At 39.3% G+C, this 60,948-nt stretch overlaps 5 protein-coding genes across 7 annotated transcripts; 2 read left to right on the top strand and 3 right to left on the bottom strand.

Moving 5' to 3' along the window:
- The first annotated feature begins 4,085 nt into the window (after window positions 1–4,085).
- Window positions 4,086–14,160, top strand: LOC103723142 (protein INCREASED PETAL GROWTH ANISOTROPY 1). Of its 2 annotated transcripts, XM_039116800.3 has the most exons (7): window positions 4,086–4,967; window positions 5,076–5,420; window positions 5,723–5,854; window positions 5,953–6,134; window positions 6,266–6,377; window positions 13,530–13,664; window positions 13,796–14,160. In XM_039116800.3, exons 1-7 carry the CDS (start codon window positions 4,233–4,235, stop codon window positions 13,931–13,933), a joined length of 1,779 nt encoding a protein of 592 aa, XP_038972728.3. In that variant the 5' UTR covers window positions 4,086–4,232; the 3' UTR covers window positions 13,934–14,160. The 2 variants fall into 2 exon arrangements, with proteins under 2 accessions (XP_038972728.3, XP_008812185.4); XM_008813963.5 differs by having other exon boundaries at window positions 4,086–5,420.
- Window positions 14,161–15,364: 1,204 nt separating this feature from the next.
- LOC103723143 (50S ribosomal protein L34) lies at window positions 15,365–17,528 on the top strand. Its single transcript, XM_008813964.5, has 4 exons — window positions 15,365–15,500; window positions 15,598–15,674; window positions 15,800–15,911; window positions 17,237–17,528. Exons 1-4 carry the CDS (start codon window positions 15,412–15,414, stop codon window positions 17,364–17,366), a joined length of 408 nt encoding a protein of 135 aa, XP_008812186.2. The 5' UTR covers window positions 15,365–15,411; the 3' UTR covers window positions 17,367–17,528.
- Window positions 17,529–19,931: 2,403 nt separating this feature from the next.
- On the bottom strand, window positions 19,932–26,242 carry LOC103723147 (protein trichome birefringence-like 38). Of its 2 annotated transcripts, XM_039116801.2 has the most exons (5): window positions 25,700–26,242; window positions 25,434–25,605; window positions 23,183–23,358; window positions 22,910–23,068; window positions 19,932–20,635 (listed from the first exon to the last, which is right to left on the bottom strand). In XM_039116801.2, the coding sequence occupies exons 1-5, from the start codon at window positions 26,026–26,028 to the stop codon at window positions 20,335–20,337; spliced, it is 1,137 nt and encodes a 378-aa protein (XP_038972729.2). In that variant the 5' UTR covers window positions 26,029–26,242; the 3' UTR covers window positions 19,932–20,334. The 2 variants fall into 2 exon arrangements, with proteins under 2 accessions (XP_038972729.2, XP_088565580.1); XM_088709454.2 differs by having other exon boundaries at window positions 22,910–23,358; window positions 25,700–26,129.
- A 16,171-nt stretch (window positions 26,243–42,413) lies between these two features.
- On the bottom strand, window positions 42,414–54,629 carry LOC103723149 (senescence-specific cysteine protease SAG39-like). The gene is made up of 3 exons (XM_088709441.1): window positions 53,983–54,629; window positions 53,344–53,874; window positions 42,414–42,585 (listed from the first exon to the last, which is right to left on the bottom strand). The coding sequence occupies exons 1-3, from the start codon at window positions 54,410–54,412 to the stop codon at window positions 42,530–42,532; spliced, it is 1,017 nt and encodes a 338-aa protein (XP_088565567.1). The 5' UTR covers window positions 54,413–54,629; the 3' UTR covers window positions 42,414–42,529.
- LOC148715479 (uncharacterized) lies at window positions 44,472–51,030 on the bottom strand. The gene is made up of 4 exons (XM_089927398.1): window positions 48,653–51,030; window positions 48,461–48,573; window positions 44,762–44,971; window positions 44,472–44,668 (listed from the first exon to the last, which is right to left on the bottom strand). Exons 1-4 carry the CDS (start codon window positions 51,028–51,030, stop codon window positions 44,472–44,474), a joined length of 2,898 nt encoding a protein of 965 aa, XP_089783524.1.
- Window positions 54,630–60,948: the final 6,319 nt, after the last annotated feature.

Here is a 60,948-nt window from a genome sequence, read left to right as displayed (position 1 = left end):
TTACCAATAAAAGTGGAGATTGGAAACCTAATGTTTCTTCTCTTTTACAAATAACATAAAAAAATAAAACAAAAAGCTTCTCCCTCTCGTTAGAACATAATATATATATTTTTTATTATTTTCTTCCCCAAAAATAGAGCTTCCTCTGTTTTTTTTCTTTCTCACTTCTCTCCCCAAACAGAGCCTTTCTTCTTCACGCTCCCGGCTCCTCCTTGGACCCGCCGGCCACCACCACTCCGAGCTCCCTTCTCCTTCCCTCTTCCTCTCCTTAAATAGGTCGCCCACCCCCTGATGGACAGCGACGAATCCTTTGATGGAGGGGTAACGGATGCTTGATCAATGGGGATCCGATTGCTTGGGGGCTGGGATTTGGAAACGAAAGGAGGAGCCGATCTTGGATGAGCCGCTGGGTGCTTGGATCATGGTGCTTGCAGACGCGGAGGCTTGAAGCGTGGGATGCATCACCGGCTTCAAAGGAGGCGGACTCGGGAGCTTGATTTGTGGGATTGCTTGGATGTGGAGGCTTGATCCGTGGAAGATGAGTACGGATGGAAACTTGGGCTGCTGGCAGTGACGCGGACGAGCGGATCATGCGAAGGAGGCTGAGCTAGGAGGGGACGCGATGCAGGGGCTCTCGAATCCGGAAGAGGGGGACGCGGTGCGGGATTGCCGGATCACGGAAGAGGGGAACGCATGCGGAAGGTGGGGAGAATCACGGGCGGCTGAAACAGCTTCTTGAATCGGCGCATATGGGAGAGATGAAGGCCTGCGGGATCGCCGGGAGGAATGCTTCATGGATGGAAGAAGATCCATCTTCTTCTTTGGCCCACGGACGGATGCGGGATCCGTGATGAATGCGGACGGGCGCTTGGGATCTCGCTTGACTGAATATGGGTCATGTGCCAGTTTCTGCAATGGAATTGGATTTTGGAAGAAGGTCTGGGACTTTCTTTGCCCTCCTGAGAGGGGAGCTGGGAGACACCAAGTTCCATCCAATTAGTCATATAGATAAAAAATAGTGTGATATGAAATTTGGCTTATAGACGGACGGACTTAGTTCGTCACGAGTCATCTGTTCTGACTGGAGGTCAATTGCAAGTCTTTCAAGTCATGGGTCACCCAGCACCTCATAGTTATGATATGGTCAAATTAGATTTGCCCAAAATTCTTTCCCAAAAGCACAAAGAAATTGGACCCAATTCGGACCCGAACTCGACTCGGACCCGACCCGATCTTCAACCGGGTCGGATCTGGGAAGGGATCCTTCTGAAGTCAAATTTGTACTCAATGTGCATTTTATCTCTAATTTATTATAATCTATGTCAAACCTAAATATAATATTAATCTAGTGAATTTATTATTATCGGTTAGCAACAATACTAATTTTAGTGATATATAGGTCGCACTTTTGTGCTCTCATCAGCTGGGCCCGAGGAGGGCGGAGATGCTCCTTCCTATGGCGTGAGACAACTAGGTACTTGCCATTGGTGTTGAGTCACACCCGATGGCTGCTAGGCGACGGACTTAGCATCGATGTGGCCGGGGACCTATGGGTCGATGGCCTTCCTCTGTAGCTTTGGCCGACTACGGTTAGTGTCGAGGCTGGGGAGGGTCTACAGGTCTGTGATCTCATGACCTCCGGAGCGGCTGGCTGGGATGAGATTCGGTTGGCCCGTTTCTTCAGGCAGTATTTGGCGGAGCGGGTCCGCTCACTCTCTTTACCACAGAGTGGTGGACTAGATGTACGTGTGTGGAGTTCTTCGACCAGATCCAGGATCAGGATGGGCGATCTCTCCCGCATCCTTAGGCAGAAGTACGAGCCTGGCCCGGATTGTGCCTGAATCTGGCGATTGGGGCTCCACCCGAGGGTAGCGTTGTTCCTCTGGAAGGTGGTTTGGGACCGTCTTCCTACGAGAGCTGTACTTGGAGGTCGAGGTGTGAGGATCCCATTAGTGTATGGGGCTTGTGGCGTGGCCGAGACGGTGGATCATGCCCTGTTTCGGTGCACATGGGCTAGAGGTATTTGGCGTCTGGCAAGGGTCCCACAGGTGGTATGGCGCTATAGGGACCTGTTCTTACAGGCCATGCGTCAGGGCTCGGAGTCCCCGGTGCTTCGTCAGGAGGCTGTTCGAGCGAGCTGCACTGCCTACCAGATCTGGCTGGCCAGGAATGTTCGCACTTTCGGCGAACGACGTATGTCGCCGCGATTTGTGGTCGAGAGTGCCCGTGTTCAGGCGGCAGAGCTGTGTTACACCATCCCTGTTGGAGGGACCTTGATAGCTCGGGACATCTGGGGTTCCTACTCTGCTTCGGCAGTATCCCGTACGGTGTTTTTCACCTGGGAGCCCCCACCTCCGAGTTTCCTCAAGGTCAACTTTGATGGTCTGTCCTGGATGGTGGCACGTGGGGAGGCGCGGGTTTTGTTATTCGGGACCCGTCTGCTAGGGTTGTGGCTGCCGGTGGCAGTCAATTATTTGACACTTCGGTTCCGAGTGCGAAGTTGAGAGCAGCCTAAGCGGGCCTTCGCCATGCCTAGTGTGTCTTATAGGCTAGGTCCATCATTTTGGAGGGTGATTCAGCCACCTTCATCAGTTGGATCCGAGAGGGTCCAAGGGGTGGCGGTAGTGACCATCCCTTGCTCCGTGACATTTGGGCTATGGCGAGAGATGGATGGGCCTTTCAGGCCAAGCATATTTACCGTGAAGGTAATGGTGCTGCGGATTGGGTAGCTGCATATGTAGCTTGTCACTCCGGAGATTGGTGATGGGGAGTTGCCTTTGGCACTCCGAGGTATCCTATTTTTTGACTTTATTGGGTATATCCATTCCCATCAGGTATCATCCACCCACATTAGCAAAAAGAAAAAAAAAAAATCTTGCTCGAACTGAATTCTAGATGCTTAAGTCAGAGAAGAAATATATGGTGTGAGAAAAAAAGGAAATTAGCAATAGTAAAGAAATTGGAGAAACTTGTGGTTGTCTTACTCCTAAAGTGAAGGTTTTAGGTGTATATAGATAGCCATGAGGTTCGGAATCCTCTGATAATTGTGCTGTAACGGATTATGATCGTATGATCACCTCTAAGAGACATGCAGAACTGTTCATAATTACACATTAACCTTCTTAAGACAGTAAAGCTGTTGTCTTAGGTAGGAGGGCTCAGGATTGCCTGAGACGATTGTTGAGCTGAATGGTTGTCTGATTGAGCTGCTGGACTCCAAGATATTGGGTGATATGTGACTTTAGAGGTTGGTTACTTCTAGTTTGCTTGATCTGGCTCTCAGATCTGGCCATGTTACATCAAGAAGTTGTAGCGTATATCCGAGTTGCCATGTTAGCTATAAACTGAATGAATCCGGTGGTGATGATGTTAGTTTTTGCCGCACCATAATCTATGATAATAACAAACTTTTTATAATCTCTAGAACACTGCTACCCATGCTAGCTCGGAACAAAACGCCTACACGACTTCATAATTTTGGGTTATATTCTCACGGCATCAGCACAACGATCACGAGAAAGCATGAGTAGTTCCATGCCTGTTTAAGAGCCCAACAACTGATCCGCTGGTGGCTGTTTTTTTATTTTCTTTTAATAAAGTCCTGACTGTAATAGCAATCTTGATGTCATGGTCCCTAGGCTCAGTTCCAGACTCCAGAGCCATCTCCGGCTCTCCCTCATGATAAGGCGATCTTCCCCAAAGAGAAGCTACAGTCCCTGAAAGGTGTGCTCAATCATGGACCCGGTAAAGATCAATGGGCATGTCTCCCAATTGGACGGTCCAGATTCACCTTCCACACATTTAGGGCCCAGACGGACCTCCTGCGAAACTAGCCGTTGCTGCAAAAACAAAACAGCACCTCTTTGCTGTTTTCAAATTCCCTCGCCCCATTCGTTCATGCCCGCGCAAACGACTTGTACGGACCTGTTTAACCAGACCATATTTGGACTTTATTTGCGGACTCCTTTAACGTGCATTCCACCCGAGGAACATTAAAACTGTTCTCCTCTCCCTTGCCTCATATAGTCCCAATTCTTTTGAACTGTGGGGTCGAAGCTGAAGAGACCGTTTCGTCGGCCTCAGGGTCCAGCCCCACCCCCCCCAAACGGCCAAACCCCTTCCTCAAAGTTTCAAAGCAAATGATCTTGGATTTCTCCCAGTCGTTCGTTTCCGATTAACGGCGGGGGACGACTAAAAAGAAGTGAGGGAGAGCAAGAACACCGAAGCCGGCAATGGTGGCCGGACGCGTGAAGGCGGCGATGGGGCTCCAGAAGAGCCCTGCGACACCGAAGCCTGAGACCCCGAGGCGCTCTTCCAGCTCCCCCGCGCCATCGACGAACTCGAAGTCGACAGTCTTCTCCCGGTCGTTTGGGGTTTATTTCCCTCGCTCCTCCGCCCAGGTCCAGCCGCGGCCGCCGCACGTGGCGGAGCTCCTCCGCCTCGTGGAGGAGCTCCAGGAGAGGGAGTCCCGCCTCCGAACCGAGCTCCTTGAACAAAAACTACTCAAAGAGACCGTCGCCGTCGTCCCCTTCCTCGAGAGCGAGATCACCTCCAAGAACGACGAGCTCGGCCTCTGTAGGAAAACCATCGAGAGATTGGAGGCGGAGAACAAGGGGCTTAGGATTGAGCTCGAGGTCTCGCGGTCCAAGATCTGCGCGGAGGAAGAGGAGCGGCGGCGGAAGGAAAAGAGGGTTCAAGAAATGGCGGCCGAGATCGAGAACTTGAGGAGGGCGATCGAGGAAGACGGGAGGAGGCTTGGCCGCGGAACAGAGGAGATGGACGAGTGCTCGTCTTCTCTCTCCCAGAGGTTTCGGGGGCTGGTCGACGCCTCGTCGAGATCGAGTCTCGTCAAAAATGTTAGAAAACGCCCCAAATCCGCCGACATTGCTCCGAATCCGGAGGTCAAGAAGCCAGGTTTCACTAATGGGGAAAGTGAAAGGGCGCAACAATCTCGCTGCCATAAAGAAGTGATTTCAAAACCTCAAACACCTAAAATTCCGAATCCTCCACCTTTGCCCTCTTTTTCTTCCAACTCTTCTTTCACTTATACTACTTCTTCGTCTTCTTCCTCGGAGTCGACCGCCGGGTCTAGAAGTGGAGCTCCGAATCTAACGGGACTGCCGCCAATCCCGCCTCCGGTACCAGCGGGAGGTGTCGGTCCGGGCGGCGGAGCCCGGCCTGGTCCGCCTCCTCCACCACCGCCCCCGCCGCCGGCGAAAGGGGCGAGATCGGCCATGGCGGCGGCGTGCGTGAGGCGCGTGCCGGAGGTGGTGGAGTTCTACCATTCGCTGATGCGGAGGGACTCAAAGAGGGATTCCGGCGGAGGCGGCGTCGGCGGTGGAGTACCGGAAACACCTAGCTCTGCGAACGCGCGGGACATGATCGGCGAAATCGAGAACCGGTCCGCTCACCTCCTCGCGGTAAGTCCCGTCGCCTGCCTTCCCTCCCGTCGGCCGTTTCCGAATTTACGAAATTGCCACTATTCTGAGGTCAGTCATGGATCGTTCAACGGCCTAACTGAAACGTAGTGCTGTAAAATGACTGAACTACCCTTGTTGGCCTAATAGTTCGTGCCGCAATCCATCGTAGGTCAGCGTGGGGTCGTGCGGCGGCTCAGTAGCCGTTGTAATTTTTTTGACCAACTTGTCCTCACAAGATACCGATGTCATATCATTGCACGAATCAAGACGTCCGATTTTCATCTTCTTCCAAACCCTTACAGATAAAGATGGACGTAGAAACACATGGCGATTTCATCCGGTACCTCATTAAGCAAGTGGAGAACGCCGCTTTCACCAACATTGAAGACGTGGTGGCCTTCGTCAAATGGCTTGACGACGAGCTCTCCTGCCTGGTATTCTCTCTCTCTCATATATATATATATATTTCCTTGCCCCTTTAGCCGGCCCTTCAATTAATTCCACAGCTATTGGTGATGTTGGCCTTCGGCAGGTGGACGAGAGGGCGGTGCTAAAGCATTTCGACTGGCCGGAGCACAAAGCTGATGCTCTGCGAGAAGCCGCGTTCGGGTTCTGTGATCTCAGAAAACTCGAATCACAGGCACTGACCTTCCGCGACGACACTCGCCAGCCATGTGTTCCTGCTCTCAAAAAGATGCAGGCCCTGTTTGAGAAGTATGCGCAGCAATGCACTCTTTAGTTTTGCCTTTTATTTGTTGCGTAACTTATAAATCCCAATGGCTGCAAGGAAGAGGTAGAGTTTTATCTGATTACTAGGTGTTATTGCTGTTGTGAATCTGTGACAGACTGGAGCATGGGATGTATACTTTGGCACGTATGCGAGAGGGTGCAATGAAGCGATACAGAGGCTTTCAGATCCCTTGGGAATGGATGCTGGATAATGGAATTGTTAATCAGGTATGTCAGGCAATTCCCTCTGTTTCCTTCTATTTCAATGCCAACTCGATTTCTTTCCTTTTCCAGTACACATATTCTGTGGTTTTCGGGAATCCGGTATGCGGTTTTGGAGGGCAATTTTTCTGTCTCTGATAATAAATTTGCCATTAATTACGAAGGGATCTCGGAAGGAGGCCTGGCAAGTAATGAAGTTAGTAACAATAGGAATTAGGACGAAGGATTTGGAGATCTCGATGCACGTGAGCATGGGGTCGCGTGAATGTTTGTTTTTGTTTTTGTTTTTTTGTTTTTTCATTTCCTTTTCTTTTTAATAGCATTTGCTGATTAAAGTTATCATGGAGAGAAATTTTTCTGCTCACTTAAAGGCTTATAGCTGTAACCAAAGTACACAAAAATATTAGTACACAAATTACAATTGCTTATCTTACCAAAAAAAAAATTACAATTGGTTCCTCGATCATCAAGATTAGTTGTTGCCTCTGCATGAAAAGGATGGTGAAAACTCTAGATGGCTATGGAACTTATGATGAAATACATAATAAACTTCCGATGGGACATATTGGGCCATAATTTAGAAGTTTAAAAATTTTTCTTTTGTAATATTATAATGCTACCAATGTTGGCTGAATTCCACCTTATGTGAGGTGAGACCCAACAACTTAAGTGAAAAAAAAAGAAACAAAAAGAAAAAAAAAAGAGAAACAAAAAGAGGAAAAAAAGGGGGTAGGGCTCATTCTATTAGAGAGGGTGAGAATAAAAAGAGGAGCTCTCTTGGTGAAGTGCTTGTAGAATCCATCTCTAGGAGGAGGTGAAGATCTTATTCAAGGCATCTCAAGAAGAAGAAGAATCTTGTGCAAACCTACGCTTGGTAAGATTGTTCTCATTTTATTATTGGTGCCTACACTCTTTTTCATGTCAACTCTTTATTTGTAATCCAAGAAAGAAATTCTTGATGTATGTGATTCTCTAGTTTAGCCTAGAGAAGATACTTTGTAAGCCCATTATTGTTGATAGTAGAGGTTTGAGGTGGACTTGGGTTCGGTAGTTTTTTCCTCACATTGGAGGATTTTTCACCTAAAAATTATTATCTTTTGTTTGTGGTTTCTTATGGTTTGATTTTTGGAAATTCTTGCATTGATTAGTTGTTGTGGTATTCTCATTCTACTCACACAAAGATAGAAAAATTGTTTGTCTAGTAAAAGGGTCTTTCCTAACAAGTGACATTAGAGCAAGGTTTTGTGCTTATAAGATGTTTGATAAAATTCTTATGTGACTAGAATGGAGGATTCTATGGGAGACATAATTAAACTGACATTTTCTAACTATACCATTTGGAAACCTAGGATGAAAGATATCCTTTATTGTAAGGATTTGTATGAACCTATCCATAGCGATGAGGCTAGGCCAAAAGAGAATACCGATAAGAAATGAGAGATAATGAATTGAAAGATAGTTGCACAAATTAGACAATGGGTTGATCAAACCGGGTTCCATCATGTTGCTCAAGAAACCAATGCCTTCTCTTTATGGAAGAAATTAGAGGCCATATGTGAGAGAAAGATTGCACAGAATAAAGCCTCTTTGATTAGGAGGCTTGTCAACTTGAAGTACAAATATGGAAGAAGTATGATAGAATACTTGAATGATTTCCAAGGCTTGGTGAATTAGTTGACTACTATGAAGCTTGTCTTAGATGAGGAGTTGCAGGCTTTGTTACTTCTTAGTTCTTTGCCAGACAGTTAGGAGACTCTGTGGTGTCTTTAAGCAATTCTGCACCTGACGGCAAGGTCACTTTAGATATGGTAAAGGATAGCATGCTAAATGAAGAGGTTAAAAGAAATGAACAGGAAATATCTCTTAAAGTTGAGTCTCTTATGACAGAAAGAAGAGGCAGAAGCAAAAGCAAAGCATCCTTACAACAGAGATAAATCCAAGGATAGGTCAAAGTCAAGAAAAGGCATAAAATGCTATCATTGTGGCAATCTAGGACATATGAAAAGAGAATGCAAAGCATTGAAAAGAGAGCAGAGCACTAAAAAAAAAGTTAAGAAAAGACAGAGCAAAAGGATGTTTACAGCAGTTGCAGTTGATGCAGATGTTATTGTTGTTAGTGATGGTAGTGTCAACCTTGCATATGAAGACAGTAACTGGGTGATAGATTCTGGTGCTTCTTTTTATGTCACTCCACATGGTGGTTTCTTCACATCCTATACTTACAGTGATTTTGGTTGTGTTAGGATGGAAAAATGATGGTTTATCCAAAATTGTTGGCGTGGGGAGTGTATGTTTAGAGACCAACACAAGTTACAAGTTGCTACTCAAAAATATTAGACATATTCCAGACATCCGCCTCAATTTAATCTCCACTAGCAAGCTTGATGATGAAGGTTATAGTAATCATTTTGGTGAAAAAAATGGAAGCTCACCAAAAGCTCAAAAATATTAGACATATTTCGGACATCCGCCTCAATTTAATCTCCACCGGCAAGCTTGATGATGAAGGTTATAGTAATCATTTTGGTGAAAAAAAATGGAAGCTCACCAAAAGCTCTTTGTTGATAGCAAGAGGAAAGAAAAATAATACTCTCTACATAATGCAAGCAAAGCTAAATGAAAGGAGATGTGAATGCAATTGATGATAATTTCTCTACGAAGCTTGGGCACAAAAGACTTGGGCACATGAGTAAGAAAGGACTTCAAATTCTAACCAAAGGAGTTGCTACCAAATACCAAAGGTGTGTCCTTAAAAATTTGTGTTGATTGTTTAGCCGAAAAACAAAATAGAGTGGCATTTCATATAATACCTATATCTCGAAAAATTAACATTTTAAATTTGATATATAGTAATGCATGCATGATGGATAGTAGAAATCTTGGTGGTGCACTTTATTTTGTTACCTTTATTGATGATCATTTTAGAAATGTATGGACTTTTGCTTTGAAATCCAAGGATCAAGTCTTACACTTTCATGTCATGGTTGAAAGAGAGACGGGCAAGAAGCTAAAGTGCATCAGGACAGATAATGGAGGTGAGTATAGGGGACATTTGAGAAATATTGCAAAGACTATGACATCAAGCTCCAAAGACAGTTTCTAAAATACCGCAAGAAAATGGAGTTGTAGAGAGAATAACTAAAACAATTGTAAAGAGAATCAGATGTATGCTCTCTAATGCAAAGCTGTCAAAATCATTTTGGGGTGAAGCTATGAGGACTGCGGTGGATTTGATTAACCTTTCTCCGTCGGCTCCTTTGGATGGTGATATTGCCTGAAAGAGTTTGGACATGAATAGATGTATCCTACAGTCATTTGAAGGTGTTTGGATGTAAGACATTTGTTCATATTCCAAGAGATGAAAGGTCTAAGCTTGATGAAAAGTCTAAAGAATGTATTTTCTTAGGTTATGGCCATGAAGAATTTGGATACAGGTTGTGGGATCCAAAAGACAAAAAGGTGATCAGGAGTAGAGATGTTGTTTTCTTTGAAGATCAGTTTATTGAAAACTTTAGAAAGCAAGAGAAGCCAAAGTATTTGAACAATTCTCCAATTAATCTTGATCCAGTTCCTCCACCTATGGTACATGATGATAATAGGGGAGATGTGCAGAATGATAGTGAGCATGGTGATACATGTGCTAGTGAGGGTTCTACAAGTGATAATAGTCACAGTGAAGTTTCAGAACATGATGAGCTATCAAGTCAGTCTGAAATGATAGAATCATAGGTCAGAAGGTCTACTAGACAACACAGAGCATCATCTAGATATCCTGCTTCAAAGTATGTTCTTCTCATAGATAAGGAGGAGCCAGAATGCGTCCAAAAAGTGCAGAATCATAAGAACAAGGATAAATGGTTTCAAGCTATGAAAGAGAAAATGAAATCCTTGTATGAAAACTATACTTTTGATTTGGTGAAGCTTCCTAAGGGCAAGAAAACACTCAAGAACAAATGGGTATGCAGATTAAAGGAGGAATAGAGTGGCTAAAAACCCAAATACAAAGCAAGACTAGTTATCAAGGGCTTTGGTCAGAAGAAAGGTATAGATTTTGATGAAATTTTTGCTCCGGTTGTAAAAATATCATCTCTTCGAATTGTATTAGGTTTGGCAGCTAGTATGGACCTTGAGATTGAGCAGCTTGATAGGAAGACAACCTTCTTGCATGGAGACCTAGAGAAAGAAATTTATATGGAGCAACTTGAGGGGTTCAAAATTAAAGGCAAAAAACATCTTGTTTGCAAGTTGAAGAAAAGCTTATATGGGCTTAAACAAGCACCAAGGTAATGGTATAAAAAGTTTGATTCTTTCATGATGGGCCACGGCTACAAGAGGACAAAATCCGATCATTACATTTATATACAAAGGTTTAGATATGGTGATTTTATCATTCTATTGCTTTATGTAGATGATATGTTGATTATTGTCTGTAATACTAACAAAATTGATAGACTTAAGCAAGTCTTTTGCCATAAAAGATATGAAGCCCGTAAAGCAAATGCTTGGCATGAAAATTTCTTATGATAGAAAGAACAAGAAGCTTTGACCATCATAAGAGAAGTATATTGAAAGCATGCTTGAGCGGTTTAATATAGAAAAGGCTTATTCGATTTTCTGTCCACTTGCAAGTCATTTCAAACTCACAAACAAGCAAAGTTCTATAAGTAAAAGGAAGAAAAAGGAGATGTAAAAGTTTTCCTATGCTTCAGCAGTAGGCAGTTTAATATATGCCATGGTGTGTACAGGACCAAACATAGCCTATACAGTTAATGTTGTGAGCAGATTTCTCTCAAATTCTGGCAAAGAACATGAGGCTGCAGTCAAATGGATACTTCTCAAAGGTACTTTGAAAGCTTGCTTATGCTTTGAAAATGGAAAAACTATGTTAGAGGGATTCACATATGCAGATATGGCTAGTGATATTGATAATAAAAAGTCTACATCAGGATACATGATGACTTTTGCAAGGGGAGCTGTTTTATATCGGTCTAAATTGCAGAAATGTGTTGCTTTGTCCACTATAGAGGCCAAATACATTGCGGTGACAGAAGCATATAAGAAAATGCTGTGGATGAAACTAGGAATTTATACTCTCTTTTGTGATAATCAAAGTACAATTTATTTTAGCAAGAGTCCTAGCTTTCATTCAAGGTCGAAGCATATTGATGTGGGGTATCATTGGATTTGGGATGTGTTGGAAGAAAAGCTTTTGCATCTAGAGAAAATCCATACCGATGAGAACGGGTCAAATATGATGACTAAAATTTTGCCTAAAAAGAAACATGATATTTATAGGCTTAAGGTAAGCTTGGTGGAGCCTCTCACATAAGGTGAGGGGGAGAGAATTGTTGGCTGAGTCCCACCTTATGTGAAAAGAAGGAAGAAAAGAAAAGAAAAAAAAAGAGAAACAAAAGAGGAAAAAGAGGGGTTAGGGTTTATTCTATTAGAGAGGATGAGAAAAAAAAGAGGGGCTCTCTTGGTGAAGTGCTTGTGGAATCCATCTCAAGGAGGAGGTGAAGATCTTATTCAAAGCATCTCAAGAGGAAGAAGAACCTTGTGCAAACCTACACTCGGTGAGATTGTTCTCATTTTATTATTGATGCCTACACTCTTTGTCATGTCAACTCTTTATTTGTGATACAAGAAAGAGATCTTTGATGTATGCGATCCTCTAGCTTAGCCTAGAGAAGATACTTTGTAAGCCTATTATTGTAGATAGTAAAGATTTGAGGTAGACTTAGGTTCGGTGATTTTTCTCTCACATTGGAGAGTTTTCCACCTAAAAATTGTTGTCTCTTGCTTGTGGTTTCTTGTGGTTTGATTTTTGGTAGTTCTTGCATTGATTAATTGTTATGGCATTTTCATTCTACTCACACAAAGATAGAAAAGTTGTTTGTCTGGTAAAGAGGTCTTTCCTAACAACCGAGCACACTGGCGATCTATGGAACAACATCCGTACTACTCCTCATGTAGCCAAATGCTATTATGGGCTAATATAATCAAAATATGACCTTGTTATGTTAGATCAAGGGAATGGTTTGTTATAAATTAGCCATGTTACTCTTTTCTAGTGAATTGTGCCAATTTGCTGGTCATTTGGCTATAGTTTGAAGCACACATTTCTCAATGCATGTATTGATTTAGGCACAAAGCACATGATCATTTTCTTGAGCTGTTTTTGTAATGTTACTCACCTGTTACGGGGAATCTCTTCCCCCTGATTCCGTGAGGTTAGCTTCAAAGAAGGAAGAGGCAAAGACGAAATGTGTCTTTGTGCAATTTACCTGGAGAAAAAAATTGAAGTGAAGATGAAATTATAATTGTCAACTAATGAATGTTTTTCATTCTTAACCAAGCTTCATGGTTCTTTATCATTAAACATGACCTGTTGTTGCATTAAACCTTGTTAATAGTTGAGATTTTGGATATTTTCAGCTACATAAAATGCCAGAATAATTCATATTACTCGTGTTACATGTTAGAGTAAATCCATCTGGCACATATGATGTATCCAAGGAAAAGCATAATAAGAGGTTATGCTTAATGCAGAATTATTCACATTTAGTATCAAAACCAGCACTATAGGCTCAGTGTCATAACTGACCATCTCTTTGTTGTTGATAAACTTTTAGACAGAAGCATTTCATTCACTGGGTTAACCAAGGGGGCAGGGAGAATACGTGTCCAGATGTAGCGTTCATGGCATCTGATAGAAGAAAAACAATTAAATCATTATTGTTGTTGGCAGTATTCCTAGGTGTACAGCCATAAAAACTAAATGACCAATACTTTACGTTTTTATAATAAGACTCTTTAATAACATAAAAGACGTAATGAATTTCACAATATGTCATGTATCTATACATTACTTGTACATTGAAGATGATAATCATTATGGTTTAAGTTATCAAACAAGTAATGGGATCTGTAATTAATTTGAATCCAGTTGTCTCACGGATTTTCAACAATTTTCCTTCGAGGAAGCAGCTCCCTCCCTAGTTTCCAAGTCTATTGTGATGAATAGTATTTTTTCAGGTTACAATGGCAATGACAGAATGGCAATTTAGATCACAACTACAATTTGATTTGAGAGAATTTTCAGCTTTATATTCCAGGGCAAAGTATCTATTCTTGTAGCTAACCATGTATGTCATGCAGATGAAACTATCATCGGTAAAGCTAGCAATGAAATACATGAAAAGAGTCTCTTCTGAGCTTGAGGCCATAGGTGGTAGCTTTGAAGAAGAAGAGCTTATACTTCAGGGTGTTAGATTTGCCTTTAGAGTGCACCAGGTAATTAATAATTCTTTAAATGATGTCTCTATTCATGTGAAAAAAAGTAAAAATTTTGGACAAAATATGCAGTTCATTATGTTTAGTTTTAAAGAGTCTTCTAATTTTTTCGGTATCTTCATTTAATCCAGTTTGCAGGAGGTTTTGACATTGAAACAATGCGAGCATTTCAGGAGCTCAAGGACAAAGCTTGTTCGTTCCATATCCAAAGCCACAACCAGAACCAGCAGCAACAGCAAAAGCTCTTTTGCAAGACTACGTCATGTTAGATTAACAAGTAATCATCTTGTAAAACATTTTCCTTGACATTGTGAAGTCTCGATTATTTTTTTCTTCAAATGGACGTTTGCTCTCGATGGAGAACGGTTACCATGCATCTCCATTCACACAAATTAAAGTATTTGTTAAGATGGCCTGCAAAAGGCCATGATAATAATGTCCAGGGCTGCACATTTTGTGGTTGAAAATTTGCTGGCAACCAGTCTGAGAAGGTTGCTCGTGGGATCAATTGGTTTTGATATACTTGGGTTTGGTTAGCTTCAAACCTAGATGTATTTTGTCCGAGTTTAGGTTTTAGATCGCACAAAAACTGGTCGTACATATCCTAAATTCAGGTAAAAAATGGACATCAGCGTGCCAATAATGGTCTAACCATGCCCAACTAAGAAGATGGAACATTTAAGTCATCTGGTTCCTGTAACTTAAAAACAGAATCATATTGATTACCATAATTTTCTTTGTTTTAACATTCATATGTTCTGAAATGATGTTTGAACGGGGGCCAAGCGATGGTATTGCCATGTCTCATGATCAACATGCATTTTGCTTATTCTACCACTGGATGGCTGAACCCTTTGCAGGAAAAATGACGTTTTGTAGTGGGAGTGATACCGAGAACAGGTAGAATGCAAGGCAAAATGAAATTTGGGATTATATGTAGAGAGCAAATATTATTGGGGTATGTCCAGATCCATACCAAGAACTTTAGATCTCTAACACAACCCTACCCGGTTTTTGACCTGAGCTCCTCAGCCCAAACCTAACTTGACCTTAATTCTTTCAACTCAGGTTCAAAATCCGGTTGGTTTAGGTTGGACTGGGTTGGATTGGATCCGGTTCAATTGATCGGATCAATATTACCAAGTTATGCAAATACCTTCATCCTATATGTATACAAATCAAGAGGAGAATAAAATGATTCATGGATGGTAACATGTGAGTGTACTGTTGGTTCTACTTTCTGATCGTTAAATAAACGCTAGCGGTATCTTCGCAAAATGGATCCGCATGTACCATATGTGTATGGTAATATTTATATAGGTTCAAGTTATGGTTTGGCTGGGCCGAAATTTTCAATCCAAACCTTGTCCAAGCCTGGCTGATTTCAGGTCGGGTTGAGGCTGACCCAATGTCCACCACTAGATTCTGAGATTCGTAGAACTGTTCTATCCGAATCCCAAAGGCCTACGTGCATCGCGTCACCCAGGAAGTATAGCCCAAGTGGACGCGAGGCGAACCTTGGAGCGGACCGAGCGGTACCAGGATGCTTGTTGGCTGTCCTGGCTCTGGCTCTCCGATCCTTCCCCTCCCTTCCCCTCCTCACTCCATTAATCTCCTGAGTATAAGAAACACCAATCACCACCACCGGCTGCCTTCGAGCAACGGCCTCTTCAACAGAAGAACCCTCCCTTGCTCTCTTACCCACTTCGGCCGTCCCTTCCGATCTTTCGCCGCATCACCAACGGCCATGGACGGCAAAGAGAGGGGCGAGAAGGAAGCGGCCGCCGCCATGAAGCTCCTCTTCGTCGAGATGGGAGTCGGCTACGATCAGCACGGGTATACCCTCTTTCTCTCATCACATACCCATCGCCCCCTTGTAATTCCCGCTCTCCTCTTAACGAATCTCTTTTTTAACCTTTCTATTTTCAAACAGGCAAGACGTCACCGCCGCGGCTATGCGGGCTTGCAGGGACGCCATCTCCTCCAACTCCATTCCAGCCTTTCGACGAGGTTTGTTCTTATTAAGATTTTTACCTTAAAGATTGGGAGTGTTTAGTGTCTTGATCTTTTTTTGCACTTTGTGTTGTGCCTTTTGTTGGGATATTTTTTTTTTTTTTGGAACTGGGATGGTGCAGGGTCGATACCGGGAGTCAATTCTGATCAGATGAAGCTTCAGATCAAGTTAGGGGTGCCTCGATCCACCCAGCATTTGCTTGATATAGAGCGAGTGAAATCTGTCTTTCCTTAGTGAGCATCTCATCCCTGTAGTCTATCATTTGGAGTTCTTATTTGATTTAGAAGAATTCTATGAGTATGTTATATGGTATTATTTCCCAGATAAATTGTTCACAACTTCAGAAGTATCCATCTGCTTGGAATTTGCTTTTCTATGCATGGATAATGGATGAGATCAAGAGACAGACTGAGAAATCTGCTAATTTATTAATATTTACATAGAATCTGATAATTTATTGAAATTAGCATTGGAACTCCAAAATTTATGATGAAACTTACTGTTGAGTTTTTTCTGATAGCAACCGCACTATTTCCTCTGGCACATGAAGTGCACAAAGATCAGTGTAAGGTCTAAAGTAAATAATGCAATTAGTTGTATAACTATGTAACGCGCTTGTGTCTTTCTTGTACCTGCGGCCTATATACTTTGAAACAATGCCTCATCTAGATCTAACCAGTTGCATCTTCCCATCCTTCACGATAGGCATTTTAATGACATCATCCAAAGACATCTTCTTGAACTGACCCTGAATTTCCTTTTGGACAATGATTTAGTAAATCCTGACACATAAGATCATGTGCACATATTTAGATGAAGTGGTTGAGAGATCATAACCTATGTCAACTTGTTTTAAGATCATGGAAGCTCTCTTTCTCTCTGACCTTGATATGTGAATTTTCTATTCATTGGTGGAAAAACATGACAATAACTATGAAAAAAAAAAATCAGAATCTTGTTTCACTGTTCTGAGTTGGCTCTATGAAACCTCATCACCTACTGTAATCTCATTGGAGCATTGTCTCATATGTATGAATGTGCGCATCTCCTTGGTTTCGTCCAGTGTATATGCTAACTATGTTGGCAAACTATATTCTTCTTAAAATTGACAATACTGCAATGGGGGTTGATGAGGAGCCAATGAGAATGAAGAAAAACCCATGCCGACTTTCTTTTATGCAGCATATTGTGTCAATATAATATTAAAGAGAAAAGTGGGTGGTTGCATGTTGTGAATACCAGGCAAAGTTCAATTTTGATCTTTTTCAAAGCTGCTTATGATCATATGTTAACAAATCTTAATGTGAATTTTCAGCACTGATTTTTTGTTTTTAGGAGCTACAGGTTCATATATTGATAACTTATAATAAAACTTTTAAGTGCTATGCTAGACAGCTGGGGTTTGAATGTAGATAGGGCTGAAACTCTGGTACTCATGCATTTTAGGGTTCATTTTTGCAGCATAAAATATATTGATTCATATTGTGATTGATAAAAGTGCAACCACTCACTGCACTTCTAATGCCTATTTTTATGTTCCACTATTTTGTTGCTGTAGTGGTCAAATTATTAATTTTGAGGTCGTTGATGGAGGGATGATATGCTCAAGTGGTGTCTGTCTCGAAGCAATGGGAGATAAAAATGATGACTGCTATGTTGTCAATGCTGCAGTGTATGTAGGTTATTGAATGTAGGTTATTGATATCTCGATATATCTTTTCTTCTGAAAACATTTATTGTTTTGTTCTTAATACCGTCCTTTCCTCATTGGAAGCTTTTGCATTTTCATGTTATGATACACTATTAAGAGCTAATAGAGTGATTATCAATAATGTTAATCTTCTTTTTTATTCCAGTGTCTGTGGCAAATTTGTACTTTCATCAAATGTATGATTCTGTGATTAATCATTAGTATAATCTTTATGATACATTTTCTTTTGGACCCTTTCCTCTTCTTTGAGTTCACAATGCTTACAAACACAACCGAGTAGTTCATATTAAAATGTCGTTCCTTTATCAATCTGATTATTCCCATTATTAGAAGAAATGCTTTAATATGACTTAACTATGAGCAAAGATGTGTATCTTGCAATCTACAACTAACAGATTTTTAATCAGAGAGATGTTTGAAATGGTGAAGCGCATGTGATTGTTCTATAGATTTCTTTTGCAAGATCTGCCTGTTACTACCAGAAGCTGTTCTTTCCATGGTAGAAAATTCAATGAAGCCCCACAATGAGGATTGACAAAATGAACAACCAATATTTCCTCCAACAAAAAATTGAGGTCAATTATTCAATGCAGGGAGAAGGAAACTTTGGGATGTTCTGCCTATGTAGAGGTAAATTGTTACATCCTACACCAACCTTTTCTTTGTCCTTGCAGTTATACAATTAGGTATATCCATGCACCACCTGCTAGCTCTGCTAGTCATGAGATTTTTCCTTCTCTAGTTTTTAAGAATTTTTATCTGGGAACTTGGTTTCTCTACAATTAAACATATTAGTGATCTGCTAGTGCTTATTGTGAAATTGTGAGTAGAATAATGAGAAAGAACTGTGACCACGAAGGTTTAGTTTGTGCTGTCGCACCACCTGATGACCTGAAAATACACAATAAATTCATCAATAATTCTCTTCATCTGTAGCAGTCATCTAGGGTCAGGAGAAGTTATTAAGCAAAGTTTATTTATTTATTTATTTATTTATTTATTTTTTTGTGAAACAAAGGAAATGTCTATAAACTTACAATCACATCTATTTCTGGATGTATCTCACTAAAAAGAGGACCAAAGCTGGAGGAATCAGTTAATAATGATATGCTTGGTGATTCCATGGATCCAATGAAATGTATAATCTAAATTAATACCTTGGGAGCATTACTAGTGTCTGTCTTAAGCCCCCAAAAGAAAAAGTGTGATCATGTTTTGCAGACAACCAACTGTAAGATAAACAACTAATCTATGGTGTTGTGTGGTTATTTATGTAGCATGTAATTGAAGCCAATGAATTAGAACAAGGACAATGGTTACATTTGGAAGGAAACTTTAGAGGATTAGGGTCAAATGAGTACCAACACGGAAGTTAAAGGGATTTTTATGTCATATGCAAATGGAAAGTGATGCAATAACCAAGAAATATCCACTATAAATTATCTTAGGACTTCATTTGGTTCGTAGGAAAGTGTGGTCAATCGAGAAGATAAAAAAATGCCTCATATTTGGTTGGAGTTTTCGAAGAAGAGAAATAGAAAAGTAGCTTTTTCATGGAAATAAGTTTTCCAAATTTTATGGAAAAGAAAAACTTATGTGGGACATGGAAAAGCTACTTTTTCATAAGATGAAAAATGTTGTAGATTTTTTTTCAAAAATGCCCTTAAACCATCATGATGTTCTTAATAGCTATTTTTAATGGTTAATGTTAAACTATTAAAAATTACCACAATATAAAGTAGTTGTGGTAATTTTAATACCATAATATATTAATAACTATCTAAATTATTACAATATAAAGAAATTGTCTAACTATTAACTAAAAGCTCAACCCAATAAATTTTTTTAATAGCTATTTTTATTTTTTTTAAAAAATTTAAGATATTTTTAGATTACAAAATATTTAAATATAGCTATCAAAAATTTATTATGAATTGTGGTAATTTTAATAGTTAGACAAGTATCCAAATATATTATTAATTGTTAATTTTAATGGTTAAAAATATTTAGAAATAGCTATTAAAAATATATTCTGTTCTTTTTGGTGTTGATTCTTCAAAACCTTTAGACCTTGGGGTTCCAAGCATCTGATTCTAAAAATGATGCATATGATGTTTTTTCTTGTAGTCCCTTTATTAAAGGCATAACAGGTATTTTACACAGCTTTTTCAGTAAGTCATTCTAAAGAGTGTTTTCTATGTCACTTTTCTATGGTCAATCAAACATGTGAAAACCATTTGCCTAGGTATATGATACCTAGGCATCAGTTTTCTATGAAAAATATTTCTGCAAACTAAACGAGCCCGGATATTTAAATTTGATTATATCATATAATAGAATGGGAATATAGAGGAGTGTTGCAAAGATGAAAAAATTGGTAGTGGTTGTGCATTCTATATGGATAAAGCTAAACTGAGAACATTAAAGGAGGATGACTACAGAGTCTCATCTACTATACTTCGCTATAAAATTGAATAAAATAATTATACAAGCTCAAGAATAATCAATGGTACCATCCATGATCCACATCCCTACTCAAGAATGACTCGCAACAACTCTACATAATTGTAGTGTTGTCTATCTCTTGGAGTATTTAATTCTTCATCAATATCAAATAGTTTTTCAAATACATGGGTATCTTCCACTTAATGATGTCATTAGGGGCCAGGAAATTTGTTGACACCCAATTATTGTTACACAAGTTTCTCTGAATGGACCAATCACCCTTTGGGCTGTTGGTGAAAATTAAAATTTCTTCACAAAAAACAGAGTTTATTTCTCACCTTTCAAGGCATCAAAAAGGATTGATGGATGCCTTGTACAGCACTGTCCATTATTAACAACTAAATAAACAAGCAAACTACATTGAAAAGAATGCTTTCAATCATTAATCAGTAATGGGAATTGGGTTCTTTTCTGTTTTCTTGCATAAATCATGTTTCATCTCACTTTTTGTTAAAGAGTGCTGCGTATAGGATCTGATTCCATGTATCTGGAAGGCCAGCAAGGCACCAGTGGCTGCAGTCCATGCCTGGATGATCTCCACTGTATTTAGATGGATGCGCATCTTTCCTGAGCTGCGAGAGTAAGGTTATGTCTAGCAGATAGACTGGTTTTGATATGGTACTTAGGACGTTCTTAACTATGCCTTGTCCTGGAACTGGACCTCCTGAGTATGTTGATCCGCTGACTGGCTGTGTCTGTTTAGAACAATCCCCTGCAGTAGGCTCACCCCAATCCGATCCTCTGGTTTCCACAAAATTTACATGAAAATGGAATAGTGTTAGAGAAATTTAATCCACAAATGTCTGAATATTACATCAGCTTCAGGAAAGAAAGAATTTAGTGTGTATGATAGCATCATTTTTTTTCCTTTTCCAGTAATGTCTTTGTCTTGGCTGTATCAAAAGGAAAAAAAAAGAAGAAGAAAAGGAAAGAAATGAGAATGTTCTTCATTTTTGACTGATGTCAGGATGAGCAGTTTTTATGACTGTGTATAATGGGAGCAAGAGAAAGAGAAATGAGACTGGAGGATGTTGAACATTGTTAAGAATCCTGAAGGGAATAATGTGGCATCCTTGCGAAATATAATGTTCAATAGGGGAGATCTTAAAGATCGATGTTGGGTCACATGGTTAATAATTTGAAATAAATCTGACATTAACCAACAGGGCCACAAGAATGACAGCGCATATGATAAATTTTCACATCACGTAGTACAGGAGTAGAGAAATTGTCAAAAAGAATGCGGAATAATGTATTATGCTCAGATAATCATCTATGTAAAATTATGGGAAAGGTATATGGTTGTTTACCATGCTCACTAAGAAATACTCAGACATGATACAACTCTCTAAGAAATATGGGCCGTTATACCAATTTAGACTTATGGAGCTCACCTTTGAAACTTGATGGAAGTTAGGATGGTGGCTACATTATATTATTTATGACACAGGCCGGGAAACAAGTAAAAATAACACTATATGGAATTTAATGCTGTTTATAGCTCATTACTCAAAGTTGTATTTTTATTTATGCAATTGATGAACTTCTAGCTAAGGAACATGGATGGAGATGGAATTCAATAGCTTGCAGAAAGCAATTTGGAATTGATGGGATAGACCTAAAAAAAATGTTATCTAATATTTGTTTGTTATGCTAGCAAGAATGTTCCAGTTAGGAGTGGGTTCCTATAAGTGGAGATGACAGATTGTTGATGCTTATATACTCTATTTGTAAGTGGAGAATAATGTTAGTATTGAACTATGAACCTTTTTTTCTGGATGATGAGAGGCCTAAATACTGTCTGAAACCAAAAGAATATATATATACTTGTTTGATTGACCAATGCCAATTTCGTTATTATAGTGAGAAAAAATTGGCTTTGAGTGTTTCCATGGGACAATTAGCTTTGTGTGACATTGATGTACTTGTCCCAGATGATACCATGGTTTTCATTCAGTGTATGTTACCTGTGGATGCAGTTTTAATGGATCAGTGGAAATTAATGCTAATGTTGTAGTATGAGGGATTGTTTTAAGGAAAATGTCCTGAAAATTCTTTATGGCTAAGGCACGTCATTTCGGTACCAGGCTTCATTTCGGTGCTATCTTATCACTGTATCGATACGTCCGGTATGGAGGCTGGTTCGATATATCGAATGTCGGTACGTCTTTTATACTATGTACCGGTACCGAACCAATACGGTGTGATATGGTATGACATATCGAATGTCGGTACGTCTTTTATACTATGTACCGGTACCGAACCAATACGGTGTGATATGGTATGACATATCATAGTTATGGCAAAATGAAAATGAATCTTTAGCCAATAAAAGATGGGCTACAATAGCTTAAAGCGAATGCTAAACCATATTTCTGGCATATTACAAGGCTCAAAATGTCTGGGTAGTCGCTAGTTACATTCTGGGTATAGGAAGAAATGCAAAGGAGTTGGATCAATGTGAAACAGCGTATTACAAATCAAATAGGTCAGTAGTGATTGCTTGGGTTACAAAATGGTAAGATCAAGAGGAAAATCAATTGAGATAATATACCCAACTGTGGGACCATGGATAAGAGGACATCAGAATCTAGGCTAATGACAGAGGATCTGAAAGGCATACATTGTCACCCCATTGGTGCTTAACCAGCAAAGTAGACTCCAAAAAACTGACAATTGGCATGCGGATGCTTGTTAGATATATCTGCAAGCAGGAGAATACATTGTACGACTAGCATGTGATATTGCTCTCATGTCGAAAACTTACAGCAGCTTGCCACACAAAGGCTAAAAGAGAAAAAAAGTATAGGTACGACAGACATAACATACAGGCATAACATCTATAGTTGGATTTTTTTTTTTTTGCTAGGGCGGGTGGATCATACCTGGCGAAGATTAGGGCAATTTGGCAAAGAAAAAATTACTCCAATAAAAGATAGAATTATTGCTCTTATTATTGTTTCCGGCAAAACAGCACAGCTCTTATTTAGAAGGTCATGGTCGCAAAATTCTTACCGGTAATGGGTTGGGGAGATTCCTTGAAAGAAGACTTTGGTCGCCGCTGGGTTGATGTTGTAGTTGATCCATTTGGCCCATGTGGTCAACCCCTTGGAGAAGGCCTGCAACCTATCCATGTCCTTGAGTACCTGGCCTCCATCCTGAACATAGTCCCATCTGCACCATGGAAAGCAATACTGCTGGATGATGAAGGAAAGCTGAAAAAAAGAAAAATGGAACACTGATCTTTCTAATAAAACTAGGAAACTTGAGCAAGGAAAGCTCTCACACGGTTGGCTTTTGCCTGTGTGAGTCCACCAATGCCATGTGTTGAAGATTAAGACATCGTAGCCGAGCCACTCTTTGCCGCCCTCGATGGAGTCGAGCTTGAGGACACGCCCCCTTGGTCCGCTGATAATGTCGACCAGGTACGTCGAGCGGTAGAACAACACCGACACTCCATAGTCCTGCCAATAGTAATCACATTAGATGCAAACGGCCATTTTTTTGTTTGCATTCGTGTGTTTGTTTGGATTTAGGACAGGGTGCAGATCTCAGATCTCTCTCCCCACTGATTGAGCAGGGCATGGAGGCCATACGCTGTGGGAGACCACCGCTGCTATGGAGTACGAACCTTCCCCGTGATAGTTTGCAGCTAGCTTTGGCCCTTTCTTCCTTGTGGTTGTGCACGGATAAGACCTCACATGAAGTCATTTGTTTTTAGGTTCCATTTTAGGGGTCACAAGAAGGCTCTATGGTGATACCTCCCATCACTCCGTGACCGCCATTCGATTGGCCTACTACATGAAGCTTGCCTATATGACTGTGTTTTCTTCTCTTTTTGTTTAAAAAAAAAGAGGCACATTGACCGAGAAAGGTTAAAGGTGGACGAGCCTTTTTATGACAGTGAAAACGTGAGGGTACTTGAGAAAGGAGAGAGAAAAAGAGGAGAGGGGGACGAGGGAAACAGAGTTACCGAGCTTGGGTTTCTCTCTTGCTTTGGGCTTTGTTCAGAAGCGGGCCAGAGAAATTGGGCCTTTTCGAGCGCAGCCTTGTCTGAGTACGAAAGAAGAGCCGCTTTCCCAGCTTTCCCTGCACTGTTCCGAGGATAGGACTATGGCTGGCGGTTTATTTATTATATTCTTTATCTGCTTAAATTTCATGCTGAAGGAATCTTTCTAATCTTTTCACAACAAAAAAAGGTAGCTTTCTTTCAGGATAAAATAGGGGAGATCATCATATGATGAAGTGTTAGCCACTCATTGTGTACTTCACCCTCTACTTTGGTAGGGCTCGCTATTGATGTGGCTTTTGCAATGCCAATGTTTGGAGTCTATTTTTGTATTTTGGGGTTTCTGGCCAGAACAAGCTATCGGATGGGATATGACGATTATATGAGAAAGAAATAGGGCAAAGGGGAACATCAGATTAAAACCCCAAACAAGGGCAATACGATGTTAATATTTACTCCACAGAAAGAGAGAGAGAGAGAGAGATGAATTGAGATTGGAAGGTGGATGTAAATTGTCCAGGTGCCAAGTGCTCGCTCTGATGGTATTTTTGGAGGCGCCCAATCATCGGGCAGACACTGATTTGAATTGGAAAAATGCTCGTTCGGACACGTAACGCAGTATTGTGATGCCCTCCTGGCACGCAGATGCATGCCATATTGGAAAACGTAGCCGAAGTCACATGTGGAGAGTTAGAACCTTGGAAAATAAGAGAGAGAGGGAAATTTAAGCAGTCCGCCTTGGTACCTTTTCCCAAGCAATTCGGCTAACATATGTTATGATTGTAAAGATACGGAGTGTTATTTTTGTGCTCGTCTCCAAAAGTGTTAAACTAGGTATTCCCCTTGCATACGAACATGCTCAACATCATTGACAGGGCCTCAAATGAAACAAAAGTCTTATTTTCTTCAAAAAATCAGGACTATAAGTATAAGATGAATTTTATCATTTGAAAAAAAGGAAAACTAAAATCATAAGAGGCTGCTTTACAGTGCTTGGCTTTTGGTTCTATTTTGATAGGCCCTAGGCTCGACCAAGGAGGAAAGAATAAGTAATGATGACAATGAATATAAATACAAATTTTATAAAAAAAGGGCTCTTTTGTCTCTCATGATTGATGATACAGCCCTACATAAACAAATTCACACATCCATGTGTAGTAGAGGTGACATTGGAGATTCTCCAATAGCTAGGCTCCACAAGCCTGTTAAATTTAACTATCTAAAAACCTAATTCATTAAGTAAATGAACTAATCTCTAGTTGAAAATATAATAGGAGATAAGATGAGGGAGCATCTGTCTATTAGCTAAGTTGGTTGGTGCTCCGCTCTTCATTGCATTGGAAGGGTCCCGGTTCAGGGTGGCCACAAATAATCAATCATATATTACTTCAAAAATAAAATAGAGAGATAAAGATAGATAGATAGATAGATAGATAGATAGATAGATAGATAGATAGATAGATAGAGAGAGAGAGAGAGAGAGAGAGAGAGAGAGAGAGAGAGAGAGAGAGAGAGATGTGGGAATGGCACCTCAAATGTGAGAGTCCAGGGAGTCTTAGACCTGGTGAAGGTGGTCCGGGCGTAGGGCACCGACGCATGGAGCATGCAAGCAAGCGACTCCCACTGATTCTGGCTTATGGAGTCGCCCACAAACATAATCTTCTTTCCCCTCCATCGCTCCAAGAAATCCTTCCCATTAAACCTTCACAAAAAAATTCCATTGATTCTTCAAAACAAATACACTTCTCTCTGTGCAAACAAAAGCTTATAGGTTGTAAGGATAGATAGTTAGCAACCTTGGGAGGTCGCAGGCATTGGGCATCCACCTGTACTTGAGGTAGAGCTTGTCGGGCCGGCCATGCTTCTGGCAGTCGAACTCGGGCTCGACGAACGGGCAGCTCGATGAGTCATAGAGAGGATATGTATCATCATAGACCCAGCTCCCTTGGAAGAAGTCACAGCTAATCCTCTTGCTTTGATCCCTCCGGCCCGCCGTCCCGTTGTTGTGCTGCTTGTTTTTATTCGCATGGTGAAACCTCTCTGTTGTAATCCCATGCAAGGACGCAACAAGAAGCGCCAAACAAGCACAAAGAAGCCCAAAACTCAGATGGGTTTTGGACCCCATAGTGAGAGGGAGGAAGGGGATGGGATAAGAGGATGACAAGCACAGAGAAAAGAGAAGAGAGAGAGAAGGGGGGGCGGCTGGGCTGCGCAGTGTTGGGGAGGAGGCCTAAGGATTTAATATATAAAGGTCTATTTGCAGGATGATACGGTAAATTTACTACGTTATGGTAGATTTAGCGGGCTTAGTGCCTACGAGAAGGTTACTGTTTTTGTCCAGTTTTTTTCATTCCATACAAGCTGGTTGGTAATTTAAATGGAACTACTCTCGGATGGATTTGGTTAACGCTTGGGGGGTCTTTTCCCTTTCTGGTGGTGGCTAAAAGCAAAGAGAGTGGGGTCCTTGAGAGCTATGCGAGGGGGGCCCGTTTACTTTTTTTTTTTTTACTGACATTATCGGGGCCAGTCGGTCGAAGTTGTTCCGGTGGTGACCGAGGCTGGGGTGGTATTGTCGGTTGGCCACACGTTGATGCGAGCTGGTGGTTCAATTTTGGACTTGTTTTATATATATATATATATATATATATATATTTTGGACTTGTTGGTTGTCCTAAAGTGATTCTCTTTTTAATTTGATATTCTATTTACAAAGTTAGAAAGAATTTGATCGCAAAAACATTTCAATGTGATAATTTGTAAATTATAAAAAAAATATTATTTTGTTTTGCAAATTCTTTAAGAAATAGTTTTTCTAAACTTCACTTTTTTTAATGAAGATCGGATAGCTTTGCCTCTCTCTTCATAAAAAAAGAAATAATTTGTAAATTGTAAAACTAATTAATGAACTTTTTTTTTGGGGGTAAAAAATTAGTGATCATATCTATTGGAGTTTATTCCCTTCAAATATATAGTCACTTATTGTTGCATACCTTTATTATCATTGTGATGACAATTAACGTTTAAATTTTTTGAATGTTATATTAAAAGCATTACCAACTATAATACATGCTCCATTATTTGTTTTCTTTTTTTTTTCATGGTGGTGCTTCTTTCTTTTGAGAAATGAAAGTGGTGCTCCTAACAGTACTAGCTACCAAAAAAATTAGACCATCTCCTCCCGTGACAGTGGGGCCAAGAACCAACCTCGCATCACGGGCGTTTATCTACAGGAATTTTATATCCTCAGCGACGGCACTACGTGGGAGGAATCAGGGGCAAGGGGAGAGGGATAACGCAAGGTGGGGTTGGTTTGACTTCTTTAGAGTGAGAAGAGAAGCATGGGATCGATAAGGCTCGCTCGTGTTATTATATTACTTCCGCTGCTTTCTTTCCTTCACCAAAATAACAAAATCCTCACTCGAAGCAAAGCCTATTGGTGCTTGGTGAGCTGCCCACAATAGAATTTCTTCTTTAATTTTGTCTGCTTTCTTTCTACTTAACCTGCACTAATCTCCATTTAAAGCTTAACTTGTCCTAGGTGGCCCATTGCGAACCTGTTCCGTTAGTTTTGCCACCTACCTAATGATGATTAGATGCTGCAAATAGACGGGTGGTACCCAAGATATTTAAAAGTATGTATCTATCGCTGATGGAAACCATCACTGCGGAATCTCTTAGCAAACAAGAGATGTTTTTCTACGGAGTCAGTGAAGGTTGTCGCGTGCTTTGGTCTTTTAACAGGATTTCTGAAGGCGTCATTCACATGCTTTGTATCTACTCATTTGTCGCTTGCTTTTGTGCTTCGGATGGGGGAGGTTGCAGCAGACGATCAAATCAAGATTTGTGGGGAGAAGAAACGGATTTTATATGGTCAACATCTGCTGTTGATTGCCATGAAAGAGTAATGGCACGCAATTCTTGTTTCTTTTTAATTGAAAGGCAGCCAAAACCACCTAAATTTATTGAGAATGAGGAAGGGAAAACGGCGTTTGCGAACTATTATAATTCACATAATATTAGGAATTTAGGATAGAAAGAGCTGGAGTGGAAACCAAGTTTAGCTGTCCCTGCGCACACAAAATATAACGAGAACTGCAGCAGAAAAAGACAGAAAGGCCTGTCTTTCTGAGAAAATATAATGGTGGCAAAAAAATCCACTGATAGTGTAGCTGGAAGAATCCTTGATTTTCGTCGCTGTCAGACCAGGCCGTAGATATCTTTGGAATTTGGGCTTGTCATTCCATTCTACAGGGAAATCAGTGTGGTCAGGTCTATGCCTTTGGACTGGGCCCTAGCATCGTTTTTAACCGGTCATAGAAAATCCGTATTTTAACTGCGAATTTTCTTTTAACATATGAGATTTTGTCGTAAAAGACATTAAGTATATGATGCATGCTGCTTCGTATGTGACAAAGAAGATATGACGTATGTTCTAGGGTATATCATGTATGCCAATCACGCAGGAGTTACTTCGTAGGATCTCAACTTGTCTCTAGTTGCTCTCGAAATTTTTGTACCCTAATTCATTTGAATATATTTACACTCGTTAGGTATAATTTACCTGTCTTGCTAAACAATATATATATATAGGTGGAGGAAATAGGTGTAACTCAAAGGAACCTAGTATGCACGAAGAGGATGTCTTACTATCATTGGAGTTATCCACGGGAAGGCATCCTGCTGAGTAAGAAATAGCTTTGGAATGATGGATTTAAAGCTTCTTCCTTTTTGCTAGGAAAATTCTGGAAAGAGGAAGTAAGACATCGTGTCACGTAGCCGCCATTTATGGCATTGGAAACCTTTGGCTCAGCCTTTAAGAAACACACACACAAAAAAAACCTTTGACTCCTTTTTCTAAGACTCTAAGTTCACTAAAGTACATTTGGAAGAAACTTTCAAAATTAGATACACAGAATGGATATCTGGAAACCTGTCCGTTTCTTAAATGTCTGTTGTTCCTTCTCTGCTCTAACCATTTATTTCAAACTAGGTTGTAGTTCAGCGGTCGAAAAGGGTTCTACAATTTAGTTCCTCCTCTCTTGTATCTTTTGGTTACTTCTAACTTGACAGATTGTACTCATGTAAGAGCAATTTGAATGCCATTTTTTACCAAATTTTTTTTTTTACAATGGAATCTCAGGAGATGTTTCTTCAAATATGTAAGGCAAAAAATGTTTACATTGATTTTTTGAACTGAAAGCATGGTGGCATCACAATTACTATTATCAAAAACATTGCAATCTATCTTTACAGATAACACTGATTATAGTGAAGATGGAATAAAGTAACATCATTTACCAATTTATTTTGTTCAATCTACCTGATCCAATGCTTTTCATAATAATTTTTAAATACGCTTCCCTAGAATGTTTTAGTGTTTTCTTCGCTCTTTATGGGTCGGGCAAATATACAGCTCATCAAGACCCAATTCTAGAACCTTTGATTAATGGGTCTTGCTCATTAAGACAATTGAACAACTCACAACATTTTTATCAATTTTATTGTATTATCTAGCTAATTGAATACTTTTTTGTAATTCTTTTTTTTAAAAGATGCTTTCTTAGAATGCCTTTTAGTGTTTTCTTCCCCTTTGGCTAAATATGCCACCTAAGACTCGGCTCTCTAAGACAATTGCCCAACTAAGAGTTTTTACAATTTGCAACTATTTCACGCATATAAAGATGAGGTTAATTTCCGCTTTCGATGCATCATGCCAAGGTTAACCAATCTGGCTGTTTGCACACCACCACAACAAAAGCCCTAGCTGCTTCCCCTTAAAAATTCACCTTAGTTCTATCTTACTATCCTTTTTTTATTTCAAGGAGAAATTTTCGTTTGGTTCACCAAGCTTGATTGGGACAATGCCTTACGGTCACATGGCACGGGACCGCAGAACTCCGGCTACAATCCAAGCTATAATGCTGCAAAATTCCATATGAGTGGGCAGTGATCTGATGGAGCACCGAATTTTCTTCGTACTGTTTGATAGCCACTTGCCTTCCCATTTATGGGTCTCGTGCGTGGTGGCCAAATGCGAACCAACTGGTGGTATTGTCGCGCATGGCACGAGTGGTGCTGCGTCCACTAATAGCTAATTTCAGTTGGAGGGTCCAGATCATGATGACAGCCACCGCCGAGGGAAAAGGGGAAAGAAGCAATTAGTTAGCCTTGGACTCTCTGCTCGAGCGGCAGTTGGAGGCAAACCGGGCCATGCAGCGAGGCTTTATCGGACGTTGAGATCCCCTTGGCCGCACGCTTCGATTGCTTGCGATAGAAATTGACGGGAAAGGGAGAGGCTACCGACGCTGATGGCAACATTGCGATTATCACAAGATTTTTTTTTTTTTTTTGATTATTAGAGAATCCAAAGGATTGTTTGGTATTCTACGTTGATTTGAGATACAACCATCTTGTTTATCAAAACAGAGAATTAATGTTTTCTTTTGATTCCTTTATCAGAAGTTGCATATATAAGCTTACATGCCAAGCAACATGATTTGATTTGTTTTTAAGTGAGATTTCCTGTTCATGGAAGTGATCATCAAAAGTGAATTTGATATGCTGATGAGGAACATGGAAATGCATATATTGTTGTTTCTGATGGGAACGAGTCGCCATCCTACGGTTACTAAACAATTTGGTTGTGACCTGCTTTGCTTGTTCTCGAAGTCCGAATCACAAGCTTTACCTCACAAACCCGAGTGTCTTCCTATAGCATTAGCAGATAACAAAATTAAAACTATACCGTCCCTTTTCAAGGGAGAACAAATAAGCTGCTAGATTCCCTTGGCAATATATTCGCTTACCAAAGAAGCAACTTTTGTGACTTCCTTTTCATGGTTTGTTCTCTTTTATTTGCGAAACATTACGATGGCCATGTTTATTGAGTGATTAGAAAGAAATAGCTCTTTATCGATAAAAAAAGAATATATAAAAATATATATAACTAGCTTACAACTTACGAAAAATTTATAAGATATCATAGCTGATGGGTCAAGCCACTCTTTTTTTTTTCTCAGGGCCCTAGCTGATGCTGGGTCTCAACATGTGATCCAAATTAGGCCTAGCCCGGACCTAGGGCCAGGCTAAAGACTCGATTGGGCCTGGGCTAGGATTTGCGTACTAGTTACGAAGTAAATTTAGGGTTTGCACAATGTTATCCAGGGGCGGGCTGGCCAGTCTTATCAAGTGGACCTTTCTGGGTCCAAACCTTGCCTTGGCCTATGCCACGCATTGAACTAGGACTAAGCCTATCCTTTCAGGTAAAATGAAAGGCATACTTTTCAACTGAAAAAAATGGACCTTGCCCACGTCCTATCAGTATCAACTACTCCAGTCTATAATTACTTAATTCATTAAGTTAGAAGTAGGCTGCAAATTAGATCTAACCAATCTTTTTTAAAATGTACTTAATCTAAAGACAGAAGGAGCACTACAGTCTACAGCAAAAAGGGGCTTTGGCGACGCTTTATATGATCTTTACCGACGCTTATAAGCATCGGTATTTTTCTTTCCGACGCTTTTAAAAGCGTCGCCAAAGCGTCGCTTAAGTTAAAGTGGAGAACTAAATTGCCGATGCTTTTCAAAAGCATCGACAAATATGGAAAGCTTTGCCGACGCTTTAAAGTGTTGTTAGAATTATTTTTTTTAAAAAAAAAAACCTAATTAATTTTTTTGGAAAAAAATCTGCAGATAGTGATTAACAAGAAATTCGTTCTCCATTACAACAACATGATTCTGCTTCTTCTAATAGCACAGGAATAACAACACAGGAACAACAACATAGAAACAACAACAAATGCTCAATTTATTGATTTTTTTTACGAATTACAATAGAAAATCTATTACAATAGGAATAGAAAGCATAATTACAAATTACAGTAGAAATGCAAACCCAGCTGCCAGCGAAAAGGCCTTCATCTTCATCTTCTTCCTTTTCGAATATCTAAAAACCCAGCTGCCAGCAAAAAGGGCAAGAAGAAAAACCCGGCGACCAACCTTCTCTACACTGATACAAGAAAAAAAACCCCCCAAATTCTCGAGTCATTCTAGATCGGAAGCCTCTGGAATTGAAATCACTTGCTAGATCCATGCAAACAGGTAACAATTCGATCGAACACGAAATAGATCTAACAAACATCGAAATCCAAATAGAAAAAAAAGAAGAAACTGCAGGTAGAGATGAAAGAAAGAAGATAACTCACTCGACAATTCCTCGACTTGCTTCGGAGTGAGCTTGGCGGAGAACCTGCTGGCAGCATGTGTGTAGTGGTAGATCACCGCATCCTTCGCCTTCTTCTCACTGAGGATCACGACAAAAACACAAAAAAGATCTCGACACTGCGAATCCAAAACCCTAACCCTAGAAATCGAAAGAGGGAGAAGGGCACGGATCGAAACCTGCTGACGACTGCGGCGAGAGTCCGAATGTGGAAGGCCTTAGCCTCCTCCTCCGGCACCTCGCCGGAGGCCTGGTCAGGGATCTTCATGGGTTCCTCCGCCATTAAAACCGAGACCAAAAGAAAGAAGATGAAGATCGGAACCAAGAAGACGACATGGATCAATGGAGCGCCCTTCTGGATGGCGCAGAGTCATCCCCATCAAGGGAGGAAGGGCATGAAGGGGAAGAGGGCGCTGGGATGATGGCGGCTAGGTGAAGGGGTTAGGGCTTGTTCTCCACGCGCACCAAGAAAGAGAGGGGGTTGGGTTCGGAGAGAAAAAAGGCAGGTTTGGTCTATTAGGCCTCCGACGATGCTTTAAAGCGTCGTCTTTGGGGGAGATTAGCGGATCATTAGGCCTTCGACGATGCTTTATAAAGCGTAGTTTTGGGAAAAGAAGACTCGGGAGATAATTAGGCCTCCGACGATGCTTTTAAGCATCGTAGAATTGTGACGACGCTTATAAATGTCGTTTAATCTGAATTTCTCCCGACGCTATCAAAATGCGTCGGCAAATTTTGGCACGGTGCCCAAATTACTGAAGCTTCTTTCAAGTGTCGACGGGAAAGTGTTGGGAAAACTCACTTTAGTTGTAGTGGAGCCACATTTCTAGGGACATTCCTAGTGGCATTTCTTTTAAAAAATGACGAGCAATGTAGGAGCCACTTTGGAAATGGCAAACCTAATTTGTTAGATCTATGCTCTTAACTGATATGTAATTTATAATAAGATTGTCAACGGATCAAATCAGAATTTAACATTTCATACACAAAAAGCAAAAAAAAAAAAATAATTTCTTTTTGTATTTTATCCAAGCAAACCCACTTCATTAAGAGATCATAATGTGAATAATCAATCCAAACCTCAATAAGCAAACCAAAATACCAGATATAACTATGCTATAAAGTTTAATTCTAGATTTGTATAGATATACAAGATCATATCATGAATTACTTAAATTAAATATGAGCACAATTTTATGCTTCAAATTTACATAGTAGAAATGCCAGCATGATTGAAATTAAGATTGATCCATAAACACAAGCCGATCCTAATAGCCAATATCATGTAGAAATAGGAGAAAGTTTTCGAATTCAGGTAGTTTGGTAAGAAGCCAGCATCGCAATGCCACAGAGCCCTTCAGACGCATCAACATCTCATTCCATCCTTATGTATCCACTCACACCCCATGACTTAACTCATAAGTTCTTCACCAGCCGATACTTAAGTCCCATCGACAATCTTTTTGTAGCTAACATTAGTAACACCATGGTCCAATTCATTTCCACAGTCACCATTGAATACACGACTTTTATAGAATTGAAAGTCCAAGTCGCCGGCATTGATAGCAACTGAGACTGGCCAGCTGGCCACAGCCTTCAAGCGGGCTGACTCGCTATTTGCAGGGATATCTTCAAAGCCACTAATTGTCGCTGCGCTAGTGGATGCCTTGTTGGTGTTGCAAGTGCCATCTAGTGCCTAGCAAAGATGGTTACTCTCAGTTGTTAAACCTCTATTATCAAAGATGGTTATCCTTTAGAATCTTCGATATATATATTATATATATACTTAGGGACTGTTATTTTGTACCTGCTGCTAGCAGAAATTTGATTTCTGCATATTGTCAAGTATAGAAAATTTTGAATTCAATTTCAATAAAGACTATTGTTCTATTTATTTGAGAAATAAAATGGTTGCACGTCGTTTTATGATTGACAGTCTCTATCACTTACATTTGGATGTATCTGTGAATGTATCTAAGCAACCAGTGAGTACCATAGGATCCAAAAGATCTAGAGATGAGATAAATCAAAAGTATTTATGGCACCTCAGGCTTGGTTATATAAAAGGCAGAATAAACAAATTGGAGAAATATGGGCTTCCGAGTCATATCCGATTTGTGAATCCTGCCTTCAAGAAAAGATGGTCAAATTATCCTTTGTAGGACATGGAGAGAGGTCCACTAAAATACTTACCCAGTACACACTGATGTGTGTGGCCCATGCTGAGATACGCCCTGCGCGATGCGACGATCGCAGCAGAATACCACACGGGGCGTCGTTCATCGTATGAACGTGCCAAGAATCGTAGAGTTCAAAATTTTTTCTGGATCCAAATCCAGAAGATCCTTGAACTCAAGAGGGAGGGAGATTAGGATCTGAAGGAGGTTGATTAACATTCATGTAAATAGAAACAAATTCAGAGATAACGATTTGAAGATTCCATCTTCAAACCTTGTGCAGTTTTATGAACACCGCAACTTGATGATCTATTCTAGGTTCTTGTTTGAGCCGCACAATTATCCGGTCTCTACAGGTATCCACACGAGGATCTAATCATCTAAGAATAGGGTCTTACCAGAGTGCTAGCTCCTTGCAAAAGCCATCCATGACTATCAAATAGATTGGAAGATAAAAATCTGTAGCATACCTCTTTGAAGAAGAACCCTTTCTACTTCAATCTTGCTCGTGATGGAGGAAGAGAAGGATGATGTTTTTACCGTGGAACTTCCTTGCCTTGCTGCCATGGAGGAAGAGGATGAAGACCCCTCTTGCTGTCATGGATAAAGAGGAAGAAGTGGGGCTCAAGGCATGAGGAAGAACTCCTTCCTTGCCGCGTAGACTCTCTTCCTTTAGATCTCCTTCTTCAATTTCCAACGCCTTGGAAGAAGAGGAAGAAGGGCTTCCTTGCTGCCATGAGACAAGAGGAGGATGGCTCCCCTTGCTACCGTGAAGAAGGAAGAAAGAGATGGAGAGAGGAGGCGTGGAGAAGAGATGAATTGCTTCAATTCTTGCTTGCATACTTAGGGCTCTCACACGCCTCCTATTTATAGATGAGGTTTCTAGGGTTTTCCAATTCCTAATCACATTAGGACTTGATTAATCTCCAATTTCTAATCACATTAGAACTTGATTAATTCCCAATTCCTAATCACATTAGGATTCAGGCTAACTCCTAATCACATTAGGAGAATTAATTGGGAGCATGCATCCAACGACGCCATGTGGACTTTAAAGTCCGCATAGTATGAACACGACTTAAGTCATATTCATCCTATGACGACATGTGAACTTTAAAATCTGCAAAAATTCTGGTTTAATCAAATTGACCCAATCATGAATCCAAATCAATTTAGGTCGAACCCAATTTAATTTGGCTCATTTAAACAGCCCAATTGCAATCCAATTGCAATCAATTCCACTTAATTTTTCTTCCATTAACTCACTAACACTTAGTGGGTTAATTCAATCACCAATCATATTGATGATTGATTTCTATTGTGATTCCAAATCATAATTATAATAGTCTGACTAATTAAATCTTCTCTGTGTGTGATCCCGCAGTTTCTATTCTGACTGGTAGTGAGACATATTGAGATCTCCATCTCAATATCACTGAAACTCCTTTTAGTAAACTGAAATAATTTTAGTTCTTCTCTTAGGGTTCACTGATCACTAAGTGAATGCTTTTGAGTCTCACAATCCACTAGTGACACCTAACAGTATGCGGTGGCAACCCAGCAGAATGGAATATCTGAACCTCTTGGTGCAGTTAGCGTATGATATAGTCCTCTATTATGGATCCGGACAGGACGGAGATTATGGATAATTCGTCAAACCCCTTCGTCCGTTATATATATAATTTATTCGACTTCCAGTTCGAGTTATGAAAAACTCATTTTTCAAAATACCTGATCAGAAATTTGTCGAACTCAGTCTCATAAATCACATAGGATCACTCCTAATCTATCAAGGTTGATAGATCCCATCTAAATACAATCCTATTCCAAAATGAACCTACTGCAGCCAATCCGCACCACAAGGATCTAAATGGCTAGGGCCCAAGTTCACATGCTCGTCAAACTACAGTAACCTCACAGTGAATAGCTGAAGCATCGTAGGTCAAAGGACCAGTCATACAACTGCAGTATAAGTAGTCACTGATGAGTGGATAGACATTCATGTGATTACTTTCTTTGGTCACGCTCAGTACCTTATTCTCTAACAAGCACTTGCATAATCACTCCAGTGTCTCTACACTGTGGACTCGAGACTCGTCCATCTGACTAAGTGATGTGTGCACTAATCTCAGCAGGTCGATCACCATCCTTCGTGATGGATCCATCGATCAGGAGCATTTAAAAATTAATCCCTAATGACACATGCCTCAAATTCTCAACTCCTTGAGAATATGTGTCATCATCTATTAATTTCTTGGATAATTCATGGACACATACAAACATGAATGAAAAATAAATTGTCCAATCTTATTTATTAATAAGAGTCAAATTACAAATTTATGCCCTATATTACAAATATGCGTCAACCACATTGGCTTTTAGGATATATTTCTAACAATCTCCCACTTGCATTAAAGCCAATCAAACATGTGTCTTAGTCTCATCTTCTCAAGATGAACTTTTAACTTTCGCTGACTTAGCTGTTTAGTGAATGGGTCCGCTACGTTGTCAGTGGAGTCTACTCTCTGCACCTCTACATACTTCTTTTCGAGGTAGTCACTAATTAGATGGAATCGCCGTTCTATGTGCTTGGACTTCTGGTGAGACCTTGGCTCCTTAGCCAGTGCTATAGTGCCGTTATTGTCGCAGAAAAGGATTATAGCATCTGATGACATGACACGTAGCTCCTCGACAAACTTCTTGTACCAGAATGCTTCCTTTGCAGCATCCGATGTGGTAATGTACTCTGCTTCCATGGTAGAATCTGCAATAATCGGTTGTTTGGAACTCTTTCAACTTACTGATCCTCCATTGCATAAGAATACATATCCTGAGATAGACTTTCTATCATCAAAATCAGTCATAAAGTCTGAATCGGTGTATCCTTCTACCTTTAACTCAGACCCTCCTCCAAAGACGAAAAATATATTCTTAGTCCTTCTCAAGTACTTAAGAATATTTTTCACAGCTATCCAGTGCTCCTTTTCTGGATTTGACTGATATCTGCTCGTGACACTCACAGCATGTGCTATATCAGGTTGAGTACATAACATGGCATACATGAGGCTCCCTATTGCCGAAGCATAAGGAATCCTGCTCATGTGCTGAATCTCTTCAGATGTTTTGGGGCACATCTTCTTGGAGAGATTTATCCCATGCCTTAGTGATGACAATCCCCTTTTAGAGTTTTCCATGCTGAACCTCTTCAGCACTTCCTCTATGTACAATTTCTGTGAAAGGCTTAGCATCCTTTTAGATCTATCTCTATAAACCTTAATCCCCAAAATATAGGATGCTTCTCCTAGGTCTTTCATGGAAAACTTCTTAGACACCCATAACTTGATCGATGTGAGCATGGGAATATCATTCCCAATCAGGAGTATACAATACGAGAAATGCTATAGCCCTTCCACTGATCTTCTTGTACACATATGGTTCTTCTTCATTCTTGATGAAATCAAACGATTTGATTACATTGTTGAAACGAGTATTCCAACTTCGAGATACTTGCTTCAGTCCATAAATGGATCTTTATAGCTTGCAGATCTTGTGATCACTATCACTAGAAGTGAAACCCAGAGGCTGCTCCATATAGATATGTTCCTCAAGAAATCCATTAAGAAATGCAGTTTTCACATCTATCTGCTATATCTCATAATCATGATAAGCTGCAATAGTAAGCAATGTTCGAATGGACTTTAGCATGGCTACCGGTGAAAAGGTATCCTGATAGTCAATGTCTTCGCGCTGACTATAACCTTTTGCCACTAAGCTTGCTTTATAGGTCTCTACCTTGCCATCCAAACCTAATTTTCTTTTGTAGATCCATTTACACCCAATAGGTACAATACCTTCAGGTGGATCTACTAAGGTCCATACTTGGTTGGAATGTATGGAGTCTATCTCTGACTTCATTGCATCCATCCATTTCTCGGAGTCGATGTCTAGCATCGCTTCGTTGTAGGTCTTGGGATCATCAGTATGTTCCCTTTCTCCCATGGGGAACTCTTCCTCTACTTCATCTGTAAGTATACCTAAGTATCTTTCAGGAGGATGGAAGATCCTACTGGATCTATGAAGTGGACGAGGTTCTTCATGTATTGGCTCAATGTGAATAGGTTCACTAGGCTCAATTGCTCGTTGCTCTTCAGAGACTTGCTCTTCAAGCTTAATTTTCCTCCCACTGCCTCTATCAAGGATAAACTGTTTTTCTAAGAAGATGCCATGTTAGCTCACAAACACTTTGTGATCCTCTGGGATGTAAAAATTATATCCTAACGACTCTTTACGATATACAATGAAACGAGCACCAATTGTCATAGCCTCTAACTTGTCTGCCTGTTGTCGCTTGACTTGGGCCGGACATCCCCAAATCTTGAGATAACTAAAACTTGGTTTTTTTACCATACCATATCTCATATGGTGTGGTAGGAATGGACTTAGAGGAAACTCTATTCAATATATAGATAGCTGTAAATAGGGTATCTCCCCACAAGAATAAGGGTAAGTCAGTGAAGCTCATCATGGGCCTGACCATATCCAATAGGATCCGATTTCTCCTTTCGGATACTCCGTTAAGTTGAGGTGTATCAGGAAGTGTCCATTGTGAAACTATACCATTTTATTTGAGATAATCGTGAAACTTTCCACTAAGATATTTACCTCCTCGATCTGATCGAAGAATCTTAATGAGTTTTTCTGTCTGTTTTTCTACTTCAAATCTGAATTCTTTGAACCTTTCAAATACTTCAGATTTATATCTCATAAGATAGACATAATCATACCGTAAATAATCGTCAGTAAAAGTAATAAATTAGAAAAATTGATCCCTAACCTGCACATCGAATGGGCCACACACATCAGTGTGTACTAGGGCAAGTATCTTAGTGGACCTCTCCCCGTGTCCTACAAAGGGTAATTTGGCTATCTTTACTTGAAGGCAGGACTCACAAGTCGGATATGACCCAGAAGTCAATGAACTCAAAAGTTCATGTTTCTTCAATTTGTTAATTCTTTCTTCTCCTATATGGCCAAGCCTGAGGTGCCATAAATACTTTTGATTAATCTCATCTCTAGATATTTTTGATCCTATGGTACTCACTATATGCTCAGATATGTTCACAGATACATCCATATGTAAGTGATAGAGACCGTCAATCATAAAACCACATCCAAACAGTTTATTTCGCAAATAAATGAAAACATAGTCTTTATTGAAATTGAATTCAAAATGCTCCTGTGCTAGACAAGATACAGAAATCAAATTTCTACTAGCACTAGGAACAAAATAACAATCTCTGAGTATCAAACTAAATCCTGACGGTAATCGCAAAGAGAATATGCCCATAGCAACAACAGCAACTCTTGCTCCATTGCCAATCCGTAGGGTTACCGCACCTTCCGTAAGCCTTCTACTTTTCTTTAGATCCTGCATAGCAGTGCACAAATGAACACTAGAACCAGAGGCTATAACCCGACTGGAAATAGAAGAAACCGTTAGATTAGTTTCAATAATGAGCATATTAGACATATCTTCAGAAGGCATGTCACCCTTCTTGTTCTTTATAGTTGCCATGTTTGAGATTTTGGACAAGGTTGGAGAGGTGGCATACCGACTGGATTTACCGCCGGCTTTATCCAGTGTGCACAATGTATTTCATGTGTCAATGTTGAAGAAATACGTTCCAGATCCGAGTCATGTGGTAGCATATGAGCCATTATATCTTCATGAGGATTTGACCTACGAGGAGTTTCCGATACTAATTGTGGACAGAAAAGATCAAGTACTACGACATCGAACCATTCCTATTGCGAAGGTACAATAAAATAATCATACGGAAAGAGAGGCTACTTGGAAGCTCGAAGAAGAGATGAAGGTCAAGTATCCGCAGCTATTTGAAACCTCAGGTATGTCAATTTCGAGGATGAAATTTTTCTTTTAGTGGGGGAGAATGTAAAGGCCCACATATTGGGCTTGCGCCGGCCTTTGAACAAGGGCGCCGGCCCAACACATGAAAAAGGGGGAGGGAGACTCCCGATTGGAGTCATCTCCCTCCCCAGTTTCAAAATTTTTCCCCCTTCCAAATCCACCGGAAGGAGAGATTTAGTGTGATCAAACCGTACTATATTTGGGCCAATCCTCTTCCACAAATGACCTCCTCCGTCTCTTCCTAGGGCACCAACGGAGAGAGCTCCTCAAGAAAAAAAAAAGGATTCGTGAGAAGCTTGGGTTGTTCACCGTCGGGCTTACCGAAGGAGCTTGCCGGAGGTGAGGTGAGATCCCTCTCTTTCCTCTCTCTTGGCTGTGGGCTACTATTCCGCCGGATTGATGTGAACCGAACTTCCCTATTTCGGTTTGTTTTTTTTTTCTTTCTTCCATCTGTTTGGTCGACGTCACAGGGCCGACCATAGCCGGGTGTGGCATGTGGATGGCACCACGTTGGGGCCGTCGACCGCTAGGGTCGTCGGCCATGGGTAGCTACTGCCGCCGAGCATGCCCATGGGGAGAAGATAGAAAGAAGGAGAGAGAGGGAGGGAGAGCCACTCGGTTCTCTCCTCTTTTCTTGCCCTTCTCTCTTTTCTCTCTAGTTGGGGTTCTCTCTCTCAACTTGGATCCGCGGAGATCATTGTTTTGAGGGTTCTAGATTGTCATATGTCTTGGATAATTTTTAATGATGACTTAGTTCTGTAGGGTAACAATCTGTTAGACGAGAGAACGATGAGCGGAGTTCTGTGCATCTCAGTTCCTAGATCACCGTGAGGGCGGGTGATTAGTTTGCCTGAGTTTTTAAATAAAGGGTAAGAATCCTTGTACGCTAATCCTGCATGATATAAATATTAGCACCTATTTATGTATGATGTTCTATAATCCAGATAAGTAAGAAGCAGGAATAGTATTATATTAAATTGTATTTTGATCGTATTCGCTAGTGGGTGGTATCATGATGGATGCATGCATGCGTATAACCTACACTTGCATAATTGGATTTATGAATGTGGTGCTCTAGACTAACCATACTCTGTCGATTGCCCTATCACGGGCTGAAAACGTGACTATGGTTAGTCTAAAAACTGAAAATAAATAAAAAAAGAAATTGATATGTGGATGTGAACTGCATTGAATAAACATGGTCTTTGGGTTTATCTCGTTAATATTGCAGGCCCCGTTATAGGCTGAAAATGTGGTACTTTGGCAGGCCCCATCACAGGCTAGAAATGTGAAACTATAATGTGCAGGCCCCGCCACAGGCTGAAAATGTCATAATTTGGCAAGCCCGATCCCAAGCTAGAAATGTGGAACTATAATGTGCAAGCTCCGCCATATGCTGAAAATGTGATACCTTGGTAGTCCCCCTACAGGCTAAGAAATGTGACCGAAATTTGACCTAAAGTCAAAAATATAATTGATTCGGATCAAGTTAAAAAGAATGGAAAGAAAAGCATTAGAATCATTAATGAAGATTTATGTAAATATCATATGCTATATCACTCTTAAGTTGATGGATTCTATTGATATTTGATGTTCATATGTATATATTGATTATTCGAACATTATTGATAGCCGGTTTTATGATTTCATGATATGTGCATCAATTTTTTATGGTTTTTAAATTCATATTATTATTGTGCTGGTATGGATGTGTGGAGATTCTTACTGCGCTGTAAAGCTCACCCCCTATTTCTTCTCTTTTTCAGAGTCGCAGGATACATAGAATTAGATAGGTTGGGCACAGAGCGCGAGTATCAGAGTCATCAGTTAGTTTATTTTGATACTGACGAATATTGAAAGCTCTTGTAATTGAACCAATTTGATTATTAGATATGTCGGATTTGTCTATTTGAATTACTTAATTAATATAGAATTATCAGATTTTTGTTCATTTTAGACCTTGCATAATCTTTAGGACACTGCTTTAGGACTCATGCGGCCGGTCGTGTACCGAACCCGGGTACTGGATTCGGAGCATGACATAAGGTTTGGGTGGCCCTGTCCAGGATATATCATCCATGTCTAAATGGCATACGGATACAACAAAAAAATAAAACCAAGCATAGTATTTGAACTTTCAATACATTAACAGCCACTAGATATGATGGCTAATACGACAGACATTGATGCAAAGCAAAGTAGGCTGGCGCTACGATTTTAGACAGAACTAGAAAAATCATTGCAGGCCAAGATTATAACCAACCATGTAGTACGTTAATGAGATGTCGTCCTTCGCAATTCATGCGGTTGGATAAGAAGGTTGCATGGCAATGCCACAGAGACCTTCCACTACAAGAATAATGGTCATTAGCGACGCATTTTTTGGCCTTTAACGACGCTTTTAAGCGTCGCTAAAAAACATCCCGATGCTTTCCAAAGCGTCGGCAAAGCGTCGCCTATGCTACAGTGGAGAAAATATTTTCCGACGCGTCGAAAAGCGTCGAAACGTAGCAATGCTTTACCGACGCTTTTTAGCGTCGGTAATTGCAAACTTAGCGACGCTTTAAAGCGTCGCTATTTGCAATTTAATGACGCCATAAAGCGTCGGTAAATGTTCAATTTACCGACTCTTTAAAGCGTTGTTAATTCAAACTTACCGACGCTTTAAAGCGTCGCTAATTGATTTCTCGTCGAAATTTTAACGACGCTTTAAAGCGTCGTTAGAATATTATTTTTTTAAAAAAAATTTAAAAAATTTTTAAACCCTGTTTACAATATCAAAGCCACACACACTAAGCAAGATATACACAAAATCAAACATATTTATCTAAACATTTATATTGTCAAATTACATTCATACTATCAATTTACGTTTATAATGTACTTCAAAAAGCATAAAAAAAATACATATAAACTCCAAAATAAATGCTTCAGGGGTCGCTAGCATCACCATCTCTACGTGCAGATGAAGTATCAGGAACCTGTAGGTAAAAAACTTAAGCAGTTAAGAATACGAAAATTATTAAGCTCTTTAAGAAAAATATGATACTTATGCAAAATGTTCAAGTAGATGTAGTAATTTACCTGAGGAGGGACAAACTGATGCAACAAAGATGTAATCTGATTAATCTGAGCCCTCAAAGATTGCATCTCTGTCTGGTGGCTCTGCTTCAACTCTTTTATCTCTGCCTTCAGATCATTAACCTCTGCAGTGCTACTACTCTGTCTAACATCTTGAGTATATCTATCTACTGCAGACAACTGAGTGGGGGTAACTCCAACGCCATAACCCCTCACTCGACCATAACGCTCCGAGCCCATCAATTCGGTAAACACCTAAGCTTCGACACCTCTGGTGTTGCCGATTGAAGATGACTCTCCGATACGCTCTGAAATAAGGGATGTAGCTCTGTCCTATATCTCTCAAAAACAATCAAATTAATTTTTGAAAAATTAAAATATATAAAAAATCATTGCAGAAATTATTAATAAGTACATACAACTATATCTCTCGACTCCTCTCGGACAAAGCAGCCATCTCGGTAGATGTGAGTCATCTTATAGAACTCCACCTCACCAGGTTTCCTCCCATGGTCTTCCATCTACAACAAAAAGTATATTGGAAGAGTTTCATCTTATAGAACTATATCATGATACATGCTATATGATACAAGAGTTTCAAAAAGTTTCAAAAAAACTTACGAATTCAGCTCTGAGCCTCGCATAACTCTTCGAGCCTGAAGTGTGAGGAATTGTCTGAGATGCTCGTGCGGCTCGACCAATGTCAGAATATGTCTACCACGAAAAAAGTAAACATTGTAATATATTAAATATATTAAACATTATATAAGGTATTGAGAGAGAATACACAACCTGTCCTCTCTCGGAAAACCAATAGTGAACAAGCTCCCTCCACTGATGATGGTATACATCAGGAGGACAAACACGAGCAACCTCCTCCTCTGTCATACCCTCGCGCTTCCAGTCGGCCTTCAACTTTGACTTATATTCTTTCCATTTGCGGTTGAGGGACTTTAGCACCCAATCATGGCTCTCTGGAGGGAGCACAAACTTTTTCTACACCAAAATAAAGAATGTTATAATAATATTAAATCGAAAAATTAAATTTATAATAGTAAGCAAATTAACATACAGTAGCTATCAAATTAACAATATTAAATTCAATTCTTTATCTGTACAAATTTAAGAAGCTCAACTTTATAAGAAGGAAGCATATCATTCTACTTATGATAGTTGAGCGGACACAACTGACCCCTACGCGCAACTGATCCTAAGAAACTTGATAAAAGGCTTCCAGCCCTCTTGATGGGCTGCCCTAGTTCGTTGCATTCGACGACCATCTTCTCATCCTCACGAAGCTGCCACACATCCCGTGCTCGAGAGGAACCCCGTGTCAACCTCACTCTCCCTTGTTCATCTATAAAAAATAATAATTAAAACATTGGAGGCAAATTAATTAAAATAATTAGATTGTAAATGAACTTAATATATGCACTTTAAATCAAATTACCTTGGATATGCAAGTCATCCATAACCTCCTGGCCTGGATGTTGCTGAGACTGGAACTCATGCTGAGACTCGAACTCGTGCTGCTGGGGCTGCTGGGATCGCATGGACTGAGCAGAAGAAGATCCCACCCGAGACTGCTGGAACTCCACATCTCTGAATCGTTTTCCTCGGTGCATTTTGTTAGCTAAGCAAGTACTTAAGCAATTGAAATCTGTTTAAAAATGCAAGAGTAACTAATGCAAGAGTAAAAAATGCAATTAATAAATAGGGCATTTTTTTCTTACTTCTGAATCAACAACAGTAATTGTGAAATGTGATTGCGGATAACTTCACGGCTCTTTCTTACTGCAGATTCTTTGTACAAAAGAACAAGCTCATCTACCAATCTGAGCAGAAGAATAACAAGTCAGCAGGAGCTTCTATTCAACAGAATCTACAACTAAATAATTAGCAGACTATCTAAATTATAAACGAGATTAAAATACAAAATATTTTCACCCAAGATTCAATCAAGAGTTCAAGATTTCCATCTTGTTTCCTGATGGGAAGGATGGGCTGCCAAAAAGGAACTAATACAGATAGAGACAATTAACACCAAGTAAATTCATCCAAACGTAATTATATACCATTCGCTTCTTCCATGATAGATAATATTAGATACATTTATATGTGCTTGTAAACTTGTGATAAACCTAATAAGCAGAATAAACTTTGGGAGAACAAAAGGAATGATTATATACAATTAGATGGACACCGGCTGAATTTTTGAGCAATCTCAATTTTCATCTGAATAGAGTTGTACAAGACAAAATCATATCAACATGAACAGTTAAGCATACCTTTCAATATATGGTGATTTCCAGATCCATGTTAATTTAAAAATTGTATGTAGCCGTTCAAGAACCTGCAAAATGATGGGATTGGTTCAAAATATTCAACCATCCAAATCCACCACTAAACTCCATATTGTTTACAAACACCAACAAGTACTGATCAATTTATGTCCTTGTGCCGCAAAAATTGGAAAATAGAGGAGCAAGTACCTGTCTAGCACTGCACCATTGCTTGGGAACTAACAGTACATAATAAAAGGCAAATGATAACAAGAACACAGTACGTAATAAAAGGCAAATGATAACAAGAACACAGTACATAATAAAAGCCAAATGATAACAACAACTTATAACCCCAAACAATTGGACAAGGCATGTCAGTTATGGTATGATCATACTCCAGGTCCAGCTGCCTAATGCTTAATGGTTTTCTGTTTGCCCCAAAATGCTCGCATGCAAAGCCTATGCCACTTTACTAGTATAGATAAAAGAAAGTTGTTTTAGTGCATGGTACCTCTATATGCTTATTTGAGAGCATCCATGTGAGTTTATGAACATAAATGCATGCATACATTATGGCGTAACAAAGTATATAATGCCACTTTACTGGTATAGATAAAAAAAAATTGTTTTAACGCATGGCACCTCTATATGCTTATCTGAGAGCATCCATGTGAGTTATGAACATAAATGCATGCATACATTTTGGCGAAACAAAGTATACACCGTGTCATTTTTATTAGACAGACCAATTTATTGATATAATATATGCCAAACAGCAGATTAGTACTTTGTTGTTCTTTATAATCCACAAACATCAAGTTTCTAATATGTTTTAAATAAATTGAGCATATCTTAATTATGTATTTATGCGTCCACCACTCACAAAAACCACCATATACATGTAAATACAAACAAATAGACATATACATACACTTTGAGAGAAAGATTGGACATCGTCCAGTCCTACATAAATGCATACAAACATACTACATTCATACAAATATTTGAAGAAGCCGATGATTAGTATTTTGAAGCACATCATGACATCAGCAGAGCCATAGTGCAGCAGGGACCATGCACCAGTGTTACTACAATTAAATGATTCATATTCTAAAATGATCTGAGCATTAGAAATTTCCAAGTAGCATTACTTGAAAAATTAAGCATGGGTTTCAAAACATGGACCAAAAATTGTTTTGCTGAAGTCTGGCTGGTTTCTAATAAAGAAAACAGATGTGTGAGAGCAAAGTGTCATGAAGGAAATATATGGTACCAACTATTAACAAGGATGTGGTAAATCTTCTTGCACAGTGAATGGAATATCTAGTAATGTTTTCTACTAAAAAGGAAGAGTCATACAACAATTACCTCACCCTTCGTACGCATGCAGAGCATCGGAAAAGAATGACTTAGAAATAAAGCAAACTGGTACAATATGCAAAGAGAAATTCTGAATCAAGGTTTGACTCACTTTTTTTAGCGAGCTTTAAATAAAGTTCTGTCTAGCAACCTATTGCATGTGAAAATAACACTGGATCATTCATTACACATGACAACATAATATTCTTGTAATTATGAAAGGAGAGAATCCAAAATAACATACTGCAAAGCTAAGGGAATGATGATTACAATTAGTTTCTTCTTGCTCCACGAGATGCATGAGATGTTGCTTAATAGACTATTCCTAAGCCCCCTGATAGCACTGAAGTATATTCCAAATATTTTACATTATTGGTTAAACAATTTGCAGTACCAAAAGTAGCAATAAAACAAATTCATACGCTACTAGTAGAAAAGTCAGTATCGGTAATATAGAAACAGACTAGAAAATTTTTCTTACCATTACGAAACTATACTCTTTCATTGTCCATCAGTCGGCATAATATTAAAAGGCATACACTGAGTATAAGTCTCATTATCTTCCTCTTCCAAACTTTTTTCTATATCATACAAGTCCCTAGGTTTAGTCTTTATGACAACAGACCAATCTTTATCTTTTGAGTCTTGTACAAAAAACACTTGTCGAGCTTGAGATGAAAAAATGAATGGGTCATCTTTCAATAGCACACCGGTATGTATCAACTTTGAAAAATTTACAAGTGTGAAACGATTTATGTCTTGTCTCAAACCTCTAGATGAGTTTATATCCACCCAATCACATCGAAATAGTACTACCTTAAAGTTTCCATAATAATCCAGCTCATAAATATCCTTCAGTGCACCGTAATAAGTTTTTCCCTCCGCATCAACCATAACCCCACTGTTTTGGGTTTTTCTAAATTTCTCACATTCTTTAGTATGAAATTTGAAACCATTTATAATTAACCCATCATATCTGTTGATAATATTATTCGGACCTCGAGCAATGACTATTAATTCATCGGAACAATTTTCCTCCATCATCGTGGGCACCTAAAAAATTATAGAAGCAATGATTAATTATTCAATGACAATGTATTAAAAAATTGTGAAAATACCTAATGTATTAAATGTCTAACCTGTTTGAATAGCCATTCAGGAAATAACTCAACCAACCATCTTTGCTCAATCCTTGGGGTAGGACGAATGTTATTGTTGATGCTTCGCTGAGTTACTAAAAATTCTCTGCACGATCAAAAACTCTTTAGCTAAGCATTTATATCTGATATGACAGATAAGAAGATTACAATCATACTAACCTGCGATACTCGGATATTATATCACTGTGAAGTAACACATAGCGATGTGCTTGTGCTAATAATTTTTGGTCAAGAACAACACTTTTAACTGTCCCCAAAACTCTTCCCGCAGATGAAACTTGTAAATTTCTGCATTCTCTACAATATCAAAATTCCTTGGAGGTCGATTGAGAGCAGTTTCAACACCTTCGAGATATCTTGAGCAAAATGTCAAACACTCCTCAGAAATATATCCTTCAGCAATCGAGCCCTCGGGATAGGCTCGATTGCGTACATAATCCTTTAAGCGCATCAGAAACCTTCAACGAGAAATTTTTAAGATCAATATCAACACCGATATGATTTATAAATATAGATATTAGAGTTTAGCAAAATCACCTCTCAATAGGATACATCCATCGGTATTGAACCGGTCCACCAAGTTTAGCTTCCGCCGCTAAGTGAATGAGTAGATGAACCATAATAGTAAAAAATCCAGGAGGAAAGATCTTTTCCATATGGCATAATGTAAGGGCAACATTAGACTCCAATTGATCAAGCACCCTAGGATCAAGAACTTTTGAACACAATGCTTTAAAAAATGATGACAACTGAGAAACAATTACAAGAACTTGATTCGCCGTTGATGATCTTAAAGCCAATGGAAGTATATCTTGCATCAAAATATGACAATCGTGACTTTTAAGATTTGAAAGTCTTCGCTCTTTAAGATTTACGCACCGTGAAATATTCGATGCATACCCATCAGGAACCTTCATATTTTTCAGAACCATTAGAAAAAGATCCTTATTTTGAGTAGACATTGTGTAACATGCAGGAGGTATAAAAAATTTATTATTAGAAAGCTCTTTCGGATGAAGCTCTTGTCGTATGCCCATATCTTTCAAATCAAGACGCGCTTTCAAGTTGTCTTTGGTCTTTCCATCAAGATTTAACAATGTTCCAATCAAGTTATCACAAACATTCTTTTCTATGTGCATGACATCAAGATTATGTCGAAGAAAATTATACTCCCAATAAGGTAAATCAAAAAAAATACTCCTTTTTTTCCATAACTGTTTCTGTGTAGAAGCAACCAATGTGTCATCATCATTTTCCTGTCCATATGCATTGTCATCATTCTCAAAAAAATTAGCATCCTCTAAAATCTCTGATATTAACCCTTCATTTAATGAGCTACCAACATCCTCCCTTCCCCTCTTCTTTAAACATTTGGAGACCTTACCAGGTATGTAATTTGTGCCATGCATTTGTCTAAGAACTTCAGTACCAGTTGGTGGAATAGTGGCAGAACGCAACTCTGTGGTACTATCAAACAGATCATTCTGAAATTGAAATGGATGGTTTGGTTCTAACCATCGACGATGGCCCATATAACAGAACTTTCCTCCATTTTTTAACCAATATGAATGGGTTGAATCTCCACAAGAAGGACATGCAATACACCCCTTAGTGCTCCAACCGGATAAATTAGCATATGCAGGAAAATCATTAATAGTCCATATAAGAGCTGCACGCAATTTGAATATTTGACCAGTAAAAGCATCAAATGCATCAATACCCTCCCATAACTGTTTCAATTCCTCTATTAAAGGCTGCAAAAAAACATCAATATCATTACCTGGGCCCTTATCACCTGGAATAACCATTGACAAAATGAGTGAAGACTGTTTCATACACATCCATGGTGGTAAATTATATGGAACCAAAATAACCGGCCAAGTGCTGTATGTAGAACTCATAGTTCGAAAGGGATTAAACCCATTAGTAGCCAAACCCAGTCTGACACTGCGAGCATCAGAAGCAAATTCGTGATGCCTATCATCAAATGCTTTCCATGCTAAACTATCTGCTGGGTGTCGTAACATTCCATCTTTTGTACGGCCTTCGTCATGCCATCTCATAGAGGAAGCCGTCTTTGATGATGTATACATTCTTTTCAATCTAGGTATGAGAGAAAAATATCTCAACACTTTAGCCGGTCTTTTCTTAGTCTGTGCAGCATCCACTTCATTCAAAAAATCATGCTCATCTTTAGATTTCTCCCATCGTGAAGATCCACATATTTGGCACGACTCTTCGTTAATATTTCCACCACGGAATAAAATACAGTCATTCGGACAACTGTGTATCTTCTCGTATCCAAGATCCAATTCTTTTACTAATTTTTTGGCTTCATAAGAAGATGATGGCAAAGTAACGCCTTCCGGAAATGCATCATTTAATAATTGGAGAAGCATAGTAAAAGACTTGCTAGACCACCCATTCAAATACTTCAAATGGAATAAATGCACAAGAAAAGAAATCTTTATAAAATTCTTACAACTCGGATATAGTTCTTCATCACAAGATTTCAGCAAGTTATGATACCGAGCTGTGTCATCATCAGAGTGTATATGTTCTTCAACATGCATAAAATCAGTTGTTGTACGCTCATCACCTATTTCAGTTGCTTCTTGTCCTCCACTAATATCTGTTAAATTTCTAATACTATGTCCAAGAGCATCTCTGAGTAAGCCCCTTATATCATCTTCTCCTACAGGTTTTTTTTCTGTATTACTGGATGCAAAACTAGAGGTGTCTTCTATATACGAGGGTTGGTTACATGGAGATGACAATATCAACTCTCCATGAAATACCCATTCAGTATAATCTCTTGTAAAACCATTCCACACTAAATGTTCTTCAACAGTTTTTGGAGCAAGAGAAGAAGCATTTACACATTTTCGACATGGACATAAAATCTTCCCATTCATATTAGATTTCTGAAAAGCAAATTTAATGAAATTCTGAACTCCATTCAAATATTCGTCACTGTATCTCGGCTTATTCATCCAACTTTCGTCCATTCTAAGAAAAAACAAGGTAAATGATACAGTCAAAAATATGCATGCGTACACTAACTCAAGCAAAATTAAGTTAAACAAATAGCACTTAATCAATTAATTCAATGGTTGCATAGCCTACATTTAAGAGCTATATATATGTATTACAATATGTGATCCGTATTAGATACCGGTATTGAATCGGTATGGTACGGTACGCTCCAACCTTACTTATAATCCTTATCTTGGATTTGTAGCCTTATCTTGGATGATCACTATTATTGTGATTTTCTTACCATATAAGCCTAATGCATCTGTTTCTCAACCTTACTTACCATGAGAATGTATTGACTTATTGTGAAACCTGTTAATGACAATGGATTTGTTGCTGGTGTTTAAATTGTAATCATGTTCTTCCTATATTGTAATTAGACTGATGTCTATTTATAAAGTCAGCTTGTTACAATGCCAATTTATTACAAAGCCAGTCTGTTACAAAGCCAATTTATTGCAAAGCCAGTCTGTTACAAAGGACAATCTGTTAACACAAAGCATATAAATCCATGTTGAGACAATCTGTTACAAAGGACAACAATCCATGTTGAGGCTAAAAGGGCATATAAACACCCTTTCATTGTTGGATTGATGCTTAAAAGGCAATCTGTTAACTGAATATCTATCATTACAAGCCACAGCTGATTAAAAACAGCTTTCAAGACCTACTAATTAGTTCAAGGCATTACAGTTTGCTGATTGTAAATAGCTTGCTGTTCAATCTAGCTACCATTACTCAGTTCCATACATGAAAATCAATCCAGCTAATGGCTGCATATAAGAATCACTTTACACATCTACTAATAGAACCAATATGCTTTTATTTCTGCTTTCACTAAACAAATTCAGTTCCATGGATGAACAGACTCATATCTGTTAGCCTAAACAAATACAGTTCCAATACAATCAATTCAATGCACATTTTTCTTTGTTTATCACAAAATAAAGTGACGACTATTACATTGTGTATCACATTTACAGTCATATGACACTGTATCCATACATGAACAAACTCATTTCTGCTTTCTTTGAACCAATATGCATTGAATTGTTCAATAGACAGAGAAATATTCGAATAGCATATTAGCTAACTACAAGACTGTAACTAATATTTATCAAGCCTTAACATGAAGTGCGAGAGAGAAACATTCCATCTCATGATTCTTTTTAATGATTGTTGCTAGTTGTATCTTCTTGCTATGTTCTTTTTAATAAATAGCTATCAAGATGAGAGAGCAAAATTAACAAGCAGTATGCATAAAATAGTGCCTAATAAAAGTTAATAAATAGTTACAAAATAGCAAAACAAATGCATAATCTAATCGGACAAACTCAGTGAGTAAGAGAGCAAACGAAACCATATATTTCCAAGACTACCACCTCAAAACTTAGAAAATAAGCTAACAAAGCAAAGGAAATGCCAGAATCTGTACATTTACAGAGAATTCTAAAGCATAAACCGGAGATTAAAAAAGGGAAAGAGGGAAACGAGTTCTCAAGTACCTGATAAGAGAGCAAGTCTTCCTTTGATAACTTTCCCAAATTTCTAAGCCAACGAAGAGATCTGAAGAGCAGTAGATCTAGATCTGAAGAGCAGTAGATCTCAAGTACCTAATACAGTAATGAATGAACATTCCTAAAATAAGGAGACAGAAAGAGAAAGATATATAAATATCTCCAGGCAGAGCTCTCTCCTTCTGAAAAAGAAGAAGATAATCCTATGATCCTATGATCGAAGCAAGAGAAGAAGATAATCCTTGCCGGCTCCAAACTTCAAACGCCGTGTGAGTGCTCTGCGGCGGAGGAGGAGGAAGTCGTCCACAAAGAGGAGCCCAACGAAGAGGGGAGGAGGGGAAGGAGATGCGGCGGAGATCGGTGAAAAGGGCTGAGGACGGAAGGGGTCGGTCGCCGGAAGGGGACGGAAGGGCTGAGGATTTAGGGCTGTGGCCTGTGGGGGGAGGGGATCGATTAGGTCTTGTGGTGGGAGGAGTGAAGTCCGACGACGCTTATAAGCGTCATCGTATTTTTTCTATGCCGACGCTTATAAGCGTCGGTAATGGTTTTTTTCCCGACCCTCTTTACAAGCGTCGGCGGTTACCGTCGGGAAAAAAAAAAAATGCCGACGCTTTCATTTAGCGTCGGCAATATAGAGTCGCGACAGCCCTTAATTGTTGTAGTGTTCTGCGTCGTCGATGCCCCGGAGCAACCTCATATATCCTTTTTCGCCCCAAGTGGTACCCCATGAATTCTTGAGCAGCCAATATTTGGTTCCATCAGTTGCTGTCCCATAGCCCACGACAGTGACAGCATGGTCCAGATCAGTTCCGCAATTACCCATGAAGACGTCGCCGGAGTAAAACTGGAAGTCTTTCCCACTGCCCTCGATGGCAACGGAAACGGGCTGTTTTGCGACTGCTTGTAAGAGCGATGACTCGCTGTTCCTAGGCACGTCTTCGTAGCCGCTGATAGTGGCTGCAACGGATGAACTTTTATTGGTGTCGCAGGTTCCTTCCTTCGCCACGTAAGGATAATTAGCTTCCGTCGTTATCCCTTTGTTGCTGATGATGTACTTAAATGCATCATCCATTATGCCCCCACCGCATCCTCCATTCACCTTGTCGCAATCCACAAGTTGTTGCTCTGATAAGGAGGTCAATTTGCCAGTGCTGATCTGAGCGATCCCTTCAGTAGCCGCGACGGCAGAAAATGCCCAGCAACATCCTATTTTATTTTATTGATTAGTATGATTTGTTAGTCAAGCACTTAAGTACGTACGTACATCAATTCATTCTTCGAAAGAACTACAATCGTACGTGCATCGTATCTTACCACATTGGCCTTGATCCTTGATGGGAGTTACTGCTCCTTTACTCCTCCAGTCCACGCTAGGAGGCACGTCGGTCACGTTCGCATATCTGAAGTTCTGTCCGGTGGCACGCATCGGCTTGGGCTTAAATCCAGTGTAAGAAGCCCTGAACTCCTCGGTGGTGAGATCGGCAAATTGGTTGATGTTGAGCTTGTATTTGCGATGCCCAGCTTGGTTCGTGGATTCAATGTAATCGACGTTGGCTTTGAAGATCTGGAAGCGGTGCTCCTTCTCTGCTGCATCTTTGTACACGCGCCCATACTGCACCATCCATCGCTCGTGCCTCGCGGCCATCAGACTGTCGCCGATGGTGCGGGACGCATCTCTTGGGGAAAAGCCCATGAAGAACAAGGCAAGTATAAGCCATAGGCATTGGTGGGTGGTAGAAGCCATGGTCTTGTGGTATATTATGGTGTTTGCTTGATGCAAACAATAGGTGTCGAGCCGGGATTATATAGAGGTTGTTGGCTTGGAAGGAGGTTTGGATCCTGACGGACGGCATCGCGACGGGTATCGCACGTTTTCCAAAGAGTGATGAGCGGCCTGTTTGGACGGACTCTTGTTTAATTGTTTGCTGGATTCTGCAGTTTGGGCCGTTCATCACGCTTCAATGCCGCAAAACGACATGTGGAAAGACTTCGGGAATGGTGCAACTAAGTGCCCATTTAGCACTGGGGAGGGTGCGGGCGGTGAGCTCGGGTTTACACGGAGGTTTGGCTTAGCAGAAGAATCCTGAAACTTTACGTGTGCTCTTAACTCGCATCACACGTCTTGCAGAGCGTGATGAGCGGTAGCTGATTTGTTCGAGCATTGACGGCTATTGTTGTGTGAAGCGCGTGATGCTCTCTAGAAAACGTGTCGTGCGCTTCGGAAGAGACGGCTCGCCTGGTGGGCCACAATATAACGGACCCAAACTAGCATTGCGCACCCAATTTCGGCCTGGGTTGCTATCAGTCGCATCTTAATTTGTTTCTGTACAACGCATCTTGTTGCATGCGAACGACTCTTCATGCGTCTGGCCACCATGATCAATAATTTGGGTTTTCTTTCTCGTCTTCGCTCTTTTTCCTGATAAAAATACCTTAGGCTAGCTAGTGATGATTGGCTAAAACAAAAGGAAAAAGAAGAAGAAGATGACGATGTTAATGATCTTACACAATTCTTGTCAAATAAAAAGCTTGGTTTTCTTTCTTTTATCTATTTCAGCTTTATTTTTGGATTTATCGGGCTTGCAATTGATTAAGACCTTCTGCAAAACTCCGGTCATCCAAGAAGACGCGCGTTGGGTCATAGTGTAATATTTTAGAGGCTTCTACGAATGGATACTCACACCTAAAATCATAATCATGGGCCCGATCTTTGGTAAAACAATATTATTAGAAAGTTGACCAACTTTTTCATTGACCAACATATCTATGCTCTTCGTTTCTCTAAGTTGTTAAGATATTTTTTTGTGGACACCATTTACCTATAAATTGGACAGAAAGACTTAACCCAATAGGGAGATAACTAAATTATTTTCCCACAAGTTGGTAAAATAATCTTTTTATTTTGTTCTTAAAATATCGATAACCCTACGATAGTAGAATAATAATAATAATAATATAATATAATATGTATAATACAGTATGATATATTATATTATACATAATAGTATTTATACAATAAAAGGTATTGTAGAAAATATGGAAAGATCTTGGCAACTTAGTTGAGAAAGTAGTAATGCAAAAGAACATAGGTAACATATTAAGGAGCCACATTCCAATGCATAAAAGAATATGCGTAAGTTATTTTTTCATCTAAATATTGCCTGAAAAATACTTACTTAGGAAAATATAGATATCTGAGTAAGTGTTTTAGCCCCCAAAGAACAAGCCTTAAAGGAAAGGAGTCCACAGCGTGCAAGGAAGATGGAAGGTGATGCAGCATCTCAAGTAGGTGGTTTTAGGGGGAAAAAAAATAAAAGAGACTACCAGAACCATACTATATTATCAAGTCTTTAGTGTGGTACACATGTAATGTAATAACTGATATTGACCCAAGTGTGAGTCCTATACTAGAAACTTATATATGATCTCGATATATGGTCAAAACATAGACACTAAACACCACCCCAAATTAGAATGAATTGAAAAACAATTTGCTTAGAATTGTTATAAAATGCATGGTTGTGTATAATTTGGTTAATTAGCCAATAATTCAAATGTTGGTGGATGCAATTTACACATTTTATCTCAATCAAGAGATTGATTATAGAGGGTTTCTATATTTTTACCTATGATAAAAGGACTAATTTGTGGGCGACATAGGAGGCAAAAAAGAGTAAAAGAAGTACCAAAGACATGAATTAGATAGAAAGAATGGAACTAAATCAACCTCCATGCAATTTGATTCATAGATTCTTGATGTATGTTGGACATAATTGAAAATATTAAAATACAATGATTAAAGAAGGCAAAATGATCATTAGAGTTGGTCAAACCTTCATTGTAGAGAAGAAATCTAATTACATGATAAAAGGCTAAGAGAACCCATTTAGTATAAGTATTATTGTAGTTATTCTAAAAATTGACGCAGTTCCTAATGAATCTTTATTGTTGCTTTTAATCATCAAATCTACAATTATTTCTAGCAAGAACATTTTGAGTTATGGATGCAAATAATTCCCACCTTGAGAAATTCTTGCTTGTCCAAAAAAAAAATTAGATGGTTAATTGAAGAAATAAATTAATCAATCTAATTTAAAGAAATCTTAGCTGATGTATCACTACTCATCGTTTACTAGGTTTGGTTGACATTTGTTAAACATTGCCTAAACAAAAATATACAACAGTGATAAACCTCTATCTAACTAGACATAGCTTGGCTAATGAGCATTTGCTTTGGTTGTTGATAAATCATCACATTTTTACCAATATCTTAACAATCATATTTGACATTTCATCCCTTGAATTAGTGCAAGCAAAGAATCATTAAAAAAAAAATCTCCTATATCAGCTATCTCGCGCTTGAACAATCTTCATTGCTATGCATGGCACATTATGATACTCAGGCCTCTACACTTTAACATGAAAAAAATATCAGTCTTCCTACTATTCTAAAAAATAAGAGAATTCTCAAAAAAAAAAACATAACTAGTTATTGAGTAAATGTAATAACCCCAAAAATTTTTTTTATATAAAAAGGATATAATAGTCCTTTAAAATTAATATAAGGGGTAAAATTGGAAGGAATCAAAAGATAATGGCATAATTGTAGATGCGTTGAAGTAGTAAGGGTAAAATTAGAAGGAATCAAAAGTTAATGGCATAACAGTAAATATGTTGAAGTGTTAGGGGCAAAATAAAAAATTTAGCATTTGATGTGACTTAATTCATGGGTTTAGTGGCTCAGATGTGGAATGAAATAGAGAGGAGAGGGGGGAGTCACAGGTGTGACAGAGAGAAGGAAAAGAAGAAGAAGAAAAGAAAGGAAGAAAATAAGAGAAAGAAGAAGAAGAAAGAAGAAGGGAAGGGAGCCCCGGTTGCGCTGCCAACTGAAGGAAAAAGCGTAGATCTCCTTCCCCTCTATGCAAAGACCTCGATTTTCCGAAGAGAAAAAGGTAAATACCCATCCCTACCTAGTCTTTTGATGAAATTAGGCTATACAAAGGGTGGATGTAGTCTAGAGGGGTCGGATAGGGGTTGTAGAGGTAGTTAAAAGAGGAAGAATTGGATTTCGACAAGTTTTTCCGGCACTGCGGAAAAACTGTGTCGAAGTCCCAACTTTGGTGAATTATTTAAGGGGTCAATCGGCCGCCGATAGTGATGCATATTATCGGTATAGTAAGACCCCGCGAGGTGCAGTATGGCTTTCCGCGGATGTAGAATTTTCGCGAGGTGCTGTTTAGTATACATATGTGAGATGTTTTTATGAATTTCTGTTCTGGATACTGGCCAGCATTTACATTATCGGTATGGTGTCTTATCCTGCATATGCATGTGACAGTAGGAAGTTGTTGTGGTTCGCTTGGGGCGTAGGACCTACCTTCTGACAACTGTCTAGTGATGACTTCGCATATTGACACCCTGATTTATACATTTCAGTGTTATGATCTGTTGAGCATATTTATGATGTATCATTCATGTTTATTTGATTATACTATATATGTTCCAGATGAGTTGATTGAGATTGTGATGATTTACTCCATATTTCTTATGTTGAGTTATGTGTATCCTGTTCTTGATGACTGCTCATATGCTCTTGAGATTTCACCTCGAGCCATGATTATATCTTGTCTCATGTGCATAGTACTCTCTACTCCACTCACTGAGTATTCATATACTCACTCCCCAGTTTGGTGTTTTTGATTGCAGGGCAAGTGTTGTATAGAGAGAAGCAGGGTTAGAGATTGCCTGCTAATTGTGCCGCTCCATAGTATAATGTAGATAGAGGTTCATACCTTTTGGTGTATTATAAACCTTCTGTTGTATATAGTGTATAGTTACAGTCATGGATCCTGTTGTGGATATGGGTTTGACTATGGATGGAATGGGAACCAGATTTTTATACAGATGAGTTATATGCCTGTGATGATGTATTGATATATATTGTCCAGGTTCATTATGTGACAGATTATATGATTGCTGCTCTGACAGGTAGTGTTATTGTATGTATTGAGATAATCCTGACAGGTCACCATAGGAAAGGTGATCATTTTGTGCATGTATCATGCCAAATTTTTTTCAGAATTTATTGATGATTGATAGGTAGTAGGGCTCTACGTGGTGGCTGGTGGCCTTTTGCCTACCCGCACCCTAGGACCGTCACGGCCGCCCGCCGGAACGGGGCGGGGGTCGCGACAGTAAACCACCAAATACTTTATGACCCATAAATATTAACCGTCTAGACAACAACCAATTTGACTTTTTATGTGTGTATTGTGGAGCATCTTGGCTAGAGTTGTTAGAATTTTCAATTTTTTGCTTATTTTTAAGAAAATGTAGAGCTCAAGAACTCTATTAGGAGTTTAACACATGATATAAAGTGCATACAAATCAACCAAAAAAGATTTTGGATCCCATTTTTAAGGGATGCATCCTCAAAAAATTGAACTTGATATAATTAAAGTACGGGAGGTTTCCCATTCCACTCCCCTATTTTCTCAAAATATAAATGAAATGAAATAAAATTGTGCAGAACTCCATGACCCCAAAGAAGTTCAAGATTAGATCCAATCATTTACACTAATTTAAAATTTTATATGAATGCAAAATATCATGCACACTTTGTTTTTGGAATGGGAATGTCTTCGTGGATAAAGATCAAAATCACATAGAATCTGCTTTGTCTCCTATATTCGCACCTACATTCCAATAGTGGCTGAAGCCCTTCCCCTATTTGCGACAATAATTGTGATGCTTCCAATTTTTTCTGATCAAGGTCGTTCGGTGGTTGTAGACTATCTCGTTGAGAAATTCAATAGTTGGCATTCCTACATTTTTCAAAGAATCACAAATGATCTGCCAAGCCGTGATGATCTCACTCAAGCGCAAGGGAAGAATGTGGAATACTAGCTTGAGCACTATAGAATGTAGATACTGACATACTACTAAAACAAGAGATAACGAACAATGATATAAGACAAAAATATGATGAATCCATCCAGAAGGAATGTTGGTTGAAGAATCTTTCATCACTCAATGTACCAAAAAAAATGAAAAAGTGGAATCCATCTCAAATTTGTTGTAAGCATGATTTGCATGTAATTTTCTTTTTGTAAATAAATGTATATAATATTTGAAGACAAACAGAGGTACAAAGGTACATATGGAACTGTCAATGCAGCAGGACAAAAATAAAACAACACCAGGCAAGAACAAACAGCATGCATCAAACAAGATAATAAAAAAATAATACATTATATGGGGAGATGAGGTGAATTACTTTACAGAGCTAATTCTACAATATGGAGTAAATGTAGGATAAATATACAACTTTCAGCAGAAGCTTTAAACTTTGTTACGGATTCTATGCCATAGCTTTAGAGTGCACCATGAAGGAATCCCTATGCTCATATATCAAATCAGTCAGAGCTCTAATTAAAGATTAGGGGTCAAATATGGTGCCCACCTTAGGAACATGTATAAAGTTTTTAGTGACGTGCAATGATATCAAAGAGTAAGTTAAAGCATCACATGCAAAAATATTAAATTATACCTGCAGCAATCATATAGTAGAGCTGGCCAATATAAAAAATGAGAAAGCACATGCAAAAACTCTGTTCCATTATGATCTAAACCATGATTCCATGCAAAATGGATGCAAATTTTTTCCACGACAAATGTACTCTGGTAAGAAACACAAGAACCAATTCAAGCAACCATTGGATTGCGTTCTCAATTTTGTACTTAGAAATTTGTTGGAGACGTAAACTTAATTGCCTGCAAGTAGCATAATGATGCAAGATTTTTAACAATCTGAACATGTAATTATATTAGAGAATTCCATAGACATTAGGATTTTCCAGGGAGCATAATGACCCCTTCTGTTAGGTGGGTTGCTAAGTACACCAACCATCCATTTGTGTTTGATTTTGGCTTAATGACCCCTTCTGTTAGGTGGGTTGCTAAGTACACCAACCAATATGTTTTCAATTTCTCTGTAGCTCCATACACATGACCAGTAACTATATGTGAATGGTGCTTCCAATACTGTAAGTATTGCTGCCTGTTTTGCTTCAAGATTTGAGGGATAAGATGAGGTTTATCTGTTTCAACATATCCAAGTGAAATAGATGATTTTGGATGTTCACTGTTGTTTCTCGACTTGCAAAAAATTTCCCCAGTATTTTTGCTCTTGTATTTGGCAATTCCCAGCTGCTTTTATCCGACTCTGCTCGTGATGCAGGGCGTCCATGAATCTATAATGCATGTTTTTTGGTATCTTTG

The sequence above is a fragment of the Phoenix dactylifera genome, chromosome 1 (genome assembly GCF_051530095.1).
Source record: "Phoenix dactylifera cultivar Ajwa chromosome 1, Ajwa_hap1_PhDact_Kaust_v1.1, whole genome shotgun sequence".
Taxonomy (NCBI): domain Eukaryota; kingdom Viridiplantae; phylum Streptophyta; class Magnoliopsida; order Arecales; family Arecaceae; genus Phoenix; species Phoenix dactylifera.
This window is presented reverse-complemented; position numbering and strand designations above follow the sequence as displayed.

Excerpts from the sequence above, each read along its gene's own strand:
- LOC103723142 (XM_008813963.5), top strand. The coding sequence starts at position 4,233 with ATGGTGGCCGGACGCGTGAAGGCGGCGATGGGGCTCCAGAAGAGCCCT. Across the intron at positions 6,135-6,265 it reads ATGCAGGCCCTGTTTGAGAA|ACTGGAGCATGGGATGTATA; the intron begins GTATGCGCAGCA and ends AATCTGTGACAG. Across the intron at positions 6,378-13,529 it reads ATAATGGAATTGTTAATCAG|ATGAAACTATCATCGGTAAA; the intron begins GTATGTCAGGCA and ends TATGTCATGCAG.
- LOC103723143 (XM_008813964.5), top strand. The coding sequence starts at position 15,412 with ATGGACGGCAAAGAGAGGGGCGAGAAGGAAGCGGCCGCCGCCATGAAG. Across the intron at positions 15,501-15,597 it reads GTCGGCTACGATCAGCACGG|GCAAGACGTCACCGCCGCGG; the intron begins GTATACCCTCTT and ends ATTTTCAAACAG. Across the intron at positions 15,675-15,799 it reads CATTCCAGCCTTTCGACGAG|GGTCGATACCGGGAGTCAAT; the intron begins GTTTGTTCTTAT and ends GGGATGGTGCAG.
- LOC103723147 (XM_088709454.2), bottom strand. The coding sequence starts at position 26,028 with ATGGGGTCCAAAACCCATCTGAGTTTTGGGCTTCTTTGTGCTTGTTTG. Across the intron at positions 25,606-25,699 it reads AATGCCTGCGACCTCCCAAG|GTTTAATGGGAAGGATTTCT; the intron begins GTTGCTAACTAT and ends TTTTTTGTGAAG. Across the intron at positions 20,636-22,909 it reads ATCTCCCCAACCCATTACCG|AGGATCGGATTGGGGTGAGC; the intron begins GTAAGAATTTTG and ends TGTGGAAACCAG.
- LOC148715479 (XM_089927398.1), bottom strand. The coding sequence starts at position 51,030 with ATGAATGGGAAGATTTTATGTCCATGTCGAAAATGTGTAAATGCTTCT. Across the intron at positions 48,574-48,652 it reads TGGATGTATCCTATTGAGAG|GTTTCTGATGCGCTTAAAGG; the intron begins GTGATTTTGCTA and ends TTCTCGTTGAAG. Across the intron at positions 44,669-44,761 it reads GGATGACTTGCATATCCAAG|ATGAACAAGGGAGAGTGAGG; the intron begins GTAATTTGATTT and ends TATTTTTTATAG.
- LOC103723149 (XM_088709441.1), bottom strand. The coding sequence starts at position 54,412 with ATGGCTTCTACCACCCACCAATGCCTATGGCTTATACTTGCCTTGTTC. Across the intron at positions 53,875-53,982 it reads CAAGGATCAAGGCCAATGTG|GATGTTGCTGGGCATTTTCT; the intron begins GTAAGATACGAT and ends AAAATAAAATAG. Across the intron at positions 42,586-53,343 it reads GAGGTTGCTCCGGGGCATCG|TTGTAGTGGAAGGTCTCTGT; the intron begins ACGACGCAGAAC and ends TGACCATTATTC.